Source organism: Talpa europaea (assembly GCF_964194135.1).
Source record: "Talpa europaea genome assembly, chromosome: 9".
Lineage (NCBI taxonomy): Eukaryota > Metazoa > Chordata > Mammalia > Eulipotyphla > Talpidae > Talpa > Talpa europaea.
In genome coordinates, this window is record NC_140076.1 from 5955069 (window position 1) to 6023885 (window position 68817).

The 68817-nt window shown below is 55.8% G+C and overlaps 3 protein-coding genes across 4 annotated transcripts in view; 2 read left to right on the forward strand and 1 right to left on the reverse strand.

Annotated features, from left to right (window-relative positions):
- Positions 1 to 9226: 9226 nt before the first annotated feature.
- On the reverse strand, positions 9227 to 14275 carry KIAA2013 (the record flags this gene model as incomplete). Its single annotated transcript, XM_084242578.1, has 3 exons — positions 9227 to 9416; positions 10199 to 11052; positions 13243 to 14275. 3 exons carry the CDS (start codon positions 14273 to 14275, stop codon positions 9399 to 9401), a joined length of 1905 nt encoding a protein of 634 aa, XP_084098704.1. The 3' UTR covers positions 9227 to 9398.
- A 6650-nt stretch (positions 14276 to 20925) lies between these two features.
- PLOD1 (procollagen-lysine,2-oxoglutarate 5-dioxygenase 1) lies at positions 20926 to 41348 on the forward strand (the record flags this gene model as incomplete). 2 transcript variants are annotated; one of them, XM_084243410.1, is made up of 20 exons in its annotated part: positions 20926 to 21001; positions 22335 to 22382; positions 25521 to 25612; positions 26594 to 26724; positions 27151 to 27314; positions 28338 to 28450; positions 28672 to 28735; positions 30178 to 30275; positions 30789 to 30890; positions 31360 to 31491; positions 33689 to 33810; positions 34764 to 34868; positions 35206 to 35331; positions 35618 to 35759; positions 36323 to 36436; positions 37076 to 37141; positions 37729 to 37833; positions 38939 to 39085; positions 39742 to 39867; positions 41193 to 41348. In XM_084243410.1, 20 exons carry the CDS (start codon positions 20926 to 20928, stop codon positions 41346 to 41348), a joined length of 2229 nt encoding a protein of 742 aa, XP_084099536.1. The 2 variants fall into 2 exon arrangements, with proteins under 2 accessions (XP_084099536.1, XP_084099537.1); XM_084243411.1 differs by lacking the exon at positions 22335 to 22382.
- A 12731-nt stretch (positions 41349 to 54079) lies between these two features.
- The window catches only part of MFN2 (mitofusin 2), a gene marked incomplete at both ends in the record, with an annotated part of 16619 nt that continues 1881 nt past the window's right edge, over positions 54080 to 68817 (forward strand). The window contains 15 exons of the mRNA XM_084242717.1: positions 54080 to 54254; positions 57431 to 57566; positions 60373 to 60535; positions 61100 to 61224; positions 61914 to 62022; positions 62108 to 62215; positions 63189 to 63342; positions 63569 to 63636; positions 63777 to 63898; positions 64450 to 64576; positions 64944 to 65048; positions 65236 to 65338; positions 65774 to 65994; positions 66606 to 66761; positions 68074 to 68270. Coding sequence (XP_084098843.1) covers positions 54080 to 54254; positions 57431 to 57566; positions 60373 to 60535; positions 61100 to 61224; positions 61914 to 62022; positions 62108 to 62215; positions 63189 to 63342; positions 63569 to 63636; positions 63777 to 63898; positions 64450 to 64576; positions 64944 to 65048; positions 65236 to 65338; positions 65774 to 65994; positions 66606 to 66761; positions 68074 to 68270 — 2069 coding nt within the window. The remainder of the gene's footprint in view (positions 54255 to 57430; positions 57567 to 60372; positions 60536 to 61099; positions 61225 to 61913; positions 62023 to 62107; positions 62216 to 63188; positions 63343 to 63568; positions 63637 to 63776; positions 63899 to 64449; positions 64577 to 64943; positions 65049 to 65235; positions 65339 to 65773; positions 65995 to 66605; positions 66762 to 68073; positions 68271 to 68817) is intronic.

The window sequence follows — 68817 nt, forward strand, 5'->3', positions numbered from 1 at the left end:
TTTTAAGGGCGGCGTCACGGGGACGCCAGCAGAAGCCGAAGCAGCAGAAGCTGAAAGAGAAGCCGAGATCACCAGAGAGCCCAGATAGAGTGAGGATTTGCTGGGGGCTGGGAGGCCTGCCAGCCTCCCAGTCCTCTGGCACCCCTGCCTGCCATGTGCCTGGTGAAGCCCAATAAAAGACCTGCAAAAAGCCACTGAGGACTCTGACTCCTCCTTTACCCGGTCTGCTGGATCAGGAAAACCTGCGCCGTGTCCAGTTCTGCCCTTTACAGCAGAGTAAAGATCTTGGCACTTCCTCTCTGCAGGTGCTGCCCTGCCCGGACGCCCTTGCTGCCCTTCAACTGTGCACCCTCTAGGCTCTGCCCAGATGTCCCGGGAAAGGTGTTAGCAGGGTTTGTCATATGCACTTGCCACGCCATCACATACAGAGCTCCTTGGAGAGGAAATCTGGGAGTTTAGCAGGGGGTTAAGCCGGCACTCACCGGATTTTATTAGGTGAATGAAGATAATTGTTTCAATTTTTTTTTAAGATTTATTTTATTCAAGCACTGGGTACAGTCAGAAGCGCGAGAGGGTGAGAGAATTCAGCAGAGACAGAGCGGGGAACAGGAGAGGTCTGCGCGCCATGTGGGACCCTCGCCGGGGCTGGGAATCGAACCGGCGCTGCAGAGGCTGCAGGTAGCTTCGCAGCCCAGCGCGCAACCGCTGCGCCACCAGGGGAGGCCCCTAATTGCTTCCATTTTATTTCATTTAACGCTTTGTTGTTTTTTAAGTCCATAAGACATTTTTAGTTGCAGTGCCAACTGCAACTAAGGCTTTTTCTGCGGGCCCGGGCTCCGGGCCTTGCGCCCGTGGACCTGGCTCCGCTCCGCCCTCTGGCGGCCGCCCGGGTCCCTGCACGAAAACGCGCCGGTATTTCCGGACACCCGGGCGTGGCGACTAAGAGGCCTATTTGCATACCCATAATGCATTGCGCATAACACAATTACCGACTTAAAAATGAGTAGATTCTCCTTTTTTCCATCGGTTACTTTTCCTCCCGAATGAGACCATTCTGTCAGAGCTGTCGGAGAGAAAGGCAGACATCACTGGCTTTCGTGCACACATAGTCACCATTACAGAACTAGGGGTGGCGGTTACCCGAGGAACGTGCGCGCCTGGGTCGGGGCATACTCTGGTTTCTCTTCAGATCGCATAAATCTTTCGCCTTTTACTAAAGATTTCCGTGGAGAGGAACAATTCTGAGTTTTTACCCAATTTTTTGAGGCCTTGCGCTTGCGAGGCTCCTAATCTCCGTTAAAAAAAAGACTTGCGTGGGCTTTCCGCTGAGCTTCCTTTGTTAGTTCTCTATCTCTGACTTCTGCAAGCGCTGGCCCAGGTGTGTCTCCAGGTGAGCGCACCTGACGCTCCCGAGTGGCGGAGGGGGCGTCCCGATAAACTAGCTGTGCACGCGCAGCTTGTATTAAATTTAATTTTTCCAAATTCATCTCGGGCATGTCTGCTAGCAATTTTTTTTTGAAAGGTTTTCTTTTACTTAGGCATATAAAGAGCTGGGGTACAGGCCAGAGGTGTGGGGGGTGAGAGGATTCCCCTGAGACACAGTGGGGAGCAGACCAGCAGCGAGGCAGGAGAGGTCTGCTGCACCAGTGTGGGTAGCTCCCTGGCAGGGCTGGCAATAGCTTGGTAGAGCTGAGACTTTTACCCCTGCGCCACCTGGGAGGCCCCCATTTCTTCCTTTTAAATTAAGGTTTATTTATTTATTTTTTTAAGATTTATTTATTTGTGCATAGAAGAGCTGGGGTACAGGTCAGAGATGCGGGGAAGTGAGAGGACTCACCAGAGACAGAGCAGGGAGCAGAACAGGCAGACTGACTGAAATCCACTGCTGAGGGAGCAGCGGGGAGACAGGAGAGGTCTGCTGCGCCATGTGGGTAGCTCCCTGGCAGGCTGGAGATCAAACTCATCCTGCAGCTGCTGCGCTTCGTAGTGCGGTGCTTAACCCCTTGCACCACACCTCAGGCCTGGGAAATGTAGTCTTGCCTGTGAGGCACACGCGCGCGCACACACACACACGCACCCACCCCCAAATGGTGTAAGATACTAGGGGAGAGACTAGAAACCGGGTGAGAGAACTAGCCGGCTGCCCCAGTGAAGGGGAGAAGGGACCTTTTGGGGAGTTCTGCCTTGGGCTCCACTCTGGGCTTCCCAGCCTCCACGCTGTGGCCAGCTGTGCCTTCCTGGCCCAGCCTGTGGTGCAAGGAGCCCACCAAGGCCAGAATAATGGCTGTACTGTAAGCCCCTCCCAGGCCTTCTTGATAGTCCAGGGTTGCCTGAGCCGACTGCCCAGAGCCCAACTCTGCCTTGTTGGTCCCCAACACTAGCCTAGCCCTGATGGGGTAACGTTCCTCCGTCCCTCAGGCCAGCTGCTCTGTCAGGACAAGTGCTGGAGGCCAGAACCTCCTTTGGGCTTTGAGGGCTGGAGAGGAGAGATTTTAAACTTGCTTGTTCTCCTCTGGCAAACTGGTGCCAACCAACGCCGTTCCAAACCCCCAGGGACGGTCCCCCAAACATTCCCTGTTCAGAGGCAGCGGATCCTCAGGGAAATGGCTGGTCCCGGGCACAAGTCAGGAAATACACCACCTTCAAGAGGCTCCGGGAGCCCAAGGTGCGTTCCTGGGACCGAGACTAAAATTCAAAAAGGCTCAAAGCATTTCAAATATGTTTACCTCCAGGAGTCTGTAAATATAGCCAAACAAGACGAAATGACCTAACTAGCCACTGTGATGGTTCACTTTTCCCTGGCAGCTCTGCTGGGCTCAGGGATGTCCAGGCAGCTGGCAAAGCGCTATTTCTGGGTGGGTCTGTGAGGATGTTTCCCTTGGTCTGACCCAGGTCATTCTTTGCACCTCCCCAGCCCCTGGTACTATGTCCTGGATTTGCTTCAAAATAATGTTCGTGGTCCAAGAAGGGACGAATATTCCAGATGTATTAAAAAGTTTAATCAGATCCTCCCCAGTGGCGCAAGGGGATAAGACACAGCACGATGAAGCAATCCGCAGCCTCTGCAGCACAAGTTGGATCCCAGGCCGGCCAGGGAGCTACCCCCATGGCACAGCAGACCTCTCCTGTCTCACCCGCTGCTCCCCTCAGCAGTGTATTTCAGTTAATCTGCCTGTTCTGCTCCCCACTCTGTCTCTGGTGAATCCTCTCACCCCCTCGCACCTCTGGCCTACACCCCAGTTCTTGTATGCATAAATAAAACTAATCTTAAAAAAAACTAAAAATGGAAATATATGACCCAGCAACCCCGCCGTGGGCATCTACCTGAGAACTTGAAACCATTCACTTAAAAAATTATATGGTCCGCAGTGTTCGTTGCAGACCTACCTACTCGCAATAGCTGGGACGGGGCAGCAACCTAAGTGCTGATGGAGGGCTGGGTGCACAGGGTGTGAGCTGGTCACTATGTCAACACTCTCCAGCTGTAAGGAAAGGAATCGATACCCGCTCCAGCGACATGGAAAGAACTCGAGGGAATGGTGCGGAGTGAAGTCAATCAGCAGGACAAAGACAAACATTGGACGTTTCCATAAATGTGAGTAAAATAAGGGATGCCGTGGAATTGACAAGCAAAATATTTACCAAAACTGTCAGACTTTAAGGAACAGGTGAGGTTTCTGAGATTAAGGGGTGGGAAGGAGAAAGGATCCGGTGGGTGTAAGGGGTGACGGGGAAAGGGAGCAGAAAATCAACCTGGCTGAGGTGTAACTTGTGTAACACGCGCAGCATGTATTTAAAGGGGAAAACAATTTGAGGGGAAAACAATACAGTAATAAAGTAGAATTTGGTTTGTGAAAATAATTATGTGAGTGGGGCAGGATGGGTGGTCGTTGGGACAGGGTGGGGCGGGGAAGCTACTTTTTTCTACGTTCATCACGATCCATCACTTTTAAGTTTTAAATACATATTCAAAACAATGTGTCCTTGGTAACGCTCTGCGTATTTATGGAGAGATTAAATGTTGGGATCCAGTGGCTGGTCTGACAATCACCACGAGGACAAGGTCATCCAAAGCATGAACAAGATTCCCACCACGGGGACCGGCCCTGGACACGTCTGTGGTTTGTATTTGAGACAATGACGTGAAGTTCAAACTTCAAGGACATGCTGGATTGCAGTTAGAAGTTAATGAAAATAAAGGTGTTTTTCCATTCCAAGTTCACATACCCCCTTGCATTCCATCCCTGGGCCCCTGGTTTAGAAGCCCCCATGTGTGTTCCCAGAATACAATACAGCTGCCCCCTGGGAGGGTAGAAAGTTCTGGACTCATAAAGCCACAATCACAAAGCGGGACATCCTCCCCAGCTTATGAAGTTGGAAGGTGTTATTAGACCCATTTTACAGGTGGGAACCTTGAGAGTCAACGTTTCACTCACTCATTTGAGGTTTGTGTGATGATGGTGATTGAGCCAGACGCAAACCTGGGGGCCCAGTGTCTGGCCCAGAGCTCTCTCTTAGATCCAGCTCCCAGCCCCAGAGGTGCTGAGAAAAGCTACCTTTTCTCAGAGTTTGATTATGAGAGCGTCACGGCCTTTCTCAGAAGCTCCCCTGTCCTCTGTTCTGTCCTCTCCCACGACACCCACAGAGCCTCGCCGGGAGCTGTCTGTTCCAGGGCCCTCTTGTCAGATCACAGGGCTGAAGCCAGAGGGGAAGGACCAAGCCCTTAGGAGGTGCCCGTCAAGGAAACCTCTCATCCTGTCACTCGAACATCACCCGAACCTGGCCTGCTGGAAGTTTTGCAATGAATAGTCACTGAACCAATGGGGTACCAGAAGCTTCCACCAGCCAAAGTCCAGAGGAGGGCCTCCCCAGTGGCGCAGCGGTTGAGCGCTGGGTTGCGAGGCTGCCCGCGGCCTCTGCAGCACTGGTTCGATCCCCGGCTGCTCCCCGGCCACCGGAGGAGGGTCCCACATGGCGCGCAGACCTCTCCTGCCGCCCGCTGCTCCCCTCAGCAGTGTACTTCGGTCCTTCTGCCTGCTCTGCTTCCCGCTCTGGCTCTGGTGAATTCTCTCACCCTCCCGCGCTTCTGACTGTACCCAGTGCTTGTATAAATAAATAAATTAATTAATTAAAAAAAAAAAAAAAAAAAACAAAGTCCAGAGGAGAGGCTTCTGGGAACGAGGAGTGTCAGACAACAGATAACTTATCCAGGGCCAGGCCGTTTGCCCCGCCCTCCAGCCTCTTTTGTGCAGGGTGAGTGCTCATAGCAGTGGGGTAACCTCCAATTGCCAGACTCCTAATCAGACCCCTAGACAGACGTGCGGCTCTCAGACCCCAAAGGGCACAGGTTGTCTTGTTCTTAAGGTTTTTTAAGTCAGACATCCTTTTGAGAAACTGAGGAAAGCTACAAAATCTTGCCTTGTGGGGAAAAAATTGTACAAAAAATATATACAAATATTTTGCAATTGCTGGGGCTAACCAATCCCTCAAACAAGGTGACATATTGGGGCAAGAAAAGCTCTCCGGTCTCTTCATCTAAGACATGATCTCTGTGTTGTTGGCCTGTTTCACCCTAAAAAATTCCACTCCTCGAGAAAGAACAAGGCTGTCTCAGTCCATTCACACTGCAGAAAACCACAGCCCAGAGAGCTGAGAAGCAGCAGACATTTACTTCTCACCGTCCTGGAATTTGGAAGCCCAAAGTCAGGACACCAACATGGTGGAGCTCTTATAAGAACTCTCTTCTGGGGCCTCCCTTGTGGCACAGGGGTTAAAGTCTCAGCACTATAAGCTGTCATTAGCCACTGGCAGCTTGAGTTCCAATCCCAGCCAGGGAGGTGACCCACATGGCGCAGCAGACCTCTCCTGTCTCGCCCGCTGCTCCCCTCAGCAGTGTGTTTCAGTCCATCTGCCTGTTCTGCTCCCCACTCTGTCTCTGGGAATCCTCTCACCCCACCCCCACCCCCCGCACCTCTGGCCTACACCCAGTTTGTTCCTGTATTAATTAATTAATTAATTAATTAATTACTTTAAAAAAAGAACTCTTTTGGGTTCCTTCTCGCTGTGTCCTCACATGATGAAAAGACAGAGTTTGGGGGGGGGGGTCTCTTTTATGAAGGCGCTAGTCCCATCACGAAGGCCCCATCTTGTGACCTACTCACTTCCCAAAATTTCCACCTTCAAATAACCTCACCGTGGGGTTAGGATTTCAACAAATGGGCTTGGGGAAGGGGGAGGCGAACAAGGCCGAAGCCCGCTGCCTCCTGCTGAGTCCTCCCGAGGAGCCACAGGCCTCGGGTCGGGTCGCTGTCCTAACATGCAGCCAGAGCTTGTGAGCAGGGAGATTATTTAGGGAGAGATCCCAGGTGGCAGGGATGGGAGGCTGGGGAGGGTAAGATGAAGGAGAGAAAACCAAGCCCAGGTGCCTGGTCTACTTTCACCATGGGGCCAGCGGGCTGCGCAGGCGAACTCTAGAACTCTAGAATGGGTCTCAGAACTGCCACCCAAGGGAGCAGAGGGGAGCACCAGTCTGCTGGCTCGTCTCCCATGGGTGAGGCCCCTCCCTGCCGGAGAAGCAGCCCGTGCTTCGGGCTATGTCCTACACCTGTGCTAAGTGCCTGGCCGCTTCAGGAAGGCGAGAGAAGCCACGGTTAGAGCCGTGGCGGCGGGAACGGGTGGACTCGGAAGACGTGTGGCTGCTGGGCCTGCAGGGAGAAAGGCCCTTGCGGACCAGCTTTTCAGCTCAGGGGACGTGCTGGGGGTATGCAACCAAATTTCCTGTTCCATTTTCTGCCCCTTCAGAAAATTGGGGTTTTGGATCTGTGGGGCAGCCGCTCGCCTCTACCCTGCCCCCCTCCTCTGCGTCTGCAGCTTCCTGGCTCCAGAGGCCTTGAGGCTCAGCTCAGGGTAGTCACTACTGCTTGCATAGGCTGTGGCTTCTACAAATAAACCTCATCGGTGAATACAGCCTCAAAAAGTAAGTTCACTTTTTGCTTTTGTGCTCTAGAGCCGGAGAGCAATTAACCATCCAGGCTTGGTTACACCATAGAGGACGTGGGTGAAGCAGGAGCGTGAAGACCGGAGGAAGGCTGGGCCCCAGGTAAGCCAAGTCTGCAGTCTGGCCTGGCGTTGGCAGCTGCGTGGCCTTAGGTGAGTTTTGCACCGTCCCGGGTCATTACAGCATCTCTCAAGCTGGGATTGGAACCCGTTACCACAAGGGGCCATGTTGATGTGAAATCCCTAACACATGGTGAGCACTTAAATGAGAGCTGTCACTCACCACTAGAGGTCTATTGCAGTGCTAGCCTTGCTAGCAAATCCTCAGGCCCAGGGAGTGCACACTCAGGAGCACTCCCTTTTCAGGAGCCCACAACCTGGGCCCTTGCCAGGTGAAGCTGGGGGGGGGGGTCCTCTTTTTTTTTTTTTTAAAGGATGTGGCTGCAACATCCAACAACCTCATCTTTTTTCTTTTTTAAAGATTTACTTATGCACAGAAGAACTGGGGTACAGGCCAGAGGTGTGGAGGGTGAGAGGATTCACCAGAAACAGTGGGGAACAAAACAGGCAGATTGACTGAAATACACTGCTGAGGGGAGCAGCAGGAGAGACAGGAAGGGTCTGTGCCATGTGGGTATCTCCCTGGCCAGGGATCGAACTTGTGCTGCAGTGGCTACAGACAGCTTCATAGGTTGCTTCTTAACCCCTTGCGCCACCAGGGAGGCCCAAGTGTGGTTCCTCTTTTTTTTTTTTTTTTTTTTGTTTATACATGCACTGGGTACAGTCAGAAGCGCGGGAGGGTGAGAGAATTCACCAGAGCCAGAGCGGGGAGCAGAGCAGGCAGAAAGACCGAAGTACACTGCTGAGGGGAGCAGCGGGCGGCAGGAGAGGTCTGCACGCCATGTGGGACCCTCCTCCGGTGGCCGGGGAGCAGCCGGGGATCGAACCGGCGCCGCAGAGGCCGCGGGCAGCTTCGCAACCCAGCGCTCAACCGCTGCGCCACCGGGGAGGCCCCCAAGTGTGGTTCCTCTTGTCAAGTAGTTTCCAGGTTGATGTAGCAGGTGGGGGGCAGGTCACATGACAACCCACACCCAACCCAAACCCTGGGGTTCGTGCATAGGAAAGGGTGAGGCAGCCCATGGCCCACAGCCCATGGCTGGGCGGTCCTGAGTTCTGCATGACCAGAGCAGGGGTGGAGGGTTCTGGGGACTGAAGCACCAGCCTGGACAGCTTGTCTCAGAGCCCCAGTTGAGGGGCACTTAGCACCTCCACAGCCAGCCGAGCTTCCTGGTGTCTGGCAGCTTAATGCTTGTCCGGAAGTCCAGGGAACCCCCCACCAACACCGAGGATGATGGCCTCCGAGTCCACCGAGTGGACTGCAAGTCCAGCTCAGTCTTCTTTGGTCCCTGGGATGCTTCCCTTCTTCCCGTGAGGGGCGAGCTCAGATCTTAGCTCAGGTGAGCAGTAGGCCCACTTGGGGTCTTCCCTGTTACCCAGTCCTACAGCCGACAAAACCCAGGGCACTGGGGGAGCAGGCGCTGTTGCAGCATCCCCCCAACACCCAGGAGCAGGAAGACGAGCACCTGCACCTCTTCTGCATGGACCCCTAGGACAGGGGATATAGCTGCCGTCCCTCTGGCAGGACGAGGTTGTGTGGCCTCCCACTTCATGCCCCAAAGTCTGGAGACGGAGGAAGAGATGGTGTCTCCAGAGGGTTCAACCACACACAGACCAGTCATGGAATTTTGAAAGAAATTTATTTAAAAACAGAACAAAAAAAAAGCTTTGGTATTTCAAAACCCAACAATAGTCCATCACTAGAAAGTTAACCGCCTCCCCAACGCCCAGAAGTACAAAACCATAGATCTCCACAGGCTCATGATAAGAAAGAGACGAGGCGCAGCCCCAAGGCCCCTGGAGACCCGCCTCCTCCACGCAGGAGGTGCTGGGGCCTCCAAACACCACCAGGGGATTCGCTTCGCGTGGATACAGGAGCCTTCCGGCAAGATCTCAACCAAAATAAATTAAAAATCAAGAAAAGAAAGAACACATACAATCAGGGCAAGAATACAGTGTCTCCTAGACAAGAGTCTTTTCAAAAGAGGGTCTAATGCCTGGGGCAGAAGAAAGGGGAAGTGGAAGGAGCGAGTTCAATTTCAAGTATTTTCCATATGGGTTCACTTTATTGAGTGGAAAGCGCTTAACAAAACGTCCGCCGGCCCCTCCGCCCCCGCTTCCCATCTGAAACTCCTGAACATCAACAGGTACTTCTGCGTTACTGGTGTCCCCCAACAAGGCACAAAAGGGTGGGTGCTGTCAAAGGCCCCCTGGTTCGCAGCAGCAGGACTTTCAGTGCTGGGCGTCTTGTGCAAACAGTGGCTGAAAGCAGGATGGTCCTTCGCTCAGACGCTGGGGTCTTCCTGCGCAAGGAACACAACAGGGGTTACTGCGCGCTGCCGGGCGGGGCGGACATTACAGGAAGCCGGCGACAGACCCCGGGCATCCCCCACCCCAGGCCCTGATCTGGCCCTGCCGGCGGCCCCCGGCCCAGGAACCTGCTAGAACTGCTACAGATTTGGTGCCTTGGGCAGCTCCTCAGGCCCATGCAAGGGGCACCACGGGCTCTGCGTCGTGGGGCCCAGCTCCAGCAAGGGTAAACTGAGGCACGTGGGTAGTATGCCATGAGGGTGGCTTGGTGTCTCCCCCGATCATGGCGGAACCCCAGGTCAATGAGGAGACCGAGATTAAGAGGAGAGAAGCTGCCCCAGCAGCGAGCCATGGCGGGGTGACGGAAGGGCCGCCCACGCGACTCTGATCTGCCTTTCCATTTGGTCTTCAGGCTTGAGGAGCTCACACAGCTGCCCACCCTGCTCCTTCAGGCTGATTTCCTTCTTGGGCTTGGGCCCCGCCCACCGGCTGCTGCGCCATTACTTTCAGAGGGCGGCACGGGTTATGGGGACTTGCCCTGGCAGCCAGGCGACCCCTCTACTCCCAGCCGGGCTTCCACAGCTTTCCCTGCCCGTCTAGTCTCCTCAGAAGTCACTTTTCAACATCCTCTCACAAGGGCCTCGCTCCTCTCTGCGGAGGGCCGAGGGCACCGGCCGGGAAGGACACCCCACTCCTGCCTCGGCCTCACCCCGCCCTGGGCCCGGGACAGCGCGCCCGGCTGCGGGGGCTGGGGCCGGGGGGCGCGGGCCCCTACCTTGCTCCTGAAGAAGGGCCTGGCCCCGGGCCCGCAGTACTCGTTGTAGATCAGCTTGAAGAGGAAGAGGTGGAAGAGGGTGATGAGCGAGGCCACGCTGAACCAGAAGAGGAAGGGCAGCCCCGGGTCCTGCTGGGCCATGTGCTCGTCATGGGCCAGGATGGCCTTGAGGTGCAGCGTGTGCCGCAGGTCCTGCAGGTGCGTGAGGTCGGTGGAGATGTAGAGCAGCGGCGTGATGGGCTGCGTCACCATGACCGCGAAGGTGTGGCCCTGGGGCGCCGAGGTCAGCTCCACGGGCTCGTCCAGGCAGCCGGCCTCGCAGGCGTAGATCTTGGTGGGCTGGCCACGTGACTCCACAGACACGTGCAGGTACGGCTTGCCCTCGGCGTCGGCCAGCACGGCCAGGTTGATGTGGTCGTTCTTGTAGCGGATGCCGTGCAGCGCGTAGCTGTTGTGCAGCACGTCGGGGTCGGCCTGGAACTGCAGGTGGTTCTCGGTGAACTGCAGCCCCCCGAAGCTGAGCACCATGCCCTGCAGGATGCCTGGTGCGCCCACCCTCACCAGCCCCTTGCAGCCGCGCTTCTGCAGGGTCAGCCGCCACAGGTCGGAGAGCTGCAGGATCTGCTGCACAGAGGCCAGCCGGCCCGGCCACAGGTTCTCGGCGTGCATGGTGGCGTGGCCGCTGAAGCAGTGATCTTCGTAGTTGAGCGTCGACTCCATCTGGTCTCGCTCCCTGTGGCTCAGGTTGGGGCTGAGCAGCGGGGCTGGCGAGCAGGAAAGCATGTAGTACAGCGTCAGGTTCACGGTCAGGCCAGACGGGGTGTGGGCATCCGTGATCTTCTTCATTTCCACTCCTGTAACACCACAGAGATGGCACGTTAAGGAGGAAGGGCAGGCCGGGGGCCGAGGTTATGAGGCAGCGAGCCAAAGCAGCAGAGACACGAGTTGTCCCTCGGAATGGAAACAGCAGCTCCAGGCTCCTCAAGCAGGAGAGACTCCTGCCGCTTCCTCATATGACCAACCTGAGCCCTGCAGACTGAGACCTAAGATCCTGTGAAGGGTAGAGAGGCCTCCTCCCAGGGCCAGAACAACACAGATGTGGGCAGGACTTGGCCCGACCCTGTGACACTAAGTCCAGTGCCCGCACACAGGGACACCGGGCGCTGCCCTGGTCAGCCTTGGGGTGCTTCTCTCCAGCACCTCACTCCCACCCTGTAGCTTTAAAGAACAGCTGAGCACAGGATCTCCCAAGCCTCATGAAATTTGCATCTGTAGCCCCAGAGAGCTAAGCACCCGCCCGTGTCTCCACAGGGCTGTCTGATGGGCATTTTGAACCTGATATGGTTTGAATTCTTCCAGTCCCAAGCCTTCCTTCCCCAAGCTGCCTAAGACATCTGCGGAGCCCTCTCCCAAAACTGAGAGTCCCCTGCAGGTTCTCACTCCTCACAACCAGTCCATGGAGAGTCCTGGGGGCTCCGTCTCTGAAAGCCTCAGAATGCACCCGCTCCTCTCTGTGGTCACAACCCTGCACAGCCACACCGCCCTGCCCCCACCAACCTGGGCTCCTACAAAACACTCGTACCTGTCTCCACTGTGTCCCCCTCCCTGCTATCCTCTGTACACAGCAGCCAGAGGGGTCTTTAAAAATGGGGATCAGGGCCTGCCTGGTGGTGCAAAGGGTTACGTCTCAGCACTATGAAGCTTTCAGCAGCCACTGCAGCGTGAGTTCCATCCCCAGCCAGGGAGCTACCCACATGGCGCAGCAGACCCCTCCTGTCTCCCCGCTGCTCCCCTCAGCAGTGGATTTCAGTTCAGTAGATCTGCCTGTTCTGCTTCCCACCCTGTCTCTGGTGATTTCTCTCACCCCCTCCACCTCTGGCCTACACCCCAGCTCTTGTATGCATATGTAAATAAAAATAAATCTTTAAAAATAAAAATGGGGATCAGCGAGTGCTCCGCCCTGCCCTCGGCGCAGTCCTCACCTCAGTCTCCGAGGGCCTTTAGGACCTGGCTCCCACTGCCCTCCACTCTCTGACCCTGCTTATCTCCACCCTCCCCTTGTCCATTATGTGCCAGCCACTGGCCACTCACCTAACCTGCTCCTGCCTCAGGGCCCCTCCCTTGCCAGCTTCTTGCTATGCAGGCCTCACCTTAAGTGCTTCCTCCTCACAGGCCTCCCTGGCAATTGGAGCCCAGCGGAGCCCAGAGCCCCCGCCCTCACGCACATTCCAGCCTGCTTTCTTCCCGACACACTGTCCCCTAGACACAGCCCTGTCACCCTCAGTCACCGATTTTTAACTTTTCTCCAGAGGACTTTGTCTTGCTTATGGAGTCAAAGTTTCACTGTTTTCCTCCCAATGAGAACCTGCAAGCGCCACGAGAACAGGAAGTTTGTTCTGTCCATTTCCGTGTTCCCCATTTAATAAATGCCTGTTGAATGAACTAAAGACTCTTTGGGCAACAAAATACACAACTAGAACCCTGGGGTGGGGTGGGGGGTTTCTCTATCTAGAATTTTCTTAAACAGTCAATGGGGGGAGAAGTTATCACTTGACGGGCCCACTCCGCCTGCTGAAAGAAGGGTCCAATGCCTCCCCATGAAAAAGCGGCCACTTCAGCCAGGGCACCCCTCTGCCTGGCAGGGCCACCACCAGACTGGGGGGAACTGCTGGAAGAATCCAGGGATCCCCGCTCTGCCTGCTGGATTCTGCTTTATGAGCTCCCTTAAAACCACTCTGCTCAAATCAGGCCTCACCTACAAGAACAAATAAGCCCTACCCTGGACGCTGGCTCTTTGAGTAGGATTTCAGGAAGCCCTCTGCAGCGCGTGCAAATGTCATCACTGAAACAAGCCTGGAGAGCTGAGGACACCGATCCAAGGACACAGAGATGACACTAAGGGTTGCCACTCCACATCAAAGTTTGCACCACCCCACCATCCTCCTTCAGGCCCACCCCTGGAGACTTTGAAGGGGATTCTCCAGGGGGAACCATGGTCACCTGGTGCAAGGGGTGGCTTGTGGACCAAGAACACCAGGCCTCACCTGGGCTGAAGAGCTGAGCCCAGAGGCGCTGGTGGTCCTGAAGCAGCTCAGCCGCCGGCATCTCCAAGAGCTCCAGCATTTCCTTCCGGGCAGAGTCCTGGAGGGCCTTGAGCTCCTTGGCCGCTTTGCTTTTGAGCACCTGGGGGTTCACTGGGCCGGAGACATGCACCACCCACAGCACTGTCTCGTCCAGCTGGGTCTTGGGAGCCACCTGGAGCCGGTTCACCAGCTTCTTGGCTGCCACCACCACCAGGTGCACCAGGCCCGTGGAAAGAGGCGGGGACCGGCCGGAGTAGAGGAGGAACTGATGGTCCCCGACTTTCTCCAGGGTGCTGGTGAAGGCGCGGGGGACCGGGCCGGCAGTGGGCCCCACAGTCTGCAGCGCGGCAACGCGCTCGGTGGGGTTGTTGAGCTGGATGCGCTGCAGATAGACGTGGGGTCGGCCCCGGTGCGCCAGAAAGTCCTCCTGCAGCAGCACGCAGTCGCGGCCGGAGCCCGTGGCAAGGCCCGAGGCCGAGGCGGGCCCGGGGATGGCGGCCGCCGGGCCCGACCCCGGGGTCCCGAGTTGCAGGCAGCGCACGCGGCGCAGCAGCCCTTCCCGCGGCAGCAGCACCGACTCCCCCGCCTCGGAAAGCGCGCTCAGCGGCCGCAGCTGCACGAAAGGCACGAAGTCCGGCGCCACCGCGGGCTCCCGCGCCCCGGGGGTCACCCACAGCTGGTTGGCGGCCACGTCCAGGGCGAGGAAGCCGTTCGCCACCAGCGCGGGCACGCCGGGGCCCAGCGGCACCGCCTCGCCGCGCTCCCGCAGGCCGCGCCAGGCGCGGGTGGCCGCCTCCAGGCAGGCGGAGGGCTCCGCGGCGCCCGGCGGGCCGCGGGCCCAGGGCAGCAGGTGCAGGCCGCCCGCCGCCCGCCGCGCGCCGGAGCCGCCGAGCCACAGCAGCAGCAGCAGGAGGCCGAGCAGGCCGAGCAGGCGGCGGGCCCAGCTGCTCGACAGCAGCCCCGGCAGCCCCTTCAGCCGCTGCTGCAGCCACATCGGGCCGCCGGGCGCGGGCGTGGCGCGGGGGTGGCCGCCGGGCCCGCGCCCAGCCCACCGGCCCGGCCGCCCGCGCCTCACTCCCGGGCCCGCACCGCCGCGCCCACCCGGCCCGCGTCCCCGCCGCCGCGGCAGCCGCTGCGCCGCTTCCTCCTCCCTGTCGCTGGCCTCCGGCCGTCACACGACGTCGGCCGTCAAGCGCCGCCGCGTCTTTTGCGACATTTGGGCGGGAGGGGGCGGGGCGGTGGGCGGGGCGCGGCGCGGCGGTGGGCGGGGCGAGGCGCTGGGGCCGGCAGCCGCTGTGGGCGGGGCCACCCGCTCCCGCGGGGAGAGGCGAGTCCAAGCCGGGGCGCCCTCTGGGCTGCAGGGGCGGCGTGGAGCCCACTTGTAATGAAAGCACCCGGAGTCGGCCAAATCGAGCACGGGTTGGGCCCTGGTTGCGACCGATGGATTCAACAGACCTACAAATTAAAAAGAAAAGTGATAATAAAAATGCTTTTGTTTCAACATGCAATTTGCAGCAACATGGATGGAGCTGGAAGGGATCATGCTCAGCGAAATAAGCCAGGAAGAAAAAGAAAAACACCAGATGGTCTCACTCATAGCAGGAATTTAGAAAACCTAAATAAGGGACCAGGTAAAAGACTAATTATAATAAAATCAAAATCAAAATCAACAAGCATCTATAAACCAGAGACACAGTAGGGGAGGGGAGAAAGGATTAGGGTCAAAATAAGGGGGGTGGGAATTGTATGGGGACTATAACTAAGATGAAAATGCATACATTGTTGCAAAAATGAAAAATGAGTAAAAAAATATATAAAATAAACCTTAAAAAATAGCTAAAAAAATACTTTTGTTTCAGTAAATAGCGTTCTCCTTACTGCAGAACACTTACTACGGAAAAGTGCCGCGGAAAAGGGAGGAGGAGAAGGAAGGCAAGAGAAGGAAAGAAAAGAACAAAAAAAGAGAAACAAAGCAAAAGAAAGCTGGAAACCTGGCTGCCTAGGAAACGCTGTCCAATGCTTGCAGGTCTTCCTGGCAGCATCCTGATGCCACACCAAGTCCTCCTGATGCCACCAGCTCTGAGTTTTAGCTTATTAAATAACATAAGACACTGAAGGTGCATGCTTCTGAAATGCCTTTTAACTGTGAATCATCAATGCAAAAGAGAAATTTTGCTGTGTATCTGGAAAAACTCAACGCGACGACAGGGGTGGACAATGGGGTATTTGTTTCTGCTTTGGTTTCAAGACATTCCAAAGCCAAAGAATGCTTCCCGGCTGAGAATTTCGCCATCATATGAGGTGGCTTCTCGTGAGCAGACACAGATGCATCTGCGCAGTTCCAGGGCCAGTGCCTGTGCAGGTGACCCTACGGGAGGATTACTTCTTTTTATCCTTAGGTTATTGTCAAGACTTAAGCACAAAGTCCCAGACTCCCCCTGGGAGTTCACAAGTCCCACAGAATGTGTTTGTGGACAGCAGGAGTCCATGACCTACAATTAGAGATGCAGGCGCCATCCAAACCCCTGGGGAGGCAGAAGTGCCAGGGACACACAGTGAAGGCAGAGCAAAGGACAAGAGGAGACTCGATCCCATCTGAGAATGTGGGTGCCCCTGAACATGCCACCCATGTTTTGGAGATAAAACTTAATGCTGGTTGGTGAAGCCAACCAAGTGTCTGACACACACTAAGTGGCAGTAAACACAAATGCACATAATTATTTTCGTCAGTACAGACTGCCCTGTAATAGCCTTACATCTTGGCCCACTTGTGTGAGTTTCCTGGGGGAGCAATTCCTGGAAGCAGAACCATAGGTCAAAGGGCCGCTCATTATTCATGCCCTTAACTTCCTGCCACTCTCACCCGCCTGCACCCCATGGGAGGGGACTCACAGCCAATGGTCAGCAACATGGCCACAACAAAGCCAGCGGGTCAAGACTAAGAGAATCTGGCCTCAGTTTGCCAGGATTTTGACTCTTGGCCTTGCTAGCAAGGGTGCTAGCAAGTCAACTCACTTCCCTGAGCCTCAGCTTCCCCATCCATAAAAAGGGGATCGTGGACCTCCCTGGAGGCGCAGCAGGTTGAGTGCAGCACTGTGAAGCTGTCTGCAGCCTCTGCATTGCAGGTTCGATTCCTGGCTGGCCAGGGAGATACCCACATGGTGCCGCAGACCTCTCCTGTCTCGTCTGCTGCTCCCCTCAGCAGTGTATTTCGTCTGTCTGCCTGTTCTGCTTCCCACTCTGTCTCTGGTGAATCCTCTCACCCTCCTGCTCCTCTGGCTTGTACCCCAGTTCTTGTATAAATAAATCTTTAAAAAAAAAAGGGGGGGATCATGAGACAGAGTCGATTGCCCTGAGGCTTAAATTAGACAAGCATGAGAGGCACTTAGGATGTTGCCTGGCAGAAAATAACCACTCATTAATCAATCTATTCCTCTCCACACGTACTACCACCGTCTGCCCCTTGGATACTCTTTCGGAAATTCTATCAACTTACAGACATGTAGACTCTTGTCTGTATTTTTCCTTTCACATCAATTGTAACATTTACCATACATGACTTTTTTCACTTAAGGGAACAGTCTGAAAATTCTGTTGTTATTGTTCTTCTGATGATGAAGATGATGATTAGGGAGGCTAAGTGCCGGGTGAAGGCGAGGGAGTTGAGGAGCAGGCTGCAGTCGCCCAGGGTGTGGCTGTTCTCTGAAACCTCCCTCTTCCTTCGACCCAGAAAGGAAAAAGGTGAAAGGAGATAGCTAAGTGTTTAAGCCCCTGAGGGCACTGGGTGGCTGCTCTCCCAGCCACCTCTTCTTCAGGTGTCTTCCCAAGAAAGCAGAGTCCTGGGCCTCCCTGGTGGCGCAGGCTGTTGAGTACAGTGCTGTGAAGCTGTCCACAGCCTCTGCATTGCAGGTTCGATCCCAGCCAGCAGGGGAGACACCCACATAGTGCAGCAGACCTCTCCTGTCTCTCCTGCTGCTCCCCTCAGCAGTGTATTTCAGTCAGTCTGCCTGTTCTGTTCCCCACTCTGTCTTTGATGAATCCTCTCACCCTCCTGCACATCTGGCCTGTACCCTGGTTCTTGTATAAATAAATACATCTTTAAAAAAAAAAAGAAAGAAAGTGGAGTCCTGTGCCTTTAACAGTCCACAACACGTGCAGCACGTACCAGGAGTAACATCTGGGCGGCAGCCACCACTGGTTAAAGAGACAGGCCCTCCTTTTGGATGAAGTTTGGATCAAGTTTAAGTTCCAGCAATTTAGTGAAGGGAAGAGGATATAGATACCAAAGGGTTGGAGGGGGGGGCTTCTTCAGGGTAAATCCTTTCTTTAGAGGAGGCCAGCAGCCTCTGACACTGGTTCTCCCACCTGATTTACAATAACCTGGGGTATTCAGGTCAAGGGAACCCCCTGCCTGAGATTTTTTTCTGTCCGTAGTACATCACCATTGAGCTTCTTCTTGGGTAAGAGCAAATGCAGAGTTAGAGCCTGGTTCCAGTGTCCCTCCCTTACTGCCTTCCTCACAGCAGCTGTGAGTCTACCGGCAGGTTGCTTTACTTCTCTGAGTCTCCTTTCCAAAATGTTGGGGCTACTGCCAGATTTGCAGGGCTGTTGAGAACACAGAATGAGACAGAGCTTTGAAAATTGAGCCAGCCAAAACCACTCATTCTCTGCTCTGCTCTGCTCTGCTCCATTCCTCCATTTCCTCCTTGAAGGATCTGGAATTTCAGCCTGCATTCTCCAGAATATAAAAACATCCGGTGGATTCTGGCACCAAGTCCTGTTCTCAGCAGAAGACACTGCTGCCCTGGGTCCCAGCTGGGAGGGAGACACCCTGGACTGTGCTTCTTCCCTTCACTTGCCCAGTCCCTCTGTATCTCAACATACCATCTGTGCAAGTGAGTCTCTGTACATCTCCCAGGTTCTGGAGCTTCTAGAAACAATGTGTTGGCTTTAGTTTGTACATATAGATATATTCATTGTAAAAAATAATTTTGAAACAATGAAAGAATTAAGAAGATAAAAAAAACAGGGCCTCCCTGGTGGCCCAGGTGGTTGAGTGCAGCAGCACTGTGAAGCTGTCCGCAGCCTCTGCAGTGCGGGTTTGATACCTGCTGGCCAGCGAGAATCCCACATGGCAGGGCAGATCTCTCCTGTCTCGCCCGCTGCTCCCCTCAGCAGTGTATTTCGTCAGTCTGCTTGTTCTGTTCCCCACTCTGTCTCTGATGAATCCTCTCACCCTCCCGTGAATCTGGCCTGTACCCCGGTTCTTGTATAAATAAATAAATCTTTTTTAAAAAAAAGAAGATAAAAAACCAACCAGGTGGGCCTCCCCAGTGGCACAGCGGTTGAGCGCCGGGTTGCGAAGCTGCCCGCAGCCTCTGCAGCGCCAGTTCGATCCCCGGCTGCTCCCCGGCCACTGGAGGAGGGTCCCACATGGCGCGCAGATCTCTCCTGCCGCCCGCTGCTCCCCTCAGCAGTGTGCTTCGGTCCTTCTGCCTGCTCTGCTCCCCGCTCTAGCTCTGGTGAATTCTCTCACCCTCCCGCGCTTCTGACTGTGCCTAGTACTTGTATAAATAAATAAATAAATAAATAAAAAACCAACCAGGAAATAAAAGAATATGATGAATATATAAAATATATAATAGTAATGGAATCACATGGCTGTCATTCTCTCTTGACATTGACCTAGTGCACTGTTTCTATACTCACTGTTCACTGAGCGGGGTCAGACTCCACACCTGACCACACTGGGGAAGGCTGCTTCCCTTGCCTGAGAAGTCTTACCTGTTGAGTTCTCTTCTCCCCCCTTCCCCCGCCCCACCTCCCAGCACCTCCTTGTTGCCTGCTGTTATTCCTTCACATCCATAACATTCCTCTTCCCTCTGCCCTTTGACCCTTGGGGTGGGGAGCACCCAGGCTGCTTTCATCACCTACTATTCTGCCACCCAATCTGCTGGAAGGGGGCTCCTTGTTCTACCTCGGGAAGGGAGGGGGGTTCTCCCCTGCCCCACCCCAGAGGGATGCTCTAGCTGGCAGCTGGCCCAGGAGCCCTGGCTCTAGACACCCTTCACTGTCTATTGGGCTGGGGGAAGACTCCCTGGGGTGAAGGGGCCCTCACCAATTGTATTCATTTATTTATGCGTAGATTTAACAATGAAATCGCAGGAGCAAAACCTCCTTTGCTTCAGACGTTCTCTTTGCCTCCATGAAGGTAGATTCGGTACTTAGCTGGGTGTGTGGGGTGTGTGTGGGGGGGGGGTAGGGGCGTGGGGTGGGGGCTGTGGCGGTGAGGTGCTCTCTGCATTTGCGGCCTCCAGGACTGTCTGAGCGGGTGTGGACGCCTCTGCGCACAGCGCTGCCCACCCCGGGCTCCGATCCTGGCGGCCCTGGGTTTGTGGGGGCCAGCGAGATGCTAAGAGCTGACTCTTGCTGAGGACTCGTCACCGGGTGCTGGCAGCGCCTCCAGGTAACAGGTAACATTCACTCGGGCGAGGCCCAAGCAGACGCCGTGGGAATCCCCAAGTCTCAGGTGAGGAAACTGAGGCTCGGGGTTATCGACACCATTAAGGCTCGGCGTGGAATCCGGGGTAGGGGCGTCGCTGCGTCCCCGTGGCTTCCAGCTACCCCTGCGCCAGGGAAGGCCCCGGAGAAGGCGGCAGGACCCGGGGCAGGACCCAGGGCAGGACCCGGGGCAGGACCCGGCGCAGGACCCAGGGCAGGACCCGGGGCAGGACCCGGGGCAGGACCCAGGGCAGGACCCGGCGGCGGGACCCGGGGCAGGACCCGGGGCAGGACCCAGGGCAGGACCCGGGGCAGGACCCGAGGCAGGACCCGGAGGCGGGACCCGGGGCAGGACCCGAGGCGGGACCCAGGGCAGGACCCGGGGCGGGACCCGAGGCAGGACCCGGGGCAGGACCCGGGGCAGGACCCGAGGCGGGACCCGAGGCAGGACCCGGGGCAGGACCCGAGGCAGGACCCGAGGCAGGACCCGAGGCAGGACCCGGGGCAGGACCCGGGGCAGGACCCAGGGCAGGACCCGGGGCAGGACCCGGGGCAGGACCCGGGGCAGGACCCGGGGCAGGACCCGAGGCAGGACCCGGGGCGGGACCCGAGGCAGGACCCCGGGCAGGACCCGAGGCAGGACCCGGGGCAGGACCCGAGGCAGGACCCGGGGCAGGACCCGGGGCAGGACCCGAGGCAGGACCCGGGGCAGGACCCCGGGCAGGACCCGGGGCAGGACCGGGCGGCGGGACCCGGGGCAGGACCCGAGGCAGGACCCGGGGCAGGACCCGAGGCAGGACCCGGGGCAGGACCCGGGGCAGGACCCGAGGCAGGACCCGGGGCAGGACCCCGGGCAGGACCCGGGGCAGGACCGGGCGGCGGGACCCGGGGCAGGACCCCGGGCGGGACCCGGGGCAGGACCCGAGGCAGGACCCGGGGCAGGACCCCGGGCAGGACCCGGGGCAGGACCGGGCGGCGGGACCCGGGGCGGGCCGGGAGAGGCCCCGGCGCGCGGGGGGCGGGATGGAGCGCGCGATCCCGCCCCCGGGGCGGGCCCCGTGCGTGGCAGCGGGACCGCCGGCCCCGTCGCGAAGTTTCCAGCCTGCGAGCGCCGCGGAGCCGCCGGACACCGCAGACCCGGCCATGCGGGCCCCGCTGGTCCTGGCCGCGCTGGGCGGGCTGCTGCTGGCCGCGGCCGCGGGCGACGCGGAGCCGGAGGGTGAGGCGCGGGCGGCGGGGGGCGGGCGGCGGGGGGGGGGGGCGGGCGGGGGGGGGCCGTGCCGGGGCCGCCTCCGCAGACCTGCTGTCCCGGAGGCCCGGGCCCGCTGGGGACCTGGGGTTCCCCACTGTCCGCCGACTCGCCGGCGCCTTGAGAAATCACTTCCCCTCCGCGCAGCCGGGAGGCAGGGAAGCTGAAGCGGTCAGCCCGGGAGGCCCCGTGAGTAACCGGCTGGTCGTGGTGACAGTGGGGGCTATTCACGGAGCGCTTCCTCTGGGCCGGCACCCCCAGGCCGATCCACCCCCCATGTGCATCCTTCCGTTACCCCCTTCTCCAGCTTGACAAACTGAGGCCCCAGAGTGTGTGTCCAAGACCGCGGAGTTTGTGGACCTGGGAACCAGGATTGACCCCCCGGGTGAATGTGGTTCCAGAGCCCAGGAGGGAGCCACTGGCCTTCTCAGCCTTGGGGATGAGGGCCCCTGCTGCTACAGAATAGGGGTGCAGGGGGTGACGCACATTGCAGAGCTGTTTTTTGTGTCTGCCGTCCCCCTGCCAGATGGGTCTTACTGTCTTCAGGTTGCACATGAGGAAACTGAGGCCCAGAAAGGTGCAGTGACTGCCCAGGGCTGTCCTGGACTCCAGGTCTACTGCTCCTCCTTCATCCGCCAGGGAGGTTGGGTTTCAGACTGTGCCCCACTGTCCCGAGTGGGTGCTACTCTTCTCCCCAGTCGTCCCAGTGTGGGTCATCTCCACGCCTGCCCAGGGAGCGTCTGTGAGCCCCAAGGAGGGCATACACTGTGGGTGGGTAACCCCCAAAAAGCAGAGCCCAAGAGGCTATATGACACCCTATTCCCTTAGAACCACCCTCCTAGAGAAACTGGAACCAGAGAGGGTAAGAGAGTAGTTAGCAGTCCCTTGGACCAGGGGAACCCCCTTTTCTTGAGTACTTCCTTTGTGTCAGGTTTTATCCAACCAAAGCTTGGTATTAAAGCCAGTGGAGCTTAATCTCTGAGAGGCATGGTCTTCTAGCCTGCGAAAGTGGGGCCCTAGTGCCTCACCCCTAGAGTTCTTATAGGAGCCCATGGATGAGGCCTGTGGCAGGTTCAGCTCAATGCCTGGCCAGTTGGGCCATTGTCAGTGCTGTCTGCTTTTGGAAGTATCACAGCAGGGTAGTCAGATGGGTGAAAAACTCCAGTGAAGGAGGTGCTAGTCTGGTAGTATGTGCAAAGGGCCTGTGGCCTGTGTCCACTCACCCCCAGGAACCCTATCATAGCCTTTTCCTCCTGGACTTCTCTTTCACCTGCCTCTGCTGATGTAGGCTCCCTCCACCCAGACCATCCCAGGAGAGAAACTCCAGCTTCCCACGATGAAGCCCAAGGAGGTCAGTTGGAAAGACCAAATTGATACGAGACAGCAGGTGCCCTGACCCCCAGCAGGTGATGGGAGGGGGCAGAGAGGACAGGAGGCAACCCCTGTAGAGAGTGTGGGATTCAGGGTGCTGGCAAAGTAATCCAGGTGAAGCACCTAGTAGATAGTAAGTAGGTAATTGATGGACAAGAGGTGGCAGGTCCCCAGGCTTGGGCCTCATGTCAAGTTGCTGTTATCAAGGTGTGGGCCAGGCCTGGTAAAGGGAGAAGGAGCAGGTGTGCACTGGGACTGCACCTGCTGGGCAAACCGAGATTGCACAGACCAGGACTGATCACATAAGGGAGTGTGATTAAGGAGGGCTTCCTGGAGGAGGTGGCTTGGTGGCACTTTAGGGAAAGGAGTAAGTTTTGCAAGCAGCACAAGGGAATGGGGTGCTGGCTGGGTTCACTGCTTTCATGGGGGTGTCAAGAGGTGATGTCAACCTCTGTGGCAGTGACATAGAGGGGAAGAAGCCTTGCGTTCTTTGCGATGACCCATTGTTTTGCAACCATCCAGGCTGGGTAGGTTCATTGTCAGCTGTCACAGATGAAAGGTAACTTTGGAGCCTTTGGTGGATTTTTGCAGGTCTTTAATGCTGAATCAGGGGACAGGCCAGCTCTTGCTCAGTATTTCTGTGGCTGCCTCCTCTCTCCTAGTCCGGCCTCTCCCACATAGCCCCTAGCCGCAGGTGTCCCAGTTAACATATGCGCGTGCCCGTGTTCCCTAGGCTCAGGTGTCCATGATTACACGTGTGCGTGTGAGACTACAGGAGCTGGTCATAGATGCTAATGGCAGGAGGGCGGGAAAAGCCCACTAACTTCATTTACCCTCCAGCCATCTTCCAGGTCCCTGCCCAAAGTCCAAGGACCCGGGAATGGGCTGGACCAAAGCTTTCCGATTGTGGCTGACATCAAAAGTCAGTAGGGATGGGAAATCCAGATTCCCGGGCCCATCTCAGATCTGATCCTGGGATCCAGGAATCTGGCTTTTGTATCCTCCCTGGTGATGCTGAGATGCAGGCAGGTAGGGGATCCTGTGCGGTCCTTGGCGAGAGAGGCAGCCCTGTGTGGCCCAAGGATCACAGGCTTTTGGGGCAGCCCAGTGCGGACACCTGGCAGCAACCAGGAAAACAAGACTGGCCAAACAGGATGAGGATGGGGTGGGGGACCGGGCCTCGTCACCACCTCAGCTGGACAACTTCCTTAGACGGCTGGACATACCGACGGTCTGGCCACTGTCCCAGGCCTGGGCAGTGTGTGCAGAGGTGAGGAGCAGGGGCTCCTGTCCAGGTGTCTGGTGCCCGTGGGCAAGTTTCTCCCCATCTCTGAGCCTTGTTTGAACTGTCAAGCAGGAGGTTAGTATGTGTGAAGTGCTTAGCACCAACTCTGGGTGACTCTGGGTGTGGAAGAGTTCACGCAAGGTTACCATCCTGTGCTGTTCCTCTGGAAGCAGGAGCTGGAGAACAGAGTCTCAGACTCAGCACGCCCCTCTCCCCCGCTGCCTGGCTTAATGGAGAATCCAGAATCTTACAGACACGCTGCACTCACTGGCTTTTTCTGCCAGAGAAATGTGACACTCCTGTCCCAGCAGCTCCAAGAGGATCTCGGGGCTGGTGGCTTCCAGGGGAAATTGAACCGTGGTGGCAGGAGTTGGGGGCCTTTCCCCAAGTGTGCACAGCAGTCCTCCTTCCTGGACTGAGGGCATGGTGGTAGGGCCTCCCCTCTCCACACCTGCCCAGCGAATCCACTTGCTTCTGCCCCAGGAGCGGATTCCTACCAATCCCTGCCCAGCTGCCTTGGCGCCAGCCCCCAGCTCTGGGGCCAGCAGCTGCCCCTGCCCTCAGCTCAGCTGGTTCTGCCCAGCCAGACCCCTTTGTTCTTCTAGCTCTGCCCCACTGCCTGGGGTGGGGATGTGAGAGGGCCTTACCTGCTGGCCTGGCTACCTAGTGGGTCTGCTCACCAGTCCCCTTAAAACTAAGGCTCACCCAGAAAACAAAGATGAGGCGGGGTCAGGAGAAACCTGAGAAGTCTTCTCAGAGGTGGTGGCCGAGGGAGGGATCACTGTCACTGAGCCTGGGACCTGCAGAAAAATTAGAGAGAAGGAGCTGTGGTAAGAGGGCCAGACCCCTGGCTAGGCCAGAACCCCGGCTGGAGGAGGGCCCACTCACAGAGGGGGTGAGAGGGCACCTGGGCCTATGGAGGGAAGGTTCTCGAGTGCCACAGCGAGGAGCTTGCTTCTCACTAGTCAGCACTAGTAATAGCACTAGTGTGTGCCAGCGCCCAGCTATGATTTACACACCCGATCATTTAATTCATCCAGCAGCCCCGGGAGGTAGGTTCTTGTCTCCCTATTTTACAAGGGGAAGCCGAAGCTCAGAGAGAGCAGGGACTTGGTTCAGATCACTCAGCTGGTAAGGAGCAGAGCTGGGAATCTGATGAGGTGGTCCAGCAACAGAGCCTTCCCTTCTAGAGAACACAGCCTCAAAATCTGATCTGAGAGCACCTGTCCCCGGCCTTCCAGAAATGTTGTCTGGGGTTGCTGTTTCCAGCAAGTTCTCTTGCAGAGGTGAACCCACACCGCACAGCCCAAGAGAGGTCCCTTGCTAAAAAGTTGTACAGCTGCTCTGGCCAAAGGTCAGGATTTCGGGTTGGCTCCCATTCCTGCCCGATTCTCATTGGTTCTCACGGAGTTGGAAGAAACCAGGGCTCAGCAAGGGAGACTGTTGGGATAAATCAGCCTGTGCCTGTCCCCGGGGTTAATGTCCAGCATTGGCCAGAAGAGGCCCTGCTGGAGCTCAGCATTTGGGGCACATCCTCCCTCTATTCCTGTCTCTATGGAGGTCGGGCCACCTAATAGCCCCAGAGACCCAGTCCCACATGCCAGGTGCAGAAGCCTCTGTTCCAGTGGCTTCCTTCCGTGGCAGTCAGATACCAGGTAGCTGGAGCCCTGGGGAGGGGTGGGGAGACCCACGTCCCTGCTCTGTAGTAACCAGCTGAGCCATCTTAGGTTGGTTGCCTGTAGTGGGTTGACTTGAAGCTGTGGCTCGCTCCTACCTGCATCCTCCATTCCTATCCCCTCACTGCCCCCCACCCCCGCCCTTCTCTGTCCCTAGACAACCTTTTAGTCCTCACGGTGGCCACGCAGGAGACCGAGGGCTTCCGACGCTTCAAGCGCTCAGCCCAGTTCTTCAACTACAAGATTCAGGTAAGAGGCTCCCTGAGTAAGACCCTGAGGGTGGGGTGGGTGGTGGGGAATCCAGTTTCCTAACTGTCTTGGGGCCCCAGGGAAACTTCTCAAAGTCTGACAGATGAGGCTGAGTTAGGAGAAGCAAGCGGGAGAGGAGCTTAAGCGAAGTCTGGGAGGTGGGGATGGGGAGACGATGAGACTGGAGACCTAGGTGGAGGTGTTCAGCGTCAGAGCTCAGGAGGCTGACGTGGGTGTGTGGCTGGTTTAAAGGGCCCAGGAGTCAGCATTGGCCCAGCTCCCCCCAGGGGATTTTGGGAGGGCCATAGTTGGGAGATCTCACCTGTAGAAACACCGCTCTGAAGAAACACAGGCTAATGCCCCACCTGCCTCTGTGTGCAGGCCCTGGGGCTGAGCCCTGCGGGGAGCCATTCCTCCATTTAGCTGAGTGTGTCGAATGGTCCTTGTGTCAGAAAGAGTGGAAGGCACTGAGGGTAGAATGATGGACAAGACCAGCCACGTCACTGCCCACATAGCTTGCAGTCTCATGACATTAACCAGAAAGAGTCATCAGCTCACGTGAATGAGGGTTGAGGTAGAGGACTGCTTCAGGCATAGCTGGACCTAGGAGTTCAAGCAGCAGGCTCGGGGCTTTATCTTTCCATCTCTAGGCCCTGTTTCTTGCAGGCATGTTCTCTCTCTGGGGTAACCACAAAATAGCCTTTCCTTCATTTTAACAGAGCAGACCCAGGGAGGACTCCGATGGATCTGTCGGTGTGGGGGTGGGCACGAGGGTTGGGACGTTCTGATTGGCCATCAAGCTCCCATGACCATCTAGGAGTCCCCTCCTCACACATCTTATGGAGGATTTTTCCCACTGTGACAAGGGGAGGTGCTGGACAGACAGAGGCAAAGATGTTCACTGCTCAGGCAGGGGGTGGATATGGCGCAGGCAAGATAGTTCTTCACCAACAGCCTACATTGAGGGGCCTTTCTCTGTAGTCACTGGGCCTGGGGGAGGACTGGCCTGGGAAGGAGCTGTCGGCAGGCGGAGGTCTGAAGGTGCGGCTGCTGAAGAAAGCTCTGGAGAAGCACGCGGACAAGGAGAACCTGGTCATTCTCTTCACAGACAGGTGGGTGGCTGGGGGCTTCCTGGGCGGTGCCTCTTGGCTGAGAGAATATTCTAAAAGGAGGCCCTCTCTGGACATTGGGGGTGAGGGGGATCACTCTAGCTAAGATTGCCTGCAGTTTTCAGGGGTCTGTGGACCCCAGGAAAGACCCCCCTAGTGTTAGTCCATTCACATTCCTGGTGAAAAGATGAGCAGGGATCCTGCCCAGGTGTGGTTAACCCTGCCTTGAGCTGAGAAGGGCACTGGATTGGGGACCCTCTCTCTGCCCAGGGTGGGAGTAGAGACACAGTGGGCAGGGCTGGGGACACTGGGCAGATCCAGTCCCAAACTGTGGTCATTCCTAGTGCTCACTCCGCCCCCCCCCTCCTCACCCCTGCCCGGCTCTTCCCTCCTCACCCCTGCCCTCTGGGCTTCTCCCTCTGGCCACAGCTATGACGTGGTGTTTGCATCTGGGCCTCGAGAGCTCCTGAGGAAGTTCCGGCAGGCCAGGAGCCAGGTGGTCTTCTCGGCGGAGGAGCTCATCTACCCCGACCGCAGGCTGGAGGCCAAGTACCCAGCGGTATCTGATGGCAAGCGGTTCCTGGGCTCAGGAGGTGAGGAGCCCGGTGTGGAGTGTGTGGAGAGGCGGCGAGCTCCATCCTCTGCCTTCATGAGGATCCACTTGCTGGATGTCCATGGAGCTGTCAGGTCCCACACACAGGATGTCCCGGGTTGACCCAGGCTCCCCGCTCCTCCTCACCTCGCCAGCAGCCATGCATCCATACAGGACAAAACCGGAAGTCCCGGGTCCTCCCTTGCCTTCCCCTCCCCTCCCAGCGCATATGGGAGTCATGTTCTCAGAAGGTCTCGGAAACTCCCTCTGTGTCCACACCCCACCCACCTGCTCCTTGCTGTCTGCACTTGCCTCCTAACTGCCCTACCAGCCTCTCCTCCTTCTAGTCCATTGTCCAGCAGCCAGATGCAGACCCACTCACGTCACTCAGTGGCTTCCCATCACCTGGAGAATCAAATCCGCAGGCCTCTATCAGCCTTGAAGGGGGCCCCGCCCTGGCAGCCACTCTTCCCTGTTGGCCGAGAAAGTTAGCACAGCCAGATGGCCTGGCCCTAGCCCGGGTGTTCAAGCGTCCCTTGGGGTGCCTCCCCCCCCATGGCTCCCCACCTTCTCCATCTTCTCTCACCAGCAGGCACCGTGGCTGGGGTGCTCTGTGTGGGCTTTCCCCTCCGAGCCCCCAAACACTGTGTGGCCTTGGCCTTTGCCCTTCTCTAGGTCAGGTTTCCTAGACCTATATATTCAAGATAACTGTAGAAGAGCGCTCCCAAGCCTGTGTCCCAGCGCCCTGCTCTCCAGGGGGGTCTCATCCCTTCGTTCACTGCCTGTGCCCAGCACTGAGCTGGTGCCCTTCAGTGCGCACTGTTGGTCTTTCTCTTTGGACCAGCTGAGAACCAAGAGGCATTAACGGGCTCTACTTCTAGCTGCTCCACTCATCTAGGGGGACTTCTAAGGGGACGCAGCACTGGGGGTGAAAGTGGGGGGTCCATGAGGAGAGGCTGGGAAGAGACCCCTGACCTTGAGGCCAGAAACTAAGTGTCTGTCTGTGTCTCCCCTGCCAATGCAGGCTTCATCGGTTATGCCCCCAACCTCAGCAAACTGGTGGCCGAGTGGGAGGGCCTGGACAGCGACAGTGACCAGCTCTTTTACACGAAGGTCTTCTTGGACCCCGAGAAGAGGGTGAGAGGCAGAGGGTGCGCCCGGTTGCCCTGGGAGCAGCCTGCCTGGGCCTGAAGCCCTGGGTGGAGCTTCCTTCCGGTACCCCCAGTTGCCCTGGTGTAAGCTGGCAAAGCGGGTATGGGGAAGGAAAGTAGCAGAGGTTGGAGGGCAGGTGCTCCTGGCACAGTGGAGTCCTCTGCCAGGGTGTGTCCCTGCTGCAGCCCCTGCCCTCTCTCCTGCAGGATCAAATCAATATCACCCTGGACCACCGCTGTCGTATCTTCCAGAACCTAGACGGAGCCTTGGGTGAGCTGCCCCTATGGACAGGGGATCCTGAGAGGGGTGGTTAGACGGAGATGAGGATTCCAAGCTGGGCCTGAGCCCAAGCAGGAGAACCAGGCTGGCTCTCTCTGCCCTTGAGCTGGAGGTTGCCTGCCCCATCCTTAGCCCCCAGAGGCCATCAGGATAGCCTAGAGGAGAACTGTGTGTCTTCCGGGGGATGAGAATAGTGGGCCACAAAGTCAGTCCACAGACTCTGGGGAATACCAAGGCAGGAGGGGCAGCTGCTCAACCTGGAGGGGGTGCCAGGCCATACGCACAGCAGGTAGTTGGCCCTGCCCTGTAGCCCTGGGAGGCTGCTTCACCTCCTTCCCCTGCCCTCCCACCTCCCAGGTGAGGCTTGGGGGGGATAAGGGGTGGAGGGCGCTGAGGGTTGGCACTGAGCTGGCAGGGAGGCAATGGATGACTTTGGAAGCAAAGAATGGCCTTTGAAACCTGCTCTGGGGCTTGTCCCCGTCATAGCTGGTGGTGATGTTGCTTTGCCATGCTCTTGCTGGGTGACCTCAAGCAAGTCTCATACACATATAGCCACACACAACTACACACATGCACATATGTACACACAAAAAACACCCGCACACACATACATGCATACACTGCATACATGCACACATACATACACACTACACACACACACACACACCCCTCAAGCTTCATCTTTAGAAAAGAGATGTTGGAGCCGATCACTGATGGGTGATTTTCTGGGGACCCCTTTGAGAAGCTGAAACAACCTAAGGTTCCTTTCCCAGGAAGGAAACCTCCCACCCTTTTGCCTGTGGTTTCTGGAAGCACAAGAACCTCAGAGAAGAAGCTGGGTCCTAACCACCCCAGGGGCAGGCCAGGAGCTTGCACAGGGGGACTCCGCCCCACGACCACCCACCAGTACAGGCCTCCCAGCATCTTCAGAGGCTTCTGGGCTGGAAAGACCCCTCTGCCTCCCATAACTGCCCCACAGGCTGCTTCCCACCCCATGTCTTTCGTGCAGATGAATGGGGTCATGCCGTGAGAGGGCTCTCACTAGGGCTGAATCACCCTCACATATTCTCAGGGCCCTGAGACCCCCTCCCAGCCCCTGTCCCTGGGGCTTCTCCGAGGGTGTGTGAAGCTGGGATGATTTAGGACACCACCTTCTCCCATCCCCCCTCCAGCTCTGATGAGCAGTCACAGGCAATAGCTGGGGCGGCCTTGGAGGCCATGGTCACACGTGCCAGGCAGGTGCCAAGTGTTTCTGGACACAGAATCCTCCCACTCTCACCTGCACTTGACAGAGGAGGAAACTTAGGCTCAGAGGAGTAAAGTGCCTTCCCAGACCACACCCTGCTGCTGGGGAGCGAGGACATGAGCCCGGCCTGTCAGCCCCTCCACTTGGCCTGTGGGTCTGATGCAGGGCGTTGCTTTCTCACTCCCAGATGAGGTTGTGCTCAAATTTGAAAAAGGCCACGTAAGAGCCCGGAACCTGGCCTACGACACCCTCCCCGTCCTGATTCATGGCAATGGGCCCACTAAGGTAGGGAAGGGCCCCAACCTGGGGGGCGAGGGGAGGGGCCAGAGCCCAATTCTACTTCTCCAGCAGCCCCGTAGTTTCTCTTTGAGGCCAGAGCCACCCACGCAGGTCCCGCTGGCAGCCTCTGACCTCACACCTGCACCTCCATCCCTGACCCTGGTTGACAGTGATGCCCGCCCAGCCTGCTGGGCCCCGTGATGCTGGGCCCCACGGAGGAAGGGAGCATGTGAATGCCGATTGCCTCACTCTACCGAGAGCCCCTGGGTTGCAATCTCTGAGGGTGTGGGGCCCAGAAATCTGCATTTTACAAGCGCCTAGGAGATTCAAAGAGGAAGGAATCCCCTCCCCCCCCCCCCAGCAGTATTGCTCTCCAGAGGGCCAGAACATTCTTCTCAAGACCTACCCACAATGAAGACATGGTGCCCCTCCCCGCTCCTGTCCTGGCCCAGTGAGGTGTGACCGGGTGCTGGTGGGTGGGGTCCGCCGGCCCCTGCTCAGATCCTACCTCTCCAACAGCTTCAGCTGAACTACCTGGGCAACTACATCCCGCGCTTCTGGACTTTCGAGACGGGCTGCTCTGTGTGTGACGAGGGCCTGCGTAGTCTCAAGGGCATCGGGGTGAGGCTGCGACGCTGGGGTCTCCTTCCCCTGGTGGGGAGGGGCGGGAGAGTCAGCAAGTGGCTATTGTCTTTGGTGGGAGATAAAGGGGTCACCTCCCGGAAGCTTCAGACTGCATGTGGCTCCCACTTCCCACAGATGCCTAAGTTCCAGTGCCTTCTGTCAAGTCCTTGAGGCTCTTCTGCAGCTCCTGCCCCAGTGCATGAACCTCCTCATTTATGACTCACTCTAAACCCCACACCAGCCACTTGCTGAGAAACCGTCCCTGGCCCCCTGCTTGGACGCTGGGCTTCTGCTGCTCCCAGCCGGGCAGGGACACCCCCTGCTTGGAGCTTCCCAGCCCAGGCCCCTTCCTGGTGAAGTCCACACACCACCTCTGCCTCTGGCTCCCTCAAGCTGCCCTAGGGACTCAGCAGCTGGGCAGTGGCTGGGCACTGCCAGACGCCTGAGCCGTCCTCTCCCTGTGCAGGAAGAAGCGCTGCCCGTCGTCCTGGTCGGCGTTTTTATTGAACAGCCCACGCCGTTCCTGTCCCTGTTCTTCCAGCGGCTCCTGCGCCTCCACTATCCCCGAAAGCAGATGCGGCTTTTCATTCACAACCACGTGAGTGGTGTGTGCGTGGAGGGTGGGCGTGCGGCTTGACACCTCTGAGAAACTGACCTAACCAGGTCAGCCAGGCCACGTGGAAGTAGGCGGTGGGCTGCAGCCCAAATTACTGCCTTGACTCTGGAGTCAGGCTGGCTTTGAGTCCCAGCACCGCCCCTTCTATGGGCTGTGTGGCCTTGAGCTTGTTCCTTGACCCCTCTCTGCTTCAGTTTGATCATCTTTGCAATAGGGATCGTAATAGTATTGCCAAAGAGAATTGCTGCTGGGGCTAAACAGGTCGCTGCATAAAGCACATAGAAGAATGTGCGGCACATAGTAGGTCTCTTAGCACGGCCATGTCACTGTTAGTCTCTTTGGGTACGTTGAGAACAGTTTCCAATGGGGTGAATTTCCCTACCATACATCAAGCTTTACACAGCCTGCAGGGTGTCCAAGAATTCAACTCAAGACTGACGGTGGAGATGGTGGCAGCGCCCACAGGTTAAAGGCTCAGTCTTAGAAGGCTGCCCCCGGGCCCCCACCTGCACCGGACATGCCACTTGCCAGCCCAGGTTGTTCCCTGTGTCTCTGGCCAACCAGAGGGCCCCACGACCTCCTTTTTGGGTTCGATTAATTTGCGAGCAGTTTATGGAACTCAGAAACATTTTGCTCACTGGATCACTGGTTTATTATAAAGAGATAATTCAGGAACGGCCAGTAATGAAGCAGAGGTGTGTGGGCACAGCTCCCACGGCCTCTCCTGGCTCGTCCCATCCCAGCTCCTCGGTGTGCCCAGCCCCCCACCCCCACCCCAGCTCTCCAAAGCCCGTCCTTTGGGGATTTGCAGGGGCTTCTGCACGTAGGCCTGATGGACCCTTGACTCCACTCTGGCCTCTCTCCCTTCTCAACAGAATGGTGGGCAGGGCCGAAAATTCCAAGTATCTAATCACAGCTTGGTGATTCTGTTGACCAGCCACACCCAGGAGCCACTGAGAGTCACCTTCTTGGAACAAAAGACACTTCTGTCACCTGGGCAATGACAAGGGCTTCAGGACCCCTGTGCTGGCAGCTTTGGGCAGAGGCCAAGACACATTTTTTATTATCAATATCTCACTTTCTCCCTGTCCCAGTCAGTCCTGCCTGATTTGATAGAAGGATAGTCAAATTGTTTTCTTTCCTGACGTGTCTTCCAGGGAACTGGGGCAGGCTGGGGGTGCTGGAGGCCTGTGATTTGTGGGGAGCAGGCCTGCAATTAGCTTCCCTAGCTCCTTTCCTGCCTGTCTCCCTAGGGAGATAAAACCCCACCTCTCAGCTTCTGTGTACTGATTTCTCCACCTGGGAGGCCAGATACATTCCAGATTCTGCCTCTCCGTCCAGGTTCTTTGTTTTATTTAAAGTCTTCTCAGCTTCCTCCTCTCGGGGGGACCTCCCCACCAACTGTCTGCACCCGTTGGCTCTGTCTCTGCCTGTGTCACAGACATCCATTCTCTCAGCTGTGCAGACGCTACAGGGAGATAGGAGAAGACCCTAGGCCTTGCCCCTGGGGAGGCTTGCAGCTCCCCTGGGGACATCGGACAGCACACTCACGAACTGTGGCTTTGTGCAGAAAAAGAAAACGTCCCAGGCAGTGTTGGAGGACCTACTGTGTGCTCCATTTGACTTTTCGGCTCTTGGCAGTGACCTGTGAGAGAGGCATGGTCCTCTCCTGCCTTACAAGGGGGAAAATTGAAGCTGAGGCAGGTGAGGGCCCTGGCTTGAGGGCCATGGGGCTAATCCCGGTAGAGCTGGGAGATTAGCTGAGGACCCTGATTTCATTTGTAAACCTCCCCTTTCCTCTTCTGCAGGCAGGTACTGGATGTGGACTATTGTTTTTCATTGTTTCCAAGGATCACCTGGAATGTTCGGTGACAAAGCAGCCCCTGGGCCACGCCCAGTCCAGCAAATCCATAATCCTGTGTGCGGGGCCTGCTGTCTTGGTGACAGAAGCTCTGAGAGGCCTGCGGGGCTGACCTGGCCAGGGGGACAGTCACAGGATGGCCAGAGGGGGGCGCTCCAGGCCTGAGGTCTGGCATGGGCAGAGGTCTGGAGATAGGAAAGCAATAATAGCCAGGTTGTGCCAGCAACGAAGGGGCGCGGCCTGCAGTAGCAGAGGTGTCCATGGGGTGGCATCAGTATCCCCATCCTCAGCACCGTGCCCCCGCCCTCTGCCCCCCAGGAACAACACCACAAGGCCCAGGTGGAGGACTTCCTGGCAGAGCACGGTGACCAGTACCGCTCTGTGAAACTGGTGGGCCCTGAGGTGCGGGTGTCGAACGCGGATGCCAGGAACATGGGCATGTGAGTTGGGGACCAGTGGGGGCTGCGGCTTTCTCTGTTGCTAGCAGAGAGGCCGTGGTATTAGGAGCACCAGGCAAAGTTCAGACATTCTCTGGGGTCTCCAGCAAGTTCCTCTGGGCCTCAGTGTCCCCATCTGTCAAATGGGGAACCCTCCCTGTCCTGTACCTAGGAGCTGGAGGTGGGGAGGGACTCAGCAGCCCCCTTGGGTTCAGATGGCAAATCAGATGGACCAGAAGTAGATACACATGAGATTTGGAGACATGTCGATTACCCCCCCCCTTTATTATTAAAACAAACAAGCAGCTTGTAGTGTGAGACCACCCAGGCGGAAGTCAGCACGCCTCTCTCCGGGACTGGCTAATACCTCTGCTGATTCCCACTCAGCTCTGCTGCAACAGCACCAGTGAAAACTGTTTATGGACGGCCAAATCTGAATTTCATATAATTTGCACATGTTCTTTTTTTTTTTTTAATTCCCCAGCCATTTAAAAATATAAAACCATCCTTAGCTCCAGAGCCATCTGAAAGCAGGCAGTGGGCTGAATTTGGATCAGAGCAATGAAATACATCTTTGAGGCTCTGGCACAAGTTACCAAACCCCCTCCGGAAAGGCAGAACCAGCTTAATCCCAGTGCCAGGCAGTCTAGGAACCTGTCTGTGGGCCACGCTATCCCCCAGCACTGGGGTTCCTGGGCCCTGTGGGCTTTGAGAGCTCACCCTGTAACCTGGGGTTTGGGTCTTGCAGTTAGAAGGGACCTTGGAGGCTGCTGGGCCAACCCACCTAGGGCTCGCCTGGCCTCTATAAAGACCTGGTGATGACAGGGGTAGGTGGGAGTGCAGAGGGCAGCTGCTGGGGTATCAGCGGGGTCCTGGGTGGGGATTCTAACATCAGAGCCCAGCCCTTCTGACCCTGCATCTGCTCCCCTCCGCCCACCACACCCCTTCTTCTGCAGAGACTTGTGCCGACAGGACCGTGGCTGCACCTACTACTTCGGCGTGGATGCTGATGTGGCCTTGACCGAGCCCAAAGCCCTGAGACTGCTGATCGAGCAGAACAAGTGAGGCTGGGGGTGGGCTGGCCCAGGGTGGGAGCCCCTCCTCTGCCTGATGCTCCGCCTCTGCCTCCTCTTCCACCTGGGCTTGCCCAGCCTGGCAACCTAGTCTGGGTGTGGGATGGTCCCACCTTCCTCCTGCCACTCCCTGGCTACCCTGTGGGGTAGGTCCCCCTACCCTGCATGATACCACATGGGCCAGTCCCCCTCCAGCCTGGCCAGCAAGGTGCCAGGATTGCTCTGCATGCAGGCTGAAAGATAATACCCTCCCCTTGCCCTACCTAGTTAGGTCTCTCCCGACTCCCAGCAGGCAGGGCTCCCACTGAGGTGCTCCCTTCTGCAGGAATGTCATTGCCCCGCTGATGACCCGCCACGGGAGGCTGTGGTCGAACTTCTGGGGGGCACTGAGTGCCGATGGCTACTACGCCCGCTCTGAGGACTATGTGGACATTGTGCAGGGGCGGCGCATGTGAGTACCGGGGTGGGCACCCTCATCTGTCTCCCTCCTGCCTTGCAACTCCCTCCTCCAAATTCCCGTGCTGTTGTCCTCAATTTCCTGTCTAACCTGAAGCAAGAAAGACCAAGGTCAGACATGCAGAATTTCCTCACAATTACCTGAGCCCATGTCATGGGGGGGGGCAATTAGCACTATCATGCCCTTCCAGCTTGTGACCCCCCTCTCTATCTGACTCCAGACCCCCAGCCCATGACCCCTCATGCCAGTGCATGACCCTTCCATCTTCTCTCTCCCTCAGTGGTGTCTGGAATGTGCCCTACATCTCAAACGTCTATTTGATCAAGGGCAGTGCCCTGCGGGCTGAGCTGCAGCAGGTGGACCTGTTCCACCACAGCAAACTGGACGCCGACATGTCCTTCTGCGCCAACATTCGGCAGCAGGTCAGCGGGGCTGGGCAGTCAGAGGAAGCCCAGGGCTGGCATTGGGGGCCGCCGGTCACCATTGGGCCTGGAGCTTCTGGGATCCCAGTGGGTTTGCTCAAAAATCGCCAGGGCCAGGTGAGACCCAAGGGGCACTGGACGAGGGGGCCAGTCCTCAGGGGTCTGTGGGATCATTTTAGCTGATCCAGTTTTCAATGAACTTTCCATCTGAATGTAATATGCCCAGGAGACATCCTTACCCTGTCTCCCCATGGTACCCCCTGTCTTTTTGTGATTATTTTCAAAAATAGGACAGCATGGTAATATTTCTCCCATGCCCCAAACTTCAGGGTCAGAACAGCAGCCTTGTCTTTTATGCCTTTGTTCTTTCATGCCCTGCTCCATCCTCCAGGAAGCCGTCCTGGATTGCATCCCAGTACTAGACTGTACAGGGAACCGGAGAAATCTGTCCCTGGTCTTGTGAACTTGAACTTCGGGGACAGAGGAGGCTGGAGCCAGGCCCCCAATGTGGGGGTATGGAGGGGAGGGGAACAGGTCTCTTCTATCCTGCCTTGCTCTCCCAGGATGTGTTCATGTTCCTGACCAACCGGCACACCTTTGGCCACCTGCTTTCCCTGGACAACTACCAGACCACCCACCTCCACAACGACCTCTGGGAAGTGTTCAGCAACCCCGAGGTGAGACCCTGGTGGGTGGGCAGGGATAGGAATGGCTGGGATCCCACAGGACACCTGCCGCCCTGAGGCCCAGGGGGCTTGTCATGCAGGATTCGGTAAGGAGAGGTTAGGGCTGGGTCCCGGTGAGGCTGGGGTTAGGGTCAGAGAGACAACACCATCTAGTGGAGGAGGAGCCAGGCCAGGGTTTGTGGCCCATGGCTGTGTCTTGAGCCTCTCAACCTTTGGGGCCTCACACCTTTTTTTTTTTTTAAAGATTTATTTATTTATTTATACAAGCACTGGATACAGTCAGAAGCGCAGGAGGGTAAGAGAATTCACCAGAGCCAGAGCGGGGAACAGAACAGGCAGACTGACGAAATACAATGCTGAGGGGAGCAGTGGGCGGCAGGAGAGGTCTGCGCACCATGTGGGACCCTCGCCAGCAGCCGGGGAACGAACTGGCGCTGCAGAGGCTGCGGGCAGCTTCACAGCCCAGCGCTCAACCGCTGCGCCACCAGAAGGGGCCTCACACCTTTTACCACTGTGCGGGGCCTGTGGGGAGGAACCCCTTCTTGGAGCAGTCTGTGGAGTTGAGCAAGGGGTGAGCCCCAGCTGGCCCGGTCAAGCCTGAGGACCCCGCCCACCTCCCTCTCCCCACAGGACTGGAAGGAGAAGTACATCCATGAGAACTACACCAAGGCCCTGGCAGGGAAGCTGGTGGAGATGGTAAGGACCAGGTGCCCTCTGGGAACAAAGCCACCTGATCCAGGGGCCAGGGGAATAAAACTAGCTATGGAGGGCAGGAGGGGCAGCATGTTTCTATGTGCTGGCAGTGCTTGGGTGGGAATGGGCAGCGGGATGGCCCCACCTTCCCCTTGGTACTTTCCACTAGGACCTGGGGCCTGGGCCTGGGGCTTCTTCCCAGGCCCACGCAGGAGATAGAATGTGTGGTTTCAACTGAACTGTGGCCCCTGTGTTAGAAGCAAAGAGCAGGAGGGTCTCTGCTTCCCCTGCAGCCCATGGGCCTCTGCGCCCTCGATGCCCACATGCCTTCCTGGCATGGCAGCCCTGTAACCATCGCTTGAAGGGCCAGCTCTATGCTTCCTTCTCCCTCTAGCAGCTCACTCAGTCTATCTAGCATCAGCCAGACCTCTGCTCCAGAGGCATCCAGGAGGGCCCACAAACTAGGCTGTGGGGTGGGCACAGACACATGAGGACCCCATCTGTAGCCAGTCCTCGAAGGCTGGGGGGCAGGGGAGGATGAGGTGGGGACTCCCTGGACCCCTATGACTGAGTTCCTGCCCTCCCCCCAGCCTTGCCCGGATGTCTACTGGTTCCCCATCTTCACAGACACGGCCTGTGACGAGCTGGTGGAGGAGATGGAACACTACGGCCAGTGGTCTCTGGGGGACAACAAGGTGGGACTTGGGGTGTGGCTGGCCCTCCACCATGCCCACTTTCTGGGCTCTTTTCTGGCAAGCAGGACTCTTTAAGTGGGGTGCTGACAGGGGTGCCCAGGGGCCCTTAGAAGTAGAGGGGTTGAGAAACCGGACTGGCGCCTTCATCCCTGGGCTGCTTTGCTTCCCGGTGAGTTGAGTGACCTTAACATGCAGGTGTCCGGCGTTCAGTCCCTGGCTTGTTATTCGAAGAATTTACCTTTCTTCCCCAGATTGGGTGTGGAATGGGGGGATAAGCAAGGGTGGGATGAAGAAGCATCCAGAAGCAATGTCAGTGCCCAGTTCACCTGACAGCGGAGCAGGTGGCAGGGAGGAAGGGAGAGGCTGGAGGAGGAATCCTACACCTGCACTCACTTTGGGAAATTCAGGCACCATTTTTGAAGGCCCATGAGCCCTTGGGTCTGTGTGCCTCAAGCCATCTAACCTTGACCTGGCAGCTGGACTTACCTGTGGTACTGGTGAGTGGCCTCATCTACATACTTTGCTGACCGAAGCTAATCTCAGGATGCAGCAATGGCGTAGCCCATGTCGTTGGCTGGGGTCTGGCCATCCTTGTGCCCCCGTGCTGGAGCCGATCCTATGCATTAGTTTTCTATGGTGTGTAACAGAATGACCCCACATTTAAAACAATACCCACTTAAGATCCCCCAGTGTCTGGTGTCAGGAGTCCAGGTGTGGCCAGCTGGGGTGCTCTGCTCTATCTCAGAAGCTGCCTTGGATGTGTCTGCTGGGGTGGGGATCTCAGCTGAGGCTCAGCGTTCTGGTTCAAGTTCATTGGCAGAGTTCATTTCCTGGCTGCTTAGAATTGAAGGCAGCTTGCTTCTTCCAGGCCAGAGGGAGGTGGAGTCTTTTTCCAGATCCAGCTTTAAAGGGGTCCAGGCTCACCCAGAACCATCTCCCTTTGGATTAACCCAGAGTCAACTCACTAGTTACTTCGCTACATCTGCAAAACCTGCAGTCTCACCCTGTGGCGTGCACAGGCCAGGGGGAGGGGCGTGGAGACAGGGGCTGGGAATCTGGGGCCTGTCTGTAGAACTCTGCCCACCACCCCTGTGGTCACTTGCAGGACAACCGCATCCAGGGGGGCTATGAGAATGTGCCGACCATCGACATCCACATGAACCAGATCAGCTTTGAGCGCGAATGGCACAAGTTCTTGGTGGAGTACATTGCCCCGATGACGGAGAAGCTCTACCCCGGCTACTACACCAGGGTGGGCATCCTGGGGAGGATGAGGGAGATGCCTTCCTGGCCTTGATAGTTGGTCCACGAGTAGGAATGACGTCTCCCGTGGGGCAGGGCCGTGGGGTCTAAGGTCTGGGGGGACTCCTTGCCTCTTTCCTCTAGCCTCACCCCTTTGTCTTTAAATCCTGCCCACTGAATAGGCCCCCAATACCTGCCCAGCGTGCCCATTCCTTCCCTCGGTTCCTCTGGCTCCATCACTCATTTTTCTGTTGACTGTCTTGGACTTTGCCCTCCCGGCCTCACGCAGTCGCTTTTCGGTTCCGGTGGTTTCTCCACGTGTGCCTGGGCACTGCTCCCAAGGAATCACCGCCTGGATTGTTGCCAGAAAGAGCTGTGGGGATTAGCATCTGCCATCCTCCCTCCCTCCCCCGCGCCATCCTGCTCCTCCCTTCTCCCCACTGTTCCTCTCTTCCTCCCTCCCACCCCATATTCCGCCCCCCCCACCCCACCCCAAGAACCTTTTCTGTGCCAGCCACTGTTCTAGGCACTGGAGGGCACAGTATGAACACACCTGCTCTCAGAGAGCTGACAGCAGACCCGACGGGGGGCTGCTCTGCACCCCCTGCTTTCCTTGGCCCGGAGGCCTCTCTTTGACCCCCATCTCTTTTCTCTCTCGGGGCACAGGCCCAGTTTGACTTGGCCTTTGTTGTCCGCTACAAGCCTGATGAACAGCCCTCGCTGATGCCACATCACGATGCCTCCACCTTCACCATCAACATCGCCCTGAACCGAGTTGGGGTGGATTACGAGGTGAGCAGGGTACCCCTCGGCCGGGGGGCTGGCTGGTGAGCAGTTTTCTGTGTGGTTGAGGCAGAGGGCACCGGAGTAGCAGAAAGGTGCCAGGTCCTTCCTGGAAGTGGTGGGTGCAGGGCACAATTTGTCAGCAGGGGGAGGGCTCTGGAGACAGCAGAGTAGGTGCATCAGAGGGTTGGGGTCAGTCTCTCTCTCCCTTTCTCAGCTCTGTGGCCTCAGGCACATTTCTCAGCCTCTCCATTTCCTCCAGTCTTAATGGAAAACTTAGCGTGTCTTCCAGAACTTGTGAAAGTTAAATGAGATTGTCCAGGTAATGGTTTCCCCCTAGTAAGCACACAGGAATGACAGCTGGTAGCAATAAGGAGTGTGGGGTTTTCCTCATTCTTGGAAGATGGCTGCTTTGGGAGCAGCAGGTTCAGGGTTGGCAGGGTCTGGGCACAGGCATGAAGCTAGAGAGGCCTCAAGCAGGAAGATGCAAGGGTGGGGAGGGAGCAGCTCTGGGAGCCTCAGGGTTCTGAGGGAAGCCGCTGGTGTGCCCAGCTGGGCAGCTGGGCATTCACTCATCTACTCCTTAAGCTACAATTTTTAAAGAGATTTTTGGGACATAACTTTGCCAGGTGCTATAAATGAAGCTGGAAATGAAGAGCTTACAGTATACCAGGGGCCCTTAGGGGCAGTTTTGCTTTTTGGGTGATTCTGGCTATATCTGAAAACATTTTTGGTTGCCCCAACTGAGAGGATGCCACTGGCATCTAGTGGACGGAGGCCGGGGACAGCTCCCCGTGACGAGTATTGTCTGCCCCGTGGTGGTGATGCAGGGGTCCACGAGGCCCATCCCTACCTGCTCGACAGCCTGAATGCACTTGGCACCTCTGGCCCGCGCCCTTACAAACAGTTACGCAGGTAGAATTCCTGATATGTGCATTTTGCCGCAATGTAAAAAATCATCAGGCTAAAAATGCCCATAGTGCTGAGGCCAAGAGACCTGGCCCTAAGCACTTACTTGTATCATCTCATTTAATTCTCACCCTGTGCATTTAATGCTCCTTTTCCAGAAGGGGAAACTGAGGTTCGGGCTGGTCACCAAGTTAGTGAAGGGTCCATGTAGCTGACATTTGCCCAGGGCGTCCTGGGCGCCAAGGCTCTTGATCTCTCAGTGTTGCTGAGTGTCGATGTTGGGCAGCTTCTGGCTGTTACCCCACAAGCCTCCCAGGTGGGCTGTGCTGAGGGTTGCTTGGTTTGGGGGGCTTGGAGGAGAACATGGGTGGCAGTGGGGGATGCCCCCTTTGCTGGCGGGGGACTTGACACTTCCTGTCTCCCAGGGTGGGGGCTGTCGGTTCCTGCGTTACAACTGCTCCATACGTGCCCCACGAAAGGGATGGACCCTCATGCATCCCGGACGACTCACGCACTACCACGAGGGGCTCCCCACCACCAAGGGCACCCGCTACATCGCCGTCTCCTTCGTCGATCCCTAATTGGTCAGGCCCAGCCACCTCGGACCTTTCCTCTCTGCCAACAACCACTGCCCAGCAGCCTCTGGGGTTCAGGGTCCTAGGCAACCCCGTGCAGCTATCACCAGGCTCTTGACCTCTCACTGCTCTTAGAGTCACTGTCGCCCTGGAGAGTCCACACCCAGCCGGCCACAAGCCAGAGACAGGCCCACCTCTTCGACTGGGGCCTTCCTGGTGCTCTGGACAAGCCCGGGACACAGTGTTCACTTTCACTGCTTTGTAGCAGCTCGTCTTCTCACCCAGTTTGCTGGGGACCCAGCCACCCTCCTTCACGTCTTGTCTGGGCTGAGGCTTGAGCAGAGCAGGGTTTCTGCAACAGGAATCCCAGAGAGACCCCAGAGGCGAGCAGCCTCCTCCTGAGCATCCCCAGGCAGAGCTGCAGCCCATGGCCTGCTGCTGCAAGGTCAGGGTGGACACACAACTGGGTCAGACTCAAGTCCCCTCCCTGGTCCTGGGACTGCTGAAGGCCCTTCTCCGTGGCTTCTGTCGTGGGAGCAGAATGTCCCCCTGGAGACAGTGACTCAGAAAACCTCCTGGAGACAGGAACAGCATCACTGCCACAGTTGCATCCTCTACTTGACCCTTTCTGGGGGGGAGGGGACTGACATGTCCACACACTGTGCTGTGTCACCCTGTCCCGGATGCCGCCGGAGAGGGGGACAGTCAGAAACAGGGAAGTTTCTATTAAAGGTTGTTGAAACCACCGAGTGGGAGGTGGCCTGGGTGGGGCCGTCTCTGCAGCGAGAGTTGTAAGATCCCATGATGGGCAAACGAGGCTGTTTCAGCAGATTTGGTGACTCGGGGTGTCTTAGCCCAGTCACAGGTGGTCTCCATGGCACTTACATGTCTTGTACGTCCTCACCGTGAGCCAGCACATGGCTGCCCGGGCCAAGCTGCTTCATGTCAATACCTGCACCAGGTGTCACCTTCTCTCCGAAACCTTTGCAGACTGTCCTTCCTGCAGATATGAACTTGGGAGATCAGGCAACTTCTGGTGGCTCCTGCAGTGCCCTGGAAAGACTCCTAGTATTTGTTATTAGCAAGAGCTAACATGGGCCCCTCCCTTGCTGTAGGCTGGCTGTGGTGCATGACAAGGGATGCAGTGCTCTGGGGGAGGGGTGGTTCTTCCCTTTTAGAGCTGAGGAGACAGGCTGAGAGGCCAAGTACTTTGTCTACACACAGCAAGTGAGCAGTAGGGGTGGGGAATAGCTCAACCAAAAACCTGGTCTCACATGGCCCAGCGTGACAAATGCCACACACAATGGCTGTAAGGACCGTCCTGGAAATGAAGGGACTGCTGGCTTGTGCTACTCAGTGGAGGGGGATTGTGACCCTGGGGACTTTTGGTGTGTCTGTGGGCATTGTCACAATGGGGGAGGAGGGGGCCTGAGATGCTCCTGGCACCCGGAGTATAGATGCCAGGGGTGGTTCTAAATGCGCTACAATGCACAGGACACCCATCTCCCCTACAGTGACCTACCCCAGATGTCATTAGTGTGGTCCCTGAGAAGCCTGATTGTGGATGCCCCTTAAGCTCGGGCTTAAAGGGGGCATAGCAAGGCCCAGGTGGGGTGAGAGAGAACAGGCCACCTGGGGTGAGCAGGGGTTGTTACAGGGCAGCCCCAATATAAAATGGGTTGCCTGAAAAAAAAAAAAAAAAATGGGTTGCCTGGCTGTGGGTCCTCACCTGCACGCTTAAAAGGAACTTAATACTCCACTGCAGGCACACACAGAAGGTTAATAAAAGGTTTATTTACAAGGGAAGGGGAAATGAGTACATGTACAGCTCAGGGAGAAAAGTGGGAGAGAGTCTTAAATGTGTCCTACCCGTTCCGCCCACCTGGAATCCCAATGGCACGCTGAGAACTGGCAGTGAGCCAAGAGCTGTGAAGCCAAGAACAGAGAGAGACCCCAAGGCCCACGTGTCTGGTTTTTATACCCAACCTGGCTGCTTAACTCCACCCTCAGATCCCAGCCACCTTCCCTTTGGTGGTGACGGGATTTGTCTTTCCCAATGTCCTGATGGCTTTGGTCTGGAGTGGGGGTGGGGTCCACAAAGCCTGTATGGGATTAGCTTTAGGACATCTTTCCCTCTAACAGGGCCACAGGGTCAGATTGTAAAGGCTCATCTTCCAGGCTAAGGAGAAATGGGATATCTAGGAGGCGATTGGGGTTATTCGGGGTGGAAGGGGGTAGCATTTTAAAGATAATTTTATAGGGGTTTTTTTTTTAACTGGTTTACAGTCAGCACAAATGTTAATCCTTTTCCCATCTGTCACCCTGGCTGCCCAGTTCTCTCCAGAAGCCACCACACCTAATCTTTTTCTGAGCAGTTGGGTGTGTATATGTGTGAGCAACTTAGGGTTATTTATTTTTTAAATAATTTTTTCAAAGATTTATTTATACAAGAACTGGGGTACAATGAGAGGTGTGGGAGGGTGAGAGAATTCACCAGAGACAGAGCAGGGAGCAGAGCAGACAGATGAACCGAAGAAGACACTGCTGAAGGGAGCAGCAGGCAAGGCAGGAGAGGTTGTTACAGGGCAGGGAGAGGGGCAGCCCAAACCCCGCAAACCTAGCTATTCTAAATGGGTTCTGCCATCCGCCGCATCAACACAAAACATAGGAGACTTTAATGGGAAGGAACTTTAATAAAACTAGGAAACAATACAGGTAAGGCAAAGAGTCTAGTTTCTAAATGAAACACCCAAAGTTACCCGTCCCCTCGTGGGTAAAAGTCCATCCATATGGGATCGGCCCAGAACAAGGCCCCAAAGCCTGCCACAAGTCTAAGGCATCTTCCAGTGGGGACCCTCAGAAAAGGGTCAGAAACAACCAGACAAGCCCGGAAGGAAAAGAGCAAAATCAACATCAAGATAAAAGCTTCCATTGTCACCTCCCCACGGGTCTCACCCACATCTGTGTCACCCAGTCCACGACCAAAAGACAAGCGCAGTTTCTTCACGTGTCTCTAGGCTCCATGCGCCTCCTCCAGGTCTCCTTCTGGCTCCATCCTGCTCCTTCCTTCCTCAGTCTCTTCTCCAGCTTCTCCTCTTCTTGCTCAGCTCCACCCTCCCTTGGGTGGGGCAGGGAACCTCCCCCTTTCCTGGGGACCACCCTGTTACAAGGTCTGCTGTGCCATGTGGGTTTCCCCCTGGCCGGGAATTGAATCCGCGCTGCAGAGGCCGCGGATAGCTTCACACTGCCATGCTCAACCTGCTGTGCCACCGGGGAGGCCCAACAGGGTTATTTTAACTGCCACCTTTTTCTGCTATCTAATGCAATTCCTGCCTGCCAGGAAAAAGTCAAAACAGAAACTGGGAATATAGAAAGAAGGTCTGCTATCGCACCCCTACCCTGCCCTGCACCCCTTCCCAGAAACAGTCAACTGTGTGTAGTGGGGGGATCTCATCATCAGGGCCTCTTGGCTGGAGGCTACTTTAGAGAGAAAAAGCTGGTGCTGGGAGAGCAAGACCAGAGGGCTGGGGGTGGATGCAGGCTCCCGCAGTGTGGGCAGTAAGCAGGGCCTGGGCCAGAACTGGGAGGAGGGAGCACCTCTAGGGCTCTGACTTGGTCTTTTTTTTTTTTTTTTTTAATTTATTTATTTTGGGCCTCCCCTGGTGGCACAGCGGTTGAGAGCTGGGCTGCGAAGCTGCCTGCAGCCTCTGCAGTGCTGGTTTGATCCCCGGCCGCCGGGCGAGGGTCCCACAGGGTGCACAGACCTCTCCCGTCTCATCCGCTGCTCCCCTCAGCAGTGTACTTCGGTCCTTCTGCCTGTTCCGTTCCCCGCTCTGGCTCTGGTGAATTCTCTCACCCTCCCGCGCTTCTGACTGTACCCAGTGGTTGTATAAATAAATAAATAAATAAATCTTAAAAAAAAAAAAGATTCCTTTAAAAAAAAAAAGATTTATTTATTTTATGCATACAAGAGCTGGGGTATGGGCCAGAGGTGCAGGAGGGTAAGAGGATTCCCCAGAGAAAGAGTGGGGAACAGAACAGGTGGATCTACTGAAACACCCTGCTGAGGGGAGCAGCAGCGAGACAGGAGGGGTCTGCTGCACCAAGTGGGTCACCTTCCTGGCTGGGGGGTCAAACTCATGCTGCAGTGTCTGCAGATAGCTTCACAGTGCTGAGACTTAACCCCTTGCGCTACCCAGGAGGCCCCTGACTTGGTCTTTGATTGTCAAAGAAGGGAAAGGAAATGGAATTCAGGGGAGGACAAGGAACTGCATGCCTGCCCTGGGAGACTTGACAGTCCCCTGAGGGAGGCCAGGAGCTTGGCCGAGACAATCAGACAGTGAGTCACAGCCCCCAGTGTGTGTCATACCAGGGCCGAGCCACACCCTGGGCAGCGTCTGGGTGTGACCCACACTCCAGAGTCAGCCTCTCAGGCCACTAGTTCACTCGGGGCAGGGTGGGTAGGACACCTACCTTGGACCAGCCTCTGATAAACTGGTCAGCCCAGCGGGCACCTATTCCCCTCTTCAGGTATTTGTGGCAAGATGCTCCCATGTTATGGAGCTGTGCTGTTCAGGTGAAACGTGAGGCCTGTGAGTGTCAACTGCATGGTTTTCCTTGATGCTCCATACTACACGCCACTTCTGACATTCCTGATCACCAAAGGCGTGGGGGTTCTTCCCACACCAAGCTGTTCTCCAATTCTCAGAGGAAGTTGAAAAGGTATCTTACAATTTAACTCAATTCTGACACTCTGCCTGCAGGTAGCATCACATTCCATAGTAAGGGCTCAGCCTCACATGACTGTCCCCACCTCAAAACCTTCTGCCCTGCAGGTAATAAATGGGAGATTCCCATGCCCTCCTCCTTGGGTTGGGTTAATTTACAGCGGGGGTGGGGGGTTGGGGTGGGGCTGATTATGTAAGAGGATACAACTCAGGAACAGCAGGTGGAAGAGATGCAGAGGGCAGGTATGTGGGAAGGGGCTGGAGCTCCCCTGCGCTCTCTGGATGTACCACCTTTTCCTCTCGCCCACTTGCTCCCCAACCCAGAGGTGCTCCAAGCTGTTTATTTCAGGGCCTTTGAGGGAGGTCCCATTATTAGGCCATGATTGAACAAATCTTGGGCTATTAGTGATCAAGTCGATTTCTACAATGCACAGGACACCCCCTGTCCCCTACCGTGACCTACCCCAAATGTCAGTTCTAACCCTCCCATCACAAGGCTCATTTCCCTGGCAAAGAGCCCTTTCTAGGGGCTTTCCAAAAGTCACCTCATTCACACATCAGTCAGGTGTGGTTCAAAAGGGCTTTTTATGAGTAATGGAAGGTAACCATTTCACCTTTATCTAAATAGCTCTGAAGCTATTTCAGGAACTAAGGACAAAGCTCAATATTAAAAAATACCCAAGGACTGTTCTCTAAGAAAGAAAGCACAGGGGACTTGGGAGCTATGTGCCAGGAACTGTGTGAAGGAACAGTGAACCAAATGTTTCTTATTATAACCCACATTAGCACAGCTGTTTAGAAATTTATCCAAATAAACTTGGAGATCTAATTTATTTTATTAAATTATTCTTAATAGGGCAGCATGCCACAATGCAAGTAGGTTGGTGCGGCAAGGAATTATACTAAATAGAGAGGTTTTGTATAAAATTTATAAAAGAGGGTGGGCAAGGAAAAAAAAAAGTCACCTTCCCTTCAGAGAGGAAGGGTCTTGTCATGCAGATGACCTCACCAGTGCTGACCAAAAATTCCATTTTTGGGAGATGGTGAACTGCAACTAGGTGAGGTATTAGTCTTGATGGGACTTGGCATACATCACTCCATTTGGGCCTGCTGTTTCTTTTTTTTTGTAATGGAAGGAGCCATTACATTTATGTTTACATTTTTTCGTTTGTTAAATAACAAAATTCAGCTGCTAAATTTGAAGATCGAACTTTGATTCATGAATCAGACAGCCCCCATCTAGCGAGTAGAGAGTAGAAATTTTGATAGACAGAAAGGAGGGAGGGGAAAGGAAGGCAGTATTGTTTCAGGCCAGGACACTTCATTCTCCTGCCTTTGGAGGATGGAAGAGGTTTCTCACGTGGGTTACCTTGTAGTGCTGACCGGGAAATCCCAGCTTGCCTGGCTAAAGGTTACATTCCTGGGACAAGCTGAGCCTGCAATTAAGGTACTTAAGTCCCATTTTGTTGACGTGGGAGGCTGAGCACAAGACACCATTGGACTTATGTCTCCCTTTCTTTTATTTAACAATAGTCCTATCTTAAACAGCAAAAAGAAACAGGTGGACTTACTTTAGTACTATATTTTAGTTCCATCTAATTTACCCCAAACATCCCAATAATCAATAGAAATAGAATTGATACAAAATCAAAATGAAAACTGGGTCACATTCCCTTGATGTACAAGCCTCAGCACATCCCAGTTGGCACTGGCCAAGGTTCAGGGCCTCAGTAGCCGAAGGGGCTGAGCCCCGGGGCTGTGGCTGAGCCCAGCAGCTTGTTTACTCCTGTAAACGGCAGGTATGTGCCTGTCACATTAATGAGGCCCAGCGATCTGCCTTGTGTGAGCTGCAGTAATCTCGCATCTGAGCCTCCTGGGACTGTGGTGAAGATTAAATACAGCGAAGTACGGCGAGATACCCAGCTGGGTGGCCGTAGTTGCTGTTCCTACTTCCTCAAAGTCAGTTCAAGGGCAGCCGCTCCTCGCTGTCTTTCTGCAAGAGTTACCTCACCCCAACGGCCTGCGGCTCTTAGGAGCTCTCCAAAATTACAAAGCGCCAGCCTGAATTCCAGAGCTGGCACAGGCCTTGAGGTCAGGCTCTAGGGCAACAAAGGAAAGAGCGGGAACCGCTAACCCACGCCCTTGTTTTCTTCGCCCCTTGACAGCTCGAGGCCCCGCCCCGCCCCGCCCCGCCCCGCCCCGCCCCGCCCACCCCGCCCCGCCGGGCGCCGGGCGGAACTACAGCTCCCATGATGCCGCGTGAGTCCCGAGACCTTACGTCATCGGCTTGGGACGCTCCCGCGTTGAGCGAGCGCGCGGCCACGCCTCTCCGGGCGCGGAGCCGCGGGGCCCCGGGCCCATACGGAGCAGCGGGGTCGCAACGGCTGAGCTCCGAGTCCGCTGCCTCTCCGAGGCCGGCGCGGTAAGCCCGGAGCGGCCAGTGACGCGCGCAGACGCCCCCCTTCTCCCGCCGCTCCCCGGGGCGGCGCTCGCTGGTGACGTCGGCGGCATGATGGCCGCGGCGAGGCCGGGAAGGTGAAGGTGAGAGGGCGAGCGCTTCGGGGCGGTGGGGATCCGCCCGGCCGGGTCCGGCGAATCCCGAGCAGCCTGGCGTGGGCCGGTGGCGCGCGGGGACCCTGGGGTTTAGGGATCCGGGCACGCGGGCGTCCCAGCGTTTGGGACTCGCCGCCCATCGTCCGCGGCCCTGAGAGGAGGGGGCGGGACGCGGGAATCCGGCTGCGGCTGGGGGCCGGGGGGGGGGGTGGTCCCCGATGCTCCGTGTCCTCCCCACCTGCCCCGTCTCCGCGACCACATCCCGTCCTGCCGCCTTCCCGCTCCTCATCCCGTCCTCTGGAAGTGTCAGCCGCTGCTCAACACATCATAGGCTTCCACATTCAGCATCGCAGCGCCCTGCCCTGATCTCGCCCCACTTTGGACACCTCCTTGCACTCTCCTACTGTCGTCTTGTTACCCCGAGCTGAAATGGGTTGCCTGACTGTGGGTCCTCACCCGCTAACAGTGTCGCTGGGCTGTACGGCCCTTGAGGGCTGGGGCTGTTTCTTACTCTTCCCTTAAACCTCTATCCCTAGCACACACAGAAGGCACACAGAAGATGTTGCATCATTAACTGTTGAGATGCTCGCCCATCCTCTCTCTTGTAATCCTTCACTGCCCTATTTCTTTAACTTCACTTCTCTCTTGCCTTCCTCCCAGATAGGGCCTTGGATTATCGCCCTTCCCACCTCCAAGGCTGGAGTAAGGCAGCTCCATTTAATTGAAAACAAGTGAGCTTTGGAGTCAGGAGAGATGGTGTTTCAGTTCCCAGCCTGTCACTTAACTAACAGTCTAAATCTTTTAAGCATTCCCAAGCCTGTGTTGCCCCAGTGAACTGACAGTTAAGATGTTTTCCAGCATTTTACATACATGTGGGCCTTCAACAAGTTCCACTTCTTTTCCCTTTCCTTTTTCCCATTTCCAGTGCTCAGTTCTGCAGTCCTTGAGCCTGGTCCTTGCCCTGGTTCTACTCACACCTCTCCTCTCACCTGTCAGAGGTATTTTTACGGGGACCCCTGCTTCTCACCAGCACATGGCTGAACACGGGTTTGTGCACCCTGACACCTGGCCCCACACCTGTGTGTTGTGTTTTTTCCAGCACACTTCCTCACATACCTTTCCTGTACCTCAGTGACTAAGTTTCCTGCAGGGATGTTTGTTTGGCTTTAAACTTGATTAGATATATTTTGCATACCAGATTTGTTTGTTTATTATTATTTATTTTGCTGTCTGTTGACATGTCCCTTTTCCTTTCTAATAAGTCGGAATTGGTGGAGTCAACACAATCAGTAGCCAACCTCAACTTGAGCCAGGACAGAGGAGAACTCAAATTCTTTTCATCTTTTTGACTCCAGCCATGTTCATGATGACCACCCTGTGAGGTCTCTCAGCAGCTAAAAAGTAAGTGGTGGCTGTGCGCGCTGGCATCCTGGATCTGGGTAGAGTGGAAGGCACGTGCTGTGCTGGTCGTCCTGTGGCAAGTCTCTGGGATGGTCATGTTTGCACAGAGTCAGAGGTTTTTCCTATCTGTGTTGAAAAAATACTGTGTCTCCTTTCTACTTCTGCGGAGGATTTCTCCACTGCATCCTATGTAAAGGTTGACAGTTCTGAAAGTGGCGGGATCTCTCCTGGGTTCTCTGAAGATTTGGTCTCTCTTTCCCTTGCCTGTCCTCTGCTGTATCGGCTCCTCCCTCCCCCTCTCTGCAGTGGCTGACTCCTTATCACAGTTCCTCCGAGAGTCTGCTCTGCTCCCTTTATCCTATATGCTCTTTTGTTTCAATTTCTCAGCTTCTCCTCTGTTCCAGTTGTGCCAGCAGACGATCCGTGGATCCATTTTATTTTCCCTGCTAGGAGTTGCTGTACATAAAACTGGGTAAGGAGGTGGTGTGGATTCAGGGTCTGTGCTTGGGATCCAAACACACCATGCAGTGAATTTTGCTACTGCTATCCCTACACCCTAAACAGCTAATACTCCTCAACTAATAGCCTAGGCTGAGGCAAAGTTTTTGATAACCTTCGAGTGCTAATAGCTGTCTCAGTTTAGAACTGGATGTGCTTCAGCTGTTAGTATCTGTTAAAAATGTGTCCCTAGCACTTTTAAGGGGTGGGAGTGGAAGACTACCAGGATGAAAGTGGCTTTTCCCTAAGTGAGATCCTCAGGATTTTAAAAACTGTCACAGAAGAAGAGTTTCTTCAGATACATCTGTGAAATGCTGCATTAAACTAGTGTCTTTGCAACAGGCTTTTCTTCTCAAAGCATTTACTGTGCGCAAGTGGAGGGTGTTGAAGATGGTGTTTTACAAGTTGATTCTACTGTGGGGCCCTTGTTGCTTAGAGCACTGGGTGCTCTTGCTCTGTGGACCACACTTTGGGAAATGCTGCTGTAAATTCTGAAACTGTGACCTCCAGAGCACTCTGTGGTAGTCACGACAGCTTGAAGCAGGCTGCTTAGTGTACAGCTGGGTTCGAACTGGGTGCTGGTCCAGTTGTGCTGGGGAACTGCCCTGCCCGCCCACCTGTAGCGAGTCCTGCAGTGAGGTAAGCACTAGCAGAGCTTTCCAGAGGAGGAACAGGAGCCCAGTGGCCTCCCACCACCTTGGAAGAGTCTGAAATCAGCAGGCAAAGCCCCACATAAACGGGGGCCCTGTATCTTGACTTGTTTCTGTGTTTTTTGCAAGTTGGTCCTTTTCGCCACATACATACTCCAGTTTGCTCTGAAATCTCAAAGGTTTGTTCAGCTCTCTTGACTTACGGAGCTCCAAATTATTGAGAAATTGATGCTCTGGGGGGGAGGCAGTTTTTTAAGAAAAAATTAGTTTTGTGTATTCCAGGGCATTCACAAAGGGTAAGATGGTATTCTCCCCATGGGACATTCACTTACTCAAACCACGTCTCTCACGGTTGTGGAGGAGGAAAGTAGAGATGGAAATAGATCAGCGCTCTGGCAGCTATGGGCTCTCTAGATGGGGAGACAAGGTGTTTGCTAGTGTTGTTGTGCTCCATGGAGACATCAGGGAAGACTTCATGGAGGAGGTGACTCTGCGGTTGGGTCGATAAAGACAATAGGAGTGTGCCAAGTGGGTGAAAAAGGAAAGAAGGTTCTAGACTGGAAGCAACGTGTACAGCATAATCCAGTCTTAAATCAGGAATAAACAGGGCCGGAGAGATCAAACAGTTTGGAGGGGTTGGTTGGGGGGTGGGTTCCTCACAAGAGGGAAGAGGTTTGGGGCAGGCAGTGGTCAGCTAGGGAATGTTAGTAGCAGATGGACTCCTGGACCAGCTGGACTCTGGCAGACCTTGTAACCTTGAGCCACTGAGGTGTTACTAGTGTGCATGCCCTTGAATCTTGTACTTACTGAGCACTGACTTTTAGTTTCAAATCCTTTGGGCTGCAATACCCAGAACTTAAACGCATTTGCCTCCAAAAGCCCAGCTGCTCTCGAAATGTGCTACCTGCAAGCGAGTCACCTCTGGCACTGGGCGCTGCTGAACCGCACCCCTGAGCAGACCTATTTATTCCACCCCTGTGGCAGTGGGCGGGGTGCTGGGGCTGGGCGCTGTGGCCCTGCTAGTAGAGTAGCTTCTGCCCTTCCCCGCAGGCTGGGTGTTCGTGGGGAGAGTCTGGTGCTGGTGGTTTATTGCTGCTGCTGTTTCATGCCCTGTCATCACGCTGCCTTTGAGTTCAGGCTGTACTCTAGCACACCGCTGGTGGTGGTTTTTGTTTTCTCACAGCGGCACACCTGTATACCCGTAGAATCTAAGGTTCTGAAGTTAAATAATCAGCTGGGGTTTGCCCAGCCCCAAAATAGCACAGTCGTGTTTGAACCCAGCTCTGATTCCACAAACTCATCTGCAGGGCTGCATACGCCCTTCCCAGACCTCCTCCTGTTGCTGGCTCCCTTGCAGCTGCTTGCACCCTCTTTTCTGTGAGGATCTTTCCTGCTGGGCCATGGCAGTCTGGTTCTGTGCACTCCTTTGCTGCTTTGGAGGAACAAATGGAACTTTCTTCCCAGTTCCCCATCTCAGCTGTCTGCTGTTTTTCTTATTTAAGCATGGCCCTATTAAAGCACGGCCTTCATGCTAAGACAATCTCACAGCTGTGGTGTTTTGCTGAGGAGGAAAGAACAAAGGGACATATGGTCGCCCATCTCCCCAGAGAGCCTGAAAGTCACAAAATAATTTGTAGGGTTAGGCAAAAGACGTAGACTCCTGTTTCCCTGTGGGTCTGTCTTTTCTGCCTACTCTTTGGGGCAGTTCTGAAGAGCCAGATTTCAGGAACTGCACTTTTTCCAGATGTTCTTTCTCCTTCACAGAAACTTATCCAGCACCCATCAGAGGTTTCTGTGTGTACTCACTTGCGAGCTGTGCCTCTTGTCTCCCAGAGAGAGCAGCAGCAGGGCAGGTGGAGAGATGAAGGTGCTGTGGTTAGGGTGTCTGTGGAAGAGTAGCCGAAGGAACTTGCTGGGTATTGGAGAGGGTAGAGCCAGGCACACAGCTGGGCACATGCTTTACCTTTGACTTCCCAGGATCTAAGATCCCTGCCAAGGAAGCAGCTCTGTCCAGGGTTGACTCTGTAGAGCAGTCCACCCTGGGGACCAGGGACTTGCAGCCACACCTGGGTGCCACCCTCTCTCATCTGCCTTCCTCTTGACTTTGATCAAAGATCTCTAGGACTTTGGAGTCCCATCTCACAGCCCCCAGGGTGTTCTTGCTGCTGAAAGAAAATTGGCTACAAAGATGTGTGTGTGATTGAGAGACAGTAAGACAGCCACCCACGGAAAAGCAGACCGTGGCACTAAACACAGAATTAACAGTGGTGCTCCCAGCTTGGTGGGGTTATGGATGTTTTTCCCCTATGGTTCCAAGTTTGCTATAGTGCACACGTATATAAGAAAGATCAATACATGTTTTTAAGTCAATTGTAGAACTAGGCCGCTCTTACTTGAGGATCACCCTGCCTTGTTCCCTTCGTACTAAAACAAAAACCAAAACCTGTCAGGAATTAGGGCCACTGGGGCCTGGGAACAGCGGGGGAGAGTGGGGAGCGTCAACTGACCTTGAACGTCTCTTTGCTTTCACTGTTTGCTGCCTTTTCTCAGGTGGGTGATGGGCAGGAAATAAAGGGGGCTTCTGACCTGCTTTTCTGCCTAAGACTCTGTGTGTGACCTGGTGCTTCCTCCCTGTCGTGAGGCAAAGGACCACCAGCGCTGGGCCTGGACTGAGGGTCCTGCGCAGGTGTCTCAGTGCCCACACTGTGTGACGGTGACTGGGCTGTGTTCTCAGAGGGCCCTTCCTGCTCTTGAGATGCTGGATCTTAACTCATGACCCCCGATCTAGTCCTGGAGGGCCCCGTGTTCTTGGTGGGCCCTAGTGCTGCTCCCAATCCCCCGCCACACCACTAAGCAATACCCAGTTGGGTGCCCCGGGTTCAATCCCGTGGTTTTCTCTTGCAGCGCAATGTCCCTGCTCTTCTCTCGATGCAACTCCATCGTCGCGGTCAAGAAGGATAAGAGACACATGGCTGAGGTGAACGCTTCCCCGCTCAAGCACTTCGTCACCGCCAAGAAGAAGATCAATGGCATTTTTGAGCAGCTCGGGGCCTACATTCAGGAGAGCGCTGCCTTCCTCGAAGGTGAGGCAGGCAACCTGCTGAGCCAGGCCCCCTCCTCTCAGTTTGGATACTTAAGTGGCAGGATTTGGGGTTCGGAGGTGCAGCCCTGCTCTTGGGATCTTGTGGCACCGGGCTCCAGGGAGGTCAGGCCAGAAAAGCAAGAAGCTCTCTCTTAAGGATTCCACGTGTTCTATTTCGTCTAGTCATGAAGACTAGGTGGCTCTTGCTGGGCTGTACCCAGGTGCCTCTGACTCAGAGCACAGGTGTTTTTCTTGGCCACCATTGACACCAGGCTCTGCTGGGTGTTGGTCGTCCCCTGACCAGGGTGTTCTCTCTGATATTTTTAGATTGGCAACAGGACTATGAATAGGCGACTCACGTCACCCACACCTTTTCCACTAGTTGCTAATTTGAGCCAGCCTCTTGCCTCGTCCCTGTCGGCAAGGGGAACGGTTGTCTGGACCCCTCGATCTCAGTGCCTTTCAGGGAGCTTTCTTGGGCTCCCTCTCCAGAATGCTCCCTGGAGATGGTCAATGAGACCCAGTAACTGAGTCTTATCGGCCCTTGGTTCCCTCCCTTGTAAAAGAACCTCCCTTGGTTCCCTCCCTTGGTTCCCTCCCTCTGCTCATGTAAAAGCAGAGATTTTCCAGTTCAAGTCTGCAGAACCTGAGAAGTTCAGTGGCGCAGGCGCAAGGACCCACTTCTCTCCTCTAGAGCGGCTTGGCTTGCTGGTGTGTTGCATGCTGGCCTGCTAGATAGGGCTCCCTTTAGAGGAAGAGCATTTGTCCAGCACTGTGGTCTGAATGTGTGTGTTCCCCCCAGATTCTCATGTTGAATTCTAATGCCCACCATGACAATGAGGGGTCTTTGGGAGGTGCTTAGGTCATGAGGATGAAGCCCTTGTGAAAGACGGTGCCTTTGAAAAAAAAAATCCCGTAAACTCCCCAGCTCTCTTGTGCCATATGAGGTTACAAGGGAAAGTCTGACACATGGAAGAGGACCTTCACCCTGCCAGGCTGGCACCCTGACCTCAGACTTCTGGCCTCCACAACTGAGTGGAACCTTGCTGTTGTGTATAAGGCTCCCAGTCTGTGGTATTTTGTTATAGCAGCCAGGTAGGCTAAGGCCATGCCCTGCCCTGGGCCTGGTGCTTGCGGCTGGAAGAGGTGCTCGCTAGGTATTAAATTTGAAAGTCCAAATTGTAAAGTTATGGAATTGGAGTTGACATTCCAGGTCACTACCCACTTATAGTGACCAGAGCAGCTGCTCTGGAGTGCCTGACCCTGGGCTGGCAGAGATGGGGCAGACCAGTGCCCCCCAGAGCCCAGACCAGCCCTCCATGATGCCGCCTCACTCGGATAGCGCTGGGGATGAGCAGGTGCTTGGTGAAGGTGGTGTGTGATGGCGTGGGGTGGGTGTTTCGATTTCCCTTGTGAAATAGGAGGCCTTTCCTGTTGGGGGGCTGAAAGAGAAAGAGCTGGGGTCATCAGGAACTGTTTGGGATTGCCCTGGCTAGGGGAGGGGATGGTTACTGTCTGGAATTGTTCTTGAAAGGACAGGTTGGGAGAGCTTGTCAGCCCACTGGCTGTTTCTTTTAATGTGGTCACATGACCGAGAGCCGGCTCTCTCCAAGGTACATTGGAAGGCCACGCCCCCGTGCCCAGCAAGGGAGGAATGCTGCTGGGTCAACAGGTGGACGTGGGGAGGCCTCTTGCCTCAGACCCTTCCTTTCATGGCACCAGCTGAAGGGGATGTTTACAGGCAGGCGTTGAAATGCCACTGGTGCCCGGATGCTTTGGGAGCATATTCAGGCTTGGGGCCTGTCCACCCAGTGGCTCGCAAGTGTCTCAGTCCACTTGGGCTGCTATAACCGAAGTTAGACTAGGCAGCTTGTAAGCAACATCTTTACTGCTCACAGTTACGGAGGCTGTCAAGCTCAAGATCAAGGTGCTGGCAGATTTGGTGTCTTGAGAACGCACTGCTGAGGCTGTGACTTTCCTGTGGTCTCACATGTAACCACAGGACCAAGAGCTGGCAGGGGCACAGATCCCACCCATGAGGGCTCTGCTGTCAGGACCTGGCAGGCCCAGGCCTTCATGTGCCATCATACCATCAGTTCTCACATGAGGGGACACAAACATTTAGTTCTGTGCACAAGTGTGAGCTGCGAGGCAAACCCCCACTTGCTCTGCAGCCAGCTATTGCCTTCCTGGTACAAGTCCTAGATGGGAGGGGCAGGGTCTTGCTCAGTTGCTTCCATCAGGGATAATTTGTCATCTGCTGGTCAGGAGCCTTGGAGAGCAGCCTGGCAGTGGCCCTGGTATCCGCTGGCATAGCAGATACGCACCTGCTGGCTGCCGGGATGGGGCATTGTGAAGCAGATGGCAAGCTAGAGGCTTCTACTCAGTGAGTCCAGTGCCGAGGAGCACAGACAAGGGGCCTGAGTCTTGTTGGGGGGCCAGGGAAGCTTCCTGGGGGCTGTGAACTCCAGGCTATACCTGAGGCAAAGAGTGAGTGAGCTGGCGTGTGGGGGTGCGGTGAGGGCAGCACTGAGTGAAACCCAGATCGATGAGGCGGCGTGGCGGGTGTGGGGTGGGGCAACATGGCTATGAGGCAGGAGGCAGCCTGGGACTGACCAGGAAGGGTCTTTGGAAAATGTCCAGTGTGGGTAAGAGCTGCTCCCGAGCCAGGCTGCCTGGTTCAAGTCCTGCCTCTGCCTTTCACTCTGACCTGACTGTGGGGGTTAAATGAGGCTGTGTTTGAAAAGTGATCAGGGCTTGGATGTGGTGAGAACTTTGTATTTTGTTGAGTAGCTTTGTTATTAAGTAAATATATGTAAGTAAATGGCAGTTACCATTCACCATTCACCACGTGCCAGCCGCCATCCTTGGCACTTGCTGTGTTTGAATTCATTTTATCCTCAAAGTAGTTGCTTGACGTAGGCACCCATGTTTTCAGGGTGAGGAAACTAAGACCCAGAGCGGCTCGTTGGCCTGAGGTCACAGAGCTTGGGAGTGGGACCAGCAATCCTGCACTGGAGCCGTCTCGCTCCCCGCCGTGGTCTCAGCCACTGCAGCAGCCACCGCTGTGGACCTGGGCCCTGAGCCCGTGACGGCAGGGGTGGCACGGGCCTTCCCGACTGGGGAGTCTGCAGCTCCCTTGACCACGTAGTGACGCACTTCCTCTGTCTCCTCCAGACACCTACAGGAATGCAGAACTGGACCCGGTTACCACCGAAGAGCAGGTTGTGGATGTCAAAGGCTACCTCTCCAAAGTGCGGGGCATCAGCGAGGTGCTGGCCCGGCGGCACATGAAAGTGGCTTTTTTTGGCCGGTGAGTCTTGAGACCCTCACATCTCTCGTCTCTCTTCCTGGCTGGCAGGGGAAGTGCTGGGTCACAGTCTAAGCACCCCAGTCGGGAGCAGCTGCTGTGCCTTAGAACTCATCACACTCCTGCTTGTTTTCTTGTTTTTAATTGTAAAATACACACAGCATAAAATGTACCGTCTTGGCCAGTTCTGAGTGTCCAGGTCAGTAGTGGTGAGTGCATTCACGTTGTGCCGCCATCCATCTCTAGAACCTTCTCATCTGGCAACACTGAAGCTCTTCCCTAACGAAAGCGCCCCGTTTCCTCCTCCCTGCCGTCCTGGCAGCCACATCCTAGTTTCTGTCTGTGTGAGTTGGTGTCTCGAGACTCCCCCTGTCAGTGGAGTCAGGCTGTCTGTGTCTCTGTGGCTGGCTTGTTTCTCTTATTTTAAGTAGAAAGTCCGCAGTGTTCACGGTGTAGGTGTCAGAGTCCCCTTCCTTTTTAAGATGAACTCATATTCCGGGGTGCATCTAGACCATGCTCTCTCCCTTCATCCTAGACGGGCGCTTGAGTTGCTTCCTCCTGGGCTGTTGTGCACAATGCTGTGAACTCGGGTGTACAGGTGTCTGCTTGAGACCTGCTGGCAGAGTTTGCGGGCATTGACTGGAACACGCGCTAATTCTTTTTTTTTTTTTTTTTTTGAGGACCCACCGTGCCGTTGTCTGTAGCAATGCCCAGCAGTGCACAGGGCTCCAGCGCCCCGTGCCCTCCCAGCACGTGCTTTCTGTTCCCTTGGTATCCGCCCTCCCCGCGGAGGTCTGTGGTCTTGGGGTGAGAGTTTCTGAGTATCTTCTGTGCTCGGTGACTATTGGTGTATCTTTTTCGACTCTTTTTGGTGTTTTGGAGTTGTAGGAGGTCTTTCTGGATTCTGGATATTCGCCCCTTATCAGATATGTGGTTTGTGGTTATCGTCTCCCGCTCTGCTTGGCCTTGGACTGCTGAGTGTGTCCTTTGATGCACAGAAGTGTGTCATTTTGCTGGAGTCCGTTGTATCTGTTCAAACTTTGCTGCCTGTACTTTTGGTGTCTTAACGAAGAAACAGTTGACAAAGCCAGCGTCATAAGCCTTTCCCCCATCTGTTCTTCTGAGATGTCTCTAGTCCTGGCCCTCAGAGCTTCTTGTTTCACTTCAAGGCCCAGCAGGCCCCCCAGAGCATCTTCTACACCATGAAGCTATTCTCGGCAGACAGCGACTATGCATTTAACTTTCCTGCAAATTTACCTCAATTCTGACACTATCTGCCTAGAGACAGCTTCAGATCCCACAGTTTAAGGACTCAGTTGCAAACAGTGCCTCAACCCCGACTTCAGATGCCACTAAGACATCCAGGTTGTCACCTGTGCTTCTCTAATGACCAGCTAGAAATTAGAGGTTGCATGACCCCCTCCTAGAGCCCAATTAATTTGCTCGAAAGGCTTATAGAGCTAGGGAAATAGTTACTTTCACGTACTAGTTTATTTATTTATTTATTTATTTTTATAGAAGCATGTTTTATTTATTTATTTGTTTTTTGTTTATACATGCACTGGGTACAGTCAGAAGCACAGGAGGGTGAGAGAATTCACAGAGCCAGAGCGGGAGCAGAGCAGGCAGAAGGACCAAAGTACACTGCTGAGGGCAGCAGCGGACAGCAGGAGAGGTCTGTGCGCCATGTGGGACCCTCCTCCGGTGGCCGGGGAGCAGCCGGGGATCGAACCGGCGCCGCAGAGGCGCGGGCAGCTTCGCAAGCCAGCGCTCAACCGCTGCGCCACCGGGGAGGCCCACTAGTTTATTATAAAGGATGTTATAAAGGACACAGATGATTCGCCAGACAAAGAGGGTGAGGTCAGCAGGGTACTGAGCACAGGCACTTCTGTCCCCGTGGAACTGGGGTGTACCACCCCTCCTTCACATGATGCCTTCATCAGCCCTAAAGCTCATTACATCTATGTTCAAGTGTTTTATTGGCCCTTCGCCTGCAGCCCCCTCCTTTTCTCTGAGAGGTTGATAAGTGGAGCTGAAAGTTCTAGTCCTAGTCACCGGTCTTTCTGCTGATCAGTCCCACCCCTGGGCTGTGTGGGGGCCCCACCCTGAGTCACCTCTTTAACTTCAGCTCAGGTGTGCTCAAAGGGGACTCCTTAGGAATGAGAAAAGACTCCTACCACTCAGGAAATTCCAAGGATTTGAGGCACTCTGTGCCAGGGACTGGAGAGAAAGACAAATACATCACAGCACCTTCAAAGACAGGTGTCTGGACTGGTTGGAAGCTGTGTGGTGTGTGGCTGTTATCCGAAGGACCGGAGCTGTCCTGGTGACCTGTGGCCCCGGGTGTGGCCTCAGCTTCTCCAGGCTGCCGTTGCTTCATTTTCACCTCGCTTATGCATAGCAGCCAGGACAGAGAGCCTGCTGAGTAGAGGGTGTGGTGGAAATGCTGCAGCGATGGCGCCTGTGTCAGGCAGTCACACCGGGGTGGAGCTTCGTGTGTGAAGAAGAGCATGCTGGAAGGAGAGCAGGGAAATTGCCTTCATGGGCAGGGATGGTAACTGCTCACTAAGACTTGGGGGCGCGTGCGCCGGCAGCCCCAGCAGGTCGGTTTGTAGTGATGGCCCGGAGCACGTGCCAGGCCCCGGCTGGAGGTGTCTATCTGTTTTCATAAAGGCAGCACCCACGCTGCCTGTCTGGGCACAGATGTCGCAGCCGAAGGCCAGGCTTTGTTCTTCCAGACCGGGAACCTCATGGGGAGAGTCCTAAGCTCGGGTGTCGGCACCCACTGACTGGCATTGTGTCCCTGCAGGACGAGCAACGGGAAGAGCACTGTGATCAACGCCATGCTCTGGGACAAGGTCCTGCCCTCTGGCATTGGCCACACGACCAACTGCTTCCTGCGGGTGGAGGGCACAGACGGCCACGAGGCCTTCCTCCTCACGGACGGCTCGGAGGAGAAGAGGAGCGTCAAGGTGAGAGCGCCTGGGGGCCCGGCCTGCTCTGGCCACCGGCACAGCCTCGGGGGAGGGCAGCGCCCTGCGCTAGAACGCAGGGAGCCTGTTCTGACCTGGCAGTTGGCAGCTGGGCGCCTCGAGGAAGAACCTGGGCTCCAGAGTCAGGAGACTGGCCCTGGTGCGCTGCCAGCCGCTCACCTGCCCCTCCGCGGTGTTCTTTCTCGGGCTGTTGCCAGGAGGCCATACCCCAGTCCTGTGACTTTGACACACGTGCTGGGGGCGGGCGCGTTTTTATTTCTCTGAGTGCCGGTTGCATTCTTGTTGGGGGCCAGAGGCTCATTTCGGTTCATGAGGCGTGAACACAACATGCCGAGCTGTAGGGTGACATTCAAGAAAAAAGCTTAAGAACAGCAAAGATCAGCTGATTCTTAGAATAGCTCCCAGCTCTTCTCAGGCGAGACATGAAAGAAAAGGGGCAGCAGGTTGGGTGGTGGGCTCAGGCCCCTGTGCCAGGCGGGCAGCACAGGAAGTCTGCCTGGCGCCTATGCTGCAGCCGCCATCTTCCTTCTCTCCTCCCGACAGACCGTGAACCAGCTGGCGCACGCGCTGCACCAGGACGAGCAGCTGCACGCAGGCAGCTTGGTGAGCGTGATGTGGCCCAACTCCAAGTGCCCACTTCTGAAGGATGATCTTGTGCTGATGGACAGGTAAGTGGGACGGCGCCTCCATAGGCGTGCCACACGGTGGGGGGGCAGGGGGAAGCACCAGCCTTCCATATCTGGATAATCCAGGCCAGCACCCTGGGCCCTGTTGTTGCTCTGCTTAACGCTGGCTCCAGCAAAGCCCCCTGCATCTTGGGTTTCCTCCAGGGTCTGGTCACCGTCTCTGTTGGCATGAAGATGTCCCAGTGATGGTCTGTAGAGGGCTAGGAGGGGACTAAAAAGTTGGGAAAGTTCTCAGCCTCAACCCAGTGCTAGCATGAGTGTCAGAGGGGGAGCTGGTGATGGTGGGTCCACGTTGTATTATATTTCTTGAAGGAACATGTTACCCCTACTTTGTGGACAGGTGGTGATACCAGGGAGTACAATACTACCGTGCTCACTGGACTCACAGGAAGACAAAACTGGCCTCTAGTTATATATCCCCAAAGTGAAATGACAGATCAGGTTTTTGTAAAAGTGATAGATAAATGCATGGGGCAAAAAGCACATTTTCACACAAGATGGAAACTTATGAAGTAAAAAGCACAAATCCCCCCATCTCGGGCCAGGCCTGGTTTCAGTCCCCTGTCACATGAAGTCTCCCCACCTTTGCCTGATGCCTCAGGTCGCTCTTAGCTGGGAGGAGAGGGCCCAGGCTGTGTGCGCCCATTGGGTGTTTGCCTTCTTGCCCCCAGCCCTGGCATCGATGTCACCACAGAGCTGGACAGCTGGATTGACAAGTTTTGCCTGGACGCTGACGTGTTTGTTCTGGTGGCCAATTCGGAGTCCACCCTCATGCAGACGGTAACCCCCGCTGCGCTGTGCTCCACGCTCCTGGGGCCGTGGCTGGCAAGGCCCCACCTCCACCATGGTCTTTCCCCCTGAACAGGAAAAGCAGTTCTTCCACAAGGTGAGCGAGCGCCTCTCCCGCCCAAACATCTTCATCCTGAACAACCGCTGGGACGCGTCCGCCTCGGAGCCCGAGTACATGGAGGAGGTGGGTGCCTCCTGATTGGGGGGGATGCCCCCAAAGAGAGGTGTCACACGGTTCTGCTGGAGTGAATTTCTCTGCAGATATCCCCAGTGTTCCCTGGGGTCCCTGAGGTGTTGCCTGATGACTTTAAAAACTCCTTCAAAGCAGCGTTCCTCCCATTGCTTCTCCCAGGTCTCCGTTCTGTGAGAACTTGCATTCAGGTGTGAACTCCCCCTACATCCCCTGGGCCACTGCTCACTTTGCCTCCTAAATAAGTCAATACAGAACAGGCTCACCTTTAGGAAGAGGCCCAGCAAAGGTTGAAAGAGGACTGATGAGTAATTGTCTAACTGACAAGTCAAAATTCTATGTGAGATGAAAGTAAAAGGAGTAACAGGTGGTGACAGAGGATGATAAGGTGTGCAGCCAGCAGGCTGGACTGTGGGGCTCTGGCAAATTCCTTAACCTTTCTGGAAATTTGACTTCCTCACCTGTGAGAGACAGATGTAGCAAGGATGAAATCTGTTGACACTGAGAAAAGTGCAGGCACGGGGCATGTCCACAGCTGGCTATTGGCATTTTTAAGTTCTAGGGGTGAAGCACTGGGACTTCAGAGCTGGAAGGGGTTTCCTGCCGGTGCCCATGTACTTCCTGGCCCTGGAGCCCTCAGCTTGTGGGGTGAGGAGCCCAGGTTAAGGTCTTGACCCCCAGGTTCCTTTCTCTTGGGCCTCAAAGTGAAATGCTGCATAGACCCTAACAGGAGGCAGTTTGGGGCCCGTTTGGGCCTTTCTGCTTGAACGTATATGAAACACATGTAGCCTGCTGTACCCTGGGAAGCCCCATGACTTCGGGTCTGGGTGCAGGTGGCTGGAGAACAGAGGTGTTGTACCTGGCAAGCACTGCACCATGTGCAGGTTACCTGTTCTTTAGAAAAGAGGCGGTGGGGGCTGACCAGCACCCCACCCTGGCCACATCCACCCCTCTGCTTGGGTTGCAGGTGCGGCGGCAGCATATGGAGCGTTGTACCAGCTTCTTGGTGGATGAGCTGGGCGTGGTGGATCGAGGCCAGGCCGGAGACCGCATCTTCTTTGTGTCTGCTAAGGAGGTGCTCAACGCCCGTATCCAGAAGGCCCAGGGCATGCCTGAAGGAGGTGACGTGGGAACTCGCTTCTTTACTCCTTTTCCTGGCTGTTTGAGTCACTTGGTCCAATGCTAAGTCAGCCAGTGGGTAGTGGTTCTGAGAACGAGGTGGTGCTATGAGCCTCTAGGGAGAACCTCTTTGCTCCCAGCAGTGGCCAGTTGACTAGGCAACAGGGAATTTTTTCACCATTTTCATCTGCCGCTTGTGTCCTGACTAACGTGGTGTAATTCTCCTAGGGGGCGCTCTTGCCGAAGGCTTTCAAGTGAGGATGTTTGAGTTTCAGAATTTTGAGAGGAGGTTTGAGGTGAGTCATTGATTCTGGAAGCTGCTGGTTCTGCGCCTCCCCATCTCTCACCAGCACGTCCTTGGCAGTGAAAGCCAGAGCCCCCTCCCCCGCCACGACCTCTGGTGGCTTCTGCCTCCCAGCACCTCTTGTCCTTGCAGGAGTGCATCTCCCAGTCTGCAGTCAAGACCAAATTTGAGCAGCACACAGTCCGGGCCAAGCAAATAGCCGAGGCAGTTCGCCTCATCATGGACTCTTTGCACATCGCTGCTCAGGAGCAGCGGTAAGGACCGGAGACGGCGGGCGGAGGGCAGTGCTGGGAGGCGCCAGCCCTGGGCTGGGCACAGGCTGGACTTGGAGCCCTGCCAAAGTGTGAGTCTGGGTTCCCAGAAGACCATGGTTGGTCACTGTGGGGCACCTGCTGAGGAGGCTGTGGGTGCCCCTCTACTTCCTGGTCGTGGCCCCACATGCCGCCCACACAGCCCATGTTGGAGGCCTCAGCCCAGGGCCCTTCTCAGAATCGGAGGCAAAACATGTTAAAGGTAGAAAGAAAACTTGCTTTTTTGGAAAAAATTAAAATGTAGGAAAAGTATAGCAGACAGTGTAAGACCACCTCGTTTCCACCACACAGAACCAACCGTGTTTGCTTTATATTATTTTAAAAGTTAAAGTAAAACACCAAAAAGTAAAACACCAGGAAAAAATGTTAAACACCCTTTGATTCTTGAGCTCCTGGTCCAGCATCGCTGCCCGTTCCTCACAGGCAACCGCGGTCGTGAAATGGGTGTGCTTGGTGAGGGGAAGCCATGTCCTCCAACCAGCGCTTTCTCTCAGGGTTTACTGCCTCGAAATGCGTGAAGAGCGGCAAGAGCGACTGAGGTTTATTGACAAACAGCTGGAGCTCCTGGCGCAGGACTACAAACTTCGGATTAAACAGATAACGGAGGAGGTCGAAAGGCAGGTGAGGAGTAGGGAGGAAGTGGCTGCAGAGATGGGTTGGCGGTGCCGGAAAAGTAAAAAAGCAGCCAGCCTCATCTCAGGGCCTCCTCAGCCTTCCAGCAGGAAGTTATGGGCCTGGTGGAGCGGGCAGAGCTCTCCTGGGCTCCACTGCCCACATGTGAGCCGGGCGTGTCCCCCTCCTCTGCCGCCTCCTCATCTAGGATGAGTGTTCGATCCGCCAGTCTCTGACATCCCTCCCGCCTCAAAAGCGTACACTCCAGCAGCCGAGGATGCTACTGGTTGGAGAGAGAGTACAGAGGGGCTAGGGACCCCCGGTGCTGCAGCACCACATTCTCCTTGACACTCCGCTGCGCTTCCTCCGGCTGCAGGTATCCACGGCGATGGCCGAGGAGATCAGGCGCCTCTCCGTGCTGGTGGACGAGTACCAGATGGATTTCCACCCTTCCCCAGTCGTCCTCAAGGTCTATAAGAACGTGAGTCAGTGAGCAGTACGTGCTCTTGCAGGCCGCCCTCCCCCTTTAATTCCTTTAGGCTGCTGGGGAGACTCCTCAGTCTTGGGACGCGGGCTGACCAGCCTCGGGGGTCTCCTCTTCCTTTGGTTCTGTAAAAGAAACCCTCAGGAGGATGCTGCTGCTTCTGACCTCTCTATGCTGGTTGCAGGAACTGCACCGCCACATAGAGGAAGGACTGGGCCGAAACATGTCTGACCGCTGCTCCACGGCCGTCACCAGCTCCCTGCAGACCATGCAGCAGGAGATGATAGGTCAGTCTGCACGTGGGCTGGGACCTGAACACCCGGCTACCCACATACCGATCTGCAGAAAAATGACCTTTCCTTGTCTGTCACCTTTTGAGTCAACTCAATACCTTTAGGTTCTGGGGTATGTCGTGGGTTCACTGCACACATAAACTGTCTTGGGTTACCGCGGGGCTCAGAATAGGGCCTGTTCCTTAAACCCAATGAGGCCAGTGCGTCAGCAGTTGTGGACCCTCAGCCTGTGCACCCCTGAGAAGAGCTGCCTGCCTGCCCTGAGTGTGCGCCTTCTCATCCAGACCTGCCTTCTGGGTAGGGCTGCCAGCATCTTTGGCGGTAACTGGTGCGGCCCCCATTTGGAGAGCTGGCACTGCCGTACCCAGGCCTGAGCTGATGTGCTGTCCCCTGCTGCTGATATGCTGTCCCCTGTTCCGTTCCTGACAGATGGCTTGAAACCCCTCCTTCCTGCTGCCGTGCGGAGTCAGATAGACGTGTTGATCCCTCGGCAGTGCTTCTCCCTCAGCTACGACCTGAACTGTGACAAGCTGTGTGCTGACTTCCAGGAGGACATCGAGTTCCACTTCTCCCTGGGGTGGACCATGCTGGTGAATAGGTTCCTGGGCCCCAAGAACAGCCGCCGGGCCCTGATGGGCTATAACGACCAGGCAAGCAGACTCCCTCGCCCTCGGGCATCGGGGAGCACAGCTCACCTGCCTCCGACACATCACTTCTGCAGGGCTTCCCCGATGTCCGGCACTGTGGCTTGTGTGCCACATGCAGTGCACCATGGCCACGGTTTTGGCCACAAAGCAGCCTGGCCTCATGCTAAGCACTAGTATTCGTGAAATTACAAGTACCGGCCATATATTTCTCTGGTTCTTGTTAAAGTGTGTAGCTAGGGAATGTAGGTGGCATATGGCATGTGTATCCATCTACTGCTGTGGGAGCGTTTTAAAATTCAGACTGTAAAACCCCCATCTCTGTGCCACTGAGTGGCTGCGTGCATGGTGCTCGCCCACGGCCCACGCCCTGGGCCTGCCGAGCCTTCAGGCCACTCGCACGCCTTTGGTCTCCCCCAGCACCCATCTTTGGGGCTGTTGTGAAGCTTCTGTTCTTTGCTGCACGCAATGTTCTTTTCCCCTCTTTTTGCCCTTTGGAAATTGAGGAGTCACTCTCTGTGTCCCTGTTGCAGGATTCCTAGCCCTGAGGGCCACTGAGGAGTGCAGGAGTGAGACTTCCTGTGTTGTCCTCACCCTCACCCCCCATTTCTCTACAGGTTCAGCGTCCCATGCCTCTGACACCCGCCAACCCCAGCATGCCCCCGCTGCCACAGGGCTCGCTCACCCAAGAGGAGCTCATGGTTTCCATGGTCACCGGCCTGGCCTCCCTGACATCCAGGACCTCCATGGGCATTCTTGTTGTTGGAGGCGTGGTCAGTGACAAGCCCTGCTGGGGGAGGCTTGGGGTTGAGGGGCCCAGTTCTGGCGGAGTCCCTGTGTTTGCCCAGACCTTCCCAGTGGCCTTCACATCCACTGACACCTTTCTCACCCATGTGATCTCTTGGGGAGCAGCCTTTGTCCTCTGACATCCATCTGTGTAACCTGACCTCCAGATAGCACTGTTCCCATTCCACGGTGGGGACCATCTCTGTTGAGCTTGCAAAAGTCACCCGACTAGAATTTGAACTCTGGCGTTGTCTGCTTTGACGGCCCTGGTCATTCCCCTGTGGGTCCTGTACTAGGTGATGAATAAGGAACTGACCTGAGAAATGGACAAACCTGGGTTCTGAGGGGTGGACATGACCAGGAGTTTCTCATTTGTCAGTGAGGGAATGGAGAGCAAAACTTGTAAGGACTTAAGACAAAAAGAGGCCAAGTCAGGCCTTCACCCCTTGTCTCTCCATCTCCTGGTTTCCTTGTCTTGCCTTGCTACCCAAGGCCTGAGATTGCTCTCTTAATAACTGGGATGCTCCCCACATCCTGACCAGGCCACACTAGACACAATAACTTATACCTTGAACTTTTTTGAGGTGAGCTGCTTTGCTCTGTCACAGCCATTTGGTGCGTGAAGGTGGCAGGATGTGACCTAACCAAAGGGCCAGGGATTCTTCAGCTCGTCCGACTGGGGTGGGCACAGCTGAGGCCCTCTCCTGGGTCTGCAGATGGTGCTCTGGGTCTCGTGTAAGTGGTGAGCTGGCAACGGGTTATTCCCCGAGACGCGGACACCTAGCGATGATGTGCGGTGTCTCGTCCTACCCCGACAACCCTGGGAACTGGGTGGAGACCATTTGCCTGTTTGGAGAGGAAACAGGTGTATAGAAACTTGTGGGGGTCCAACACCCAAGATGGCAGGCATCTTGATATCTGGCTGTGAGTTCAGTGCTTTCTGGCGGTAACCACACTGCCTCGGCCCGAAGTGTGGCCAACCAGACCAACCTCCTCCTGCCGAGGAGGAGCATGTAGGGTTCTGCTTGTGCGTGATCCCCGAATGGCTGTTCTTCAGAAGATGCCAGTGTTTCTCTCTAAGAGCGTTGCATGCCCACGTCTCACAAGTCAGGGCCTGTGGCCCACTCGGGCTCCAAACTAGAGCAGATCCCTGACTTTCTGGCCTCAGTGGGTTCAAAGGAGACACTGAAACAGGTGTTCTGAGTAGAACAAATGGGGCGCCGCATCCCTGGAGCGAAAGGGCCACGCGGACAGGTGGCACGATGGCAAGCGGCTCCCCTCACCTCTGTGTCTCTGCAGGTGTGGAAGGCAGTGGGCTGGCGGCTCATCGCCCTCTCCTTTGGGCTGTACGGCCTCCTCTATGTCTACGAGCGTCTGACCTGGACCACCAAGGCCAAGGAACGGGCCTTCAAGCGCCAGTTTGTGGAGTATGCCAGCGAGAAGCTACAGCTCATCATCAGCTACACGGGCTCCAACTGCAGCCACCAAGTCCAGCAGTGAGTGGCTGTGTTGGCCCTGAGGGGCCAGCGCTGGCTTCTGTGGTTTAGGCCTTCCTCTGGGTGGGTCAGCCCCACGTCCCTTCTCACATGGCCTAGAAACCATCATGACCGTGGCCTTGGTTGTGCAGTGCCAGTTGGGGCCAGGTTAGGAGAGGGATTTCTCCAGGGATAGCTGTGTGCTGGGCAGGCCTCTGGGCCTGAGAAAGGAAGGCCAGGAAGGTGATGGACAGCACTGGAGGCTTGTCTTGCAGGGCTTGGCTTTGAAATTCTCTGCCATGGCTCATTCATTACTCCTGGCACGTCTGCGGTTGCCTGCGAATGGGTTGCCTGATCTGGGCAGTGGGAGGCGACGGTGTCAGCCCACTGCCTGACTGGCCCTTTGCTGGGCACTCTGTGTCTAACTTTTCTTTCTCTTCAGCCATTTGAGGTAGGCTTTTTTTTTTTTTTTTTTTTAAGATTTATTTGTTTGTTTGTTTATACAAGCACTGGGTACAGTCAGAAGCATGGGAGGGTGAGAGAATTCACCAGAGCCAGAGCGGGGAAC